The sequence below is a fragment of the Triticum urartu genome, chromosome 6A (genome assembly GCF_056163025.1).
Source record: "Triticum urartu cultivar PI428250 chromosome 6A, HENAU_Tu73, whole genome shotgun sequence".
Lineage (NCBI taxonomy): Eukaryota > Viridiplantae > Streptophyta > Magnoliopsida > Poales > Poaceae > Triticum > Triticum urartu.
Genome location: NC_141878.1, coordinates 589,032,454 through 589,104,542, shown reverse-complemented (window position 1 = coordinate 589,104,542; position 72,089 = coordinate 589,032,454). Strand labels below are relative to the sequence as shown.

At 47.1% G+C, this 72,089-nt stretch overlaps 2 protein-coding genes and 1 pseudogene across 4 annotated transcripts; all 3 read left to right on the top strand.

Moving 5' to 3' along the window:
- Positions 1-30,182: 30,182 nt before the first annotated feature.
- On the top strand, positions 30,183-31,121 carry LOC147966740 (protein FAR1-RELATED SEQUENCE 5-like; the record flags this gene model as incomplete). The annotated part of the gene is made up of 1 exon (XM_087530938.1): positions 30,183-31,121. A coding segment is annotated over exon 1 (915 nt), but the record flags the coding sequence as incomplete, so codon positions are not given.
- Positions 31,122-31,154: 33 nt separating this feature from the next.
- LOC147966739 (protein FAR1-RELATED SEQUENCE 5-like) lies at positions 31,155-32,395 on the top strand (annotated as a pseudogene).
- A 7,919-nt stretch (positions 32,396-40,314) lies between these two features.
- Positions 40,315-41,962, top strand: LOC125513055 (FBD-associated F-box protein At3g49020-like). Of its 3 annotated transcripts, none has more exons than XM_087527372.1 (3): positions 40,315-40,347; positions 40,474-41,316; positions 41,453-41,962. In XM_087527372.1, exons 1-3 carry the CDS (start codon positions 40,315-40,317, stop codon positions 41,960-41,962), a joined length of 1,386 nt encoding a protein of 461 aa, XP_087383498.1. The 3 variants fall into 3 exon arrangements, with proteins under 3 accessions (XP_087383498.1, XP_048534052.2, XP_087383497.1); XM_048678095.2 differs by having other exon boundaries at positions 40,435-41,316; XM_087527371.1 differs by having other exon boundaries at positions 40,315-40,356; positions 40,435-41,316.
- Positions 41,963-72,089: the final 30,127 nt, after the last annotated feature.

The window sequence follows — 72,089 nt, the reverse complement described above, 5'->3', positions numbered from 1 at the left end:
TGGCCTGCTTCGGAACACCGACTTCCTTTACATGCCAGCTTCACTTCCGGGAGCGCAAGGGTATCTTCAGGCTATCTATGCTGACTCCAGTCAGGAGGACTCATTAACTCGTACCACCGCTGAGATGCTCGAAGATAAGGACCGAGAGAATCGGGCCTTGAGCCTGGAGCTTTTCAATACCTGTGCTGATCATTGGGCCACATTGACTCGGTTTGCACCTGCGGTGCAAGCTGGATGTATGGATACAAGGGATCTATATCCTGTGAGATCTGCTCTGCCAGACATGTTGGATTGGCGTGATGTGGGAGGCATCACCCCACCCCGTGGTCCCCGCAGGCCACCGTTTGTTGGTCCAAGACCTCATCCTAGCCCCTTTGGTCCACAAGCTCCTCAGGACCGTCTGTTCCCAGATGATCATGTTGAACTTCCAGGCTATGGAGGTGTCTTCTATGAGGACTACTACGGAGCTGTCTGAGTTATTAGTAGTACCACTAGTATTGTAACAGTTGTATCTCCATTGTCCTGCGTGACTTGTGGAATATGACTTTGTGTGTAATCAATTCTGGAGGTGTAGACAAATAATGTATAGGAGCTTGGAATGCCTCCGATGAGATGTAACGTCTTTCATCATAGTTGTACTGTAGCCTGGGCTTGTACTAAACTATGTATGATGTGTATGACCGTTGGTATATATATATATATATATATGGCAGTCTTATATTACCATGACATACGGATGAACATCTCTGCATTCCGTGTTATCCATTACATTCTGCACTTCCTTGCTAAGTTTGAGCCATCCTTATCTAAATCGTTGTCTTGTTTTCTCCTAGGATGGTCAACACCCGCAGCAACCCTGCTGCCCCGGAGCAGGGGGAAGCCAGTGCAGCTAGGGGTGAAAATCTGCCTCACCCGCCTTCTCTGGCCGAAGTAATGCTGGAGGTGGAAAGAAACAAGCGTGAGACTAACCGCCTGCTGGAGCAGATTGAGCAGAACACTGCACGCCATCCGCGAAATGACTTGGTGTCAATCAATGACTTTATCAAGCTGTACCCACCAAAGTTTAACCATTCCGTCGAGCCCCTCGACGCGGATGACTGGCTTCGCAGCATCACCCACAAGCTACGTTCTGCCAACGTAGCCGAAGCCGACAAGGTTACTTACACTGCCTACCATCTCGAAGGCCCTGCTAGCCTCTAGTGGGAAAATTTTGAAGCTATGCGCCCGGTCGGCCAAATCACTACTTGGGCTGAATTCAGTGAGGCTTTCCGTGAGCATCACATTCCGGAAGGTCTCATGGATCGCAAGAGGGAGGAGTTCTGCAATTTCACCCAAGGAAGACTGATTGTGGATGCATATAGTCATGAATTTGGGAATCTGGCACGCTATGCCCCTGAAGAGGTATCTACTGACGCTAAGAAGCAGGCAAGGTTCCGCAAGGGACTTAGCCCTGAGCTTCGCCGCGATCTTCGTCTGCATGAGTGCACCTCCTTTCAGAAGTTGGTCAATAAAGCCATCAGTGCTGAGACAGGCCAGACTGATTATGATGCTTCACGCAAGCACTCCCGTGATTTTGGCTCTTCATCCGGCTCTGGAGCTCAGAAGCGCCGGGTGTGGATCCCAAGCACGGCACTGCCACCCAGGTTCATCCCGAGGCCATCCTTTGAGGCGCCTCGTCCCAACGAGCAGTTTGCACCGCCCAAGCCCTATGGTGGCCCCGCTACTAATGCTGCTCCACGCCCCAATGTTGTGACTTGTTTCAAGTGTGGAGAGCCGGGTCACTATAGCCGAGAGTGTCCCTAGAACAACAACCCCAATCAAACTGGAAAGTCTGTTGGCCGTGGTAAGCCCGCGGGAAAGACATTCTACGCCAAGCCGGCCACCACTGCCCATGGCCATGTCAACTATGTTTCAGCCGAGGAGGCTCATGAGGATCCTAACGTCGTCCTTGGTACGCTCCTTGTTAACTGCCATCCAGCATCTATTCTTTTCGATACTGGAGCATCTCATTCATTCATATCCGAGAACTATGCTCGAATGCATAACACGACATTCTGTGACATGCCCACTTCCATGGTAATTCAAACTCCGGGTTCCAAATGGCAAACTTCTAGAGTAAGCCATGGGAACGAAATTCTTGTCGATAGACTTGTCTTCCTTGCTTCCTTAATAGCCCTCAAGTCCTCGGACATAAACATCATTTTGGGTATGGACTGGATGTCAGCTCATTATGCTAAGATTGATTGTGCCACTAGAACCGTTCAACTTACTCACCCATCGGGCAAGACAGTCAATGTCTTAACTCGAGTGGCCAAGCGCCAGCTCTACTCCCTAAATGCCAACCCCCTTCCAGACCTTGAGGATGTTCCGGTAGTCCGAGACTTTCCGGATGTCTTTCCAGAAGAACTGCCAGGTGTTCCACCTGACAGGGATGTCGAGTTTGTGATAGACCTTGTTCCAGGAACCGTTCCAATTTCCAAAAGACCCTACAAGATGGCACCCTTAGAACTAGCCGAGCTTAAGAACCAACTCGATGAGTCCTTAAAAAGGGGTTTCATCCGTCCTAGTTCCTCTCCTTGGGCTTGCCCCGTCCTCTTCGTCAAGAAGAAGGATGGAACGGATCGAATGGTTGTGGATTACCGACCTGTCAACTTGGTCACCATCAAGAACAAATACCCGCTTCCCAGGATCAACGATCTGTATGATCAGCTCGCTGGATCCTCAGTCTTTTCCAAGATGGATTTGAGGTTGGGCTACCATCAAATCAATATCAGAAACGGGGAAATTCCCAAAACGGCCTTTGTTACTCGTTATGGCCAATACGAGTACACCGTTATGTCCTTCGGTTTAACCAATGCCCCAGCCACCTTCTCCCGGTTAATGAACTCGGTCTTCATGGAGTATTTGGATAAATTTGTCGTAGTATACCTCGATGACATACTCATCTACTCCAAGAATGAAGAGGAACATGCCGAACATCTAAGGCTGGTATTGATGAAACTTCGAGAGCATCGCCTTTATGCAAATTCTCCAAGTGTGAATTTTGGTTGCCAGAAGTGACCTATCTAGGCCATGTAATCTCTGGTAAGGGTATTGCTGTTAATCCTGAGCGAGTTCAAGCCGTCCTTGATTGGACTCCACCTGAGACGGTCAAGCAAGTTCGGAGTTTCCTTGGCTTAGCGAGCTATTGCCGCCGCTTCGTCGAGAATTTCTCCAAGGTTGCTAAACCTCTAACTGAACTCCTCAAGAAAGATAAAAAGTTCGAGTGGACTCCACAGTGCGAGTTCAGCTTTCAGGAACTGAAAAGACGCCTGACATCTGCTCCCGTACTGGTACCACCAGATTTCTCCAAGGACTTTATTATCTATTGCGATGCCTCGCGACAAGGACTAGGTTGCATACTCATGCAAGATCGTCAGGTAATTGCCTATGCTTCACGGCAATTACACCCACATGAGGAAAATTATCCCACACATGATCTAGAGCTTGCAGCTGTAGTCCATGCACTCAAAACTTGGCGACATTACCTCCTCGGTAATCGTTGCGAGATCTTCACCGATCACCAAAGTTTGAAATATATCTTCACCCAACTAGATTTGAATCTTAGGCAAAGACGTTGGGTCGAGTTGATCTCGGATTACGACTTAGGAATAACTTACACCCCGGGCAAGGCCAATGTCATGGCTGATGCGCTAAGCCGTAAGTCCTATTGTAACTGAAGGAAATATGCCCTAGAGGCAATAATAAAGTTATTAATTATTTCCTTATATCATGATAAATGTTTATTATTCATGCTAGAATTGTATTAACCGGAAACATAATACATGTGTGAATACATAGACAAACAGAGTGTCACTAGTATGCCTCTACTTGACTAGCTCGTTAATCAAAGATGGTTATGTTTCCTGACCATGAACAAAAGAGTTGTTATTTGATTAATGGGATCACATCATTAGGAGAATGGTGTGATTGACATGACCCATTCCATTAACTTAGCACCCGATCGTTTAGTATGTTGCTATTGCTTTCTTCATGACTTATACATGTTCCTATGACTATGAGATTATGCAACTCCCGTTTGCCAGAGGAACACTTTGTGTGCTAACAAACGTCACAACGTAACTGGGTGATTATAAAGGTGCTCTACAGGTGTCTCCAAAGGTACATGTTGGGTTGGCGTATTTCGAGATTAGGATTTGTCACTCCGATTGTCGGAGAGGTATCTCTAGGCCCTCTCGGTAATGCACATCACTTAAGCCTTGCAAGCAATGAAACTAATGAGTTAGTTGCGAGATGATGCATTACGAAACGAGTAAAGAGACTTGCCGGTAACGAAATTGAACTAGGTATTGAGATACCGACGATCGAATCTCGGGCAAGTAACATACCGATGACAAAGGGAACAACGTATGTTGTTATGCGGTCTGACCGATAAAGATCTTCGTAGAATATGTAGGAGCCAATATGGGCATCCAGGTCCCGCTATTGGTTATTGACCGGAGACGTGTCTCGGTCATATCTACATTGTTCTCGAACCCGTAGGGTCCGCACGCTTAAGGTTTCGATGACAGTTATATTATGAGTTTATGAGTTTTGATGTACCGAAGGAGTTCGGAGTCCCGGATGAGATCGGGGACATAACGAGGAGTCTCGAAATGGTTGAGACGTAAAGATTGATATATTGGACGACTATATTCGGACATCGGAAAGGTTCCGAGTGATTCGGGTATTTTTCGGAGTACCGGGTAGTTACGGGAGAAGCAATGGGCCTTGATGGGCTTTAGTGGGAAGAGGAGAAAGGGCCAAGGGGCTGCTGCGCCCCCCTCCCCTCTGGTCCGAATTGGACTAGGGAAAAGGGGGCCGGCCACCTCTCCTTCTCCTCCACTTCCTTCTCCCTTCCTCCCCTCTTGGTGGACTCCTACTAGGACTTGGAGTCCTAGTTGGACTCCACATCCTGGCCGCACCAATTGCCTTGGCCGGCCTCCTCCTCCTCCATCCTTTATATACTGAGGCAAGGGGCACCCCATAGACACAAGTTGATCCACGTGATCTTATTCTTAGCCGTATGCGGCGCCCCCTGCCACCATAGTCCTCGATAATATTGTAGCGGTGCTTAGGCGAAGCCCTGCGACAGTAGTACATCAAGATCGTCACCACGCCGTCGTGCTGACGGAACTCTTCCCCGACACTTTGCTGGATCGGAGTCCGGGGATCGTCATCGAGCTGAACGTGTGCCAAGAACTCGGAGGTGCCGGAGTAACGGTGCTTGGATCGGTCGGATCGTGAAGACGTACGACAACATCAACCGCGTTGTCACAACGCTTCCGCTGTCGGTCTACAAGGGTACGTAGATCACACTCTCCCCTCTCGTTGCTATGCATCACCATGATCTTGCATGAGCGTAGGAAATTTTTTGAAATTACTACGAAACCCAACAGTAACAACCTGATGTTACAACAAAGTCAACCACTTCTCCACGAGGAATTTCGTAAGCTTAATCTTCACATTGTTCCTCGAGGTTTTCTATCCACCCTGGTAGCGAAACCTAAGCTTATGGATCAAATCATAACCGCCCAGCGGTATGATAAGGGCATATCCCGAATTAAGGAAAGCATCGCTAGCGGAGTTGCTAAATGTTTCTCCATGGATGAGCGAGGTGTTGTCTTCTTCGAGAACCGTTTGGTGGTTCCCAAGAAACAACATCTGCGCCAGTTGATCCTTAAGGAAGCTCATGAATCCCCTCTCACCATTCATCCCGGGAGTACTAAAATGTATCAAGACCTACGCCAGAGGTTTTGGTGGACTAGGATGAAAAGAGAAATCGCTCAATACATTGCTAGTTGCGACGTCTGTCGTCGTGTTAAAGCAGAGCACCAACGGCCTGCTGGCACCCTTCAACCTTTGGTTATTCCCGAGTGGAAATGGGATAAAATCAGTATGGATTTCATCACTGGGTTTCCCAGGACCAAGAGAGGGAATAATGCCATCTTCGTCGTGATCGACCGTCTTTCCAAAGTAGCCCATTTCCTACCTGTTCGTGAGAGTATCACCGCTAGCCAGCTAGCCGATTTATACATCTCCCGAATAGTGTCTCTTCATGGTGTTCCATTGGAAATTAACTCAGACCGTGGGAGTCTCTTCACCTCTCGATTTTGGGAAAGTTTACAAAATGCTATGGGAACTCGTCTCTCTTTTAGTACCGCCTTCCATCCTCAATCAAGTGGTCAAGAAGAGCGAGTCAATAAAATTCTGGAAGATATGCTCCGTGCTTCTGTCATCTCGTTCGGAATGAGTTGGGAGAAATGCCTTCCATTCGCGGAGTTTGCTTATAACAATAGTTATCAAGCTAGCTTAGGCAAGGCTCCTTTCGAAGTTCTCTATGGATGAAAATGTCGAACGCCTCTTAACTGGTCAGAAACCGGGGAAAGACAACTCTTTGGCCCGGATATGATTCAGGAAGCAGAAGAGCAGGTTCGCGTTATTCGTGAGAAATTGAAAACAGCCCAATCTCGTCAAAAGAGTCAATATGATCGTAAACATAAGCTTATGACTTATGAAGTCAACGAGAAGGCTTACCTTCGGGTTACTCCGTGAAAGGGAACCCATCGTTTCGGTATCAAAGGCAAATTGGCTCCTCGTTACATTGGACCCTTTCACATTCTTGCCAAACGAGGAGAAGTTGCCTACCAATTGGAACTACCTTTGCATCTTTCCAGAGTTCACGATGTCTTCCACGTTTCTCAACTCAGGCGTTGCTTCGCGGATCCTATCCGTGGAGTGGACCATGAAACGCTTGATCTACAAGATAACCTCTCATATCAGGAATATCCCGTTCGTATACTTCATCAAGCCGAGCGTACCACTCGACGTCGTAATATCAAGTTTCTCAAGATTCAATGGTCACACCATTCCGAGAAAGAAGCCACTTGGGAAAGGGAGGATCGTCTTCGACTCGAGTATCCCACCTTGTTTCCAGAGGATCCTAAATCTCGGGACGAGATTCTTTTGAGTGGGGGTGAGTTGTCACACCCTAGCTAGTTCAAGCATTAGAGTGTGTATCATGTTAATTTCCTTTTAAGTTTGAAATGGGGATGACAGAACCCCCAACACCCCCCTGGAAACAACTAGGGTTTACTAAAATTATTTTCAATGAACCTGAAATGCCCTTCTAAAAAGTTCACCATCTTTGTCTTGGGTTAGAACCTCTGGCAAAATTGGTGCACAATTTTCTAGGTCAATAGAAGGTCATTGAATTAAATCATAAGTATTTGATTTTGGGAATTTAAATGCTATAAAATAATTTAAATGCTCAAATAATTCTGGAAATAAATGTTTGCTGTTGGAAATATTCTAAACAGAGCCCACAATTATTTTTAGGATTTTTGGAAACGTTTTAGTATTTTTAATAAAGCCCAACAGTTGCAGTTAAATAGAAAAAGAAAACAAATCAGAAAAAGAGAGAGAGGGAGAAGCCCACCTGGGCCAGTCGTCACCCACCTCTGCCAGTAGGCAGAGGCGTGTCGCTGGCGCGTGCTCCCGCGGCCACCTCCTGCTTCCACCTCTTGCTGCCTCCTCGTCCCCATCCGAGCGCGACGGCGACTCCCAGCACCTCCCTGCACTCCTCCCCTCTCTCCCCCTCGTCTCCCTCACCCTCTCCCGCGATGGCCGAGCGCGATCCTCGCCGCCGTTCGCCGTAGTTGTCACCAGAGCCACTCCCTTGCCTCCCTGACGTGCCCGTGAGCTCCGCCTCCATCGTCCACGCCTCCTCGTCGACTCACGCGACGCCGGACGCCTCCAAGCGCCTCCCCGACGCCTTCTTCTTCCTCGGTCCATCGAGATCGCCGGCAACGCCCCGACGACGTCGGACCTCCCTCGAGCCCGCTGAGACGCGTCCTGCAACCGCCGTGAGCTCCTCTACCGATCCCCCCTCTTCTTTGCTTCGTTTGCTCACCGTAGACGCTGCCCCCTTGCTCACCGTAGCACGCCGCCACGCGAGCTCAACGCCGGCGTCACTCCGGTGGCCATTTGGTCAAGTGCGGGTGCTTAACGCACACACCGCACCTCGTAGCGCCTCGCTAGTGCATCCGTTTCCCTACTAGCTCGCTGCAGTAGCAAAACCACCAACGGCAAGCTCTAGCCGCCGCCACGAGCTTGACTCCGGCGAGCTCGCTCCACCCCAGCTCCTCCCACTTGCCCCACTAGATGCGCGCGAGCCCCAGCTACGCGTAGGACCAAACCGCGGTCGAATTGGTCGCCTGTGGGCGATTTCCAAAGCTCTCCGCCGTCTCGGCCTCGCCGGCGACTCAACGCCGGCGGGATTAACCCCGCTGACCAGGGGTTTGACCCCAGTTTGACTCCGCCTGAGACACTGATAGGTGGGGCCGGCTCCTAACTAATTTAGATTAGTTTAAATTAGAGCTAATCACTGTTAGAGGTTAATGACATTGTTAACTAACCCTCTCTCACTGACATGTGGGCCCAGAGCCTAACTACCCAGTTTAGTGCTAACTAAACACTAACTATCTCTGTTAGTTAGCTGAGAGACCGATAGAAGGGGCCCACCAGTCAGGTTTGACCTGGGCTGGCGCCTTTGACCCGCTGACGTCACAGTGACGCAGTGCTGACGCATTAACTCAATTACTGGATTTATTCTTTAATAGGAAATTCCAGAAAATAGTCAAAACTTCTAAAAATCATAGAAAATCGACCATAGCTCCAAATGCAAAGATTTATATATGAAAAATGATCAGAAAAATTCAATCTATCCATATGTAATGGTTTCATGCATGACAAAACAAGTTAACCCTGCTGTTTAAGCAGAACAAGGTAATGCACTAATAAGGCCTTGTTTAATGAGCTAATATTTGAATCTTTGATTCAAATGAGTTCATTCCCTTCTGTTTTGGCTTGCATTAGGCCAAACCACTTTCATCTTGCCATGTCATAGCATGCATCATATTGTTGCATATTGCCATGTGTTGATTATATTTAGTGTGTCTTTCATGGTAGGTTCTGCCTCCGAGGATAACCCCGAGTATCCGTCTGAAGGGCAGTACCCTACTACCTCTACAACAGGCAAGCAACACATTGATCATTCCGATACAAATCCATATTCCCGCTTCTGCTCTTGCTTACTGCATTAAGACAACGCGATTCAAACTACTGTGTGCTACGGTAGTTGAACCCTTATCCTCTGCATGACCTGTCATTGCCACAGTAACTAGATGAAACCCACTAGCATGTGTAGGAGTTGATTGAGCCATGTATGTGATTCCTACCTTGCTATGCCTGCTATGCTTAGGGTTGTGTCAGGTCTGGTTCATCTGGGTGATGGGCTAGAGTGATATGATTATGTCGGTAATGTGAGGGAAGTGTTGAACATGTTTTGGTAAAGGTATCGATGAGAGGCCATGTAGGAGTACATGGTGGGTTGTTTCATTGAGGCCGTCCCTAAGAACTGAGATCTGTATGTGTGATTTAAGATTCAGCTACTACCATGCATTGGGATCCTTAATTGACCCTCTCAGCTTCTTAAATACCTTAGTACTCTGTCCAGGAGTTGCAAATAGTTTCTGGTGTTGTAGGTTATGTGTTGGCGGCCGTGCATAGCGCTGACCCTAGGGGTGGGCTATGTTGCGGTAGATACACCGTGGCATGGTGTACCGAGTCACCCGTTTGGTGTCTCGGGAACCCTGTTCACATCATTCGGGGCCGTATGTGGAAACCTTGGCCGGACTCCCTGCGGATGGAACCTAGACAGGCGATGAACCTGGACTAGAGACTTGAGTGTTTAGGTAGGCCGTGGCCGACACCCTCGTTGGGCCTCCGCTTGAAGGTTGCCGAGTACATGTTGTGTAAACGGCGGTAAGTGGTGAAAGTGTGTATGACGAGGTACACCCCTGCAGGGTATAAAACTATTCGAATAGCCGCGTCCGCGGTAAAGGACTACTTGGTTGCCTATACAGTTCATAGACAAGTTAAATGGATACTATTAAAAGTCTCAAGATAAGTGTGAGTACCGAGGATGGCCCTCTCGTAGGATGACGAGGGAGGATCCACGATGGATTATTGTGGTGAGTAGTGGACTCGTGTGCGAAAACTATTTTACTAGTGAAGTTCCGTAGGATAGCTTAGCCAAGAGTCAAAGCTGGCTTGCTGCAATAACCTCACCACCTTCTTGAGAATGAGCATGTATATTAGGTTCTGATGTAAGACTTGCTGAGTACCTTTGTACTCATGTTTGCTTAATTACTGTTTTCAGACGACAACACCGCCCCCTCCGATGGGTTCTACGTAGACCTTGACGTCGATGAGTGACTAGCCACCCAGGTTGTGATCCTGGCCATGGAGGGCCCTATGTAGATAGACAGGCTTCGAGAAGCCTTCTTTCTTTCTAGTGTCTGTACTCAGACTAGTTGCTTCCGCATGTGCTTGTATGATTGTATGACTTGAGTGTCGGGTCATGTGACCCCTATCTGTATGAACATGTTATGTATGGCTCTCTGGAGCCTTTAAATAAAGTACTTGAGTTGTAGAGTTTTGTTGTGATGCCATGTTGTATGTACTCATATCGGGCATATTGTGTGTATGATTGAAATGCGTGGTATGAGTGGGATCCGACAATCTAGTTGTTTATCCTTGGCAGCCTTTCTTATGGGGAAATGTAGTCTAGTGTTCCTCGAACCATAGTAGTCTGCTACAGCCCGGTTCACCGGAGTCCTGCTAGCCCAGCACTACTGTTCAGGACACTTGACTGGTCGGCATGTGTTTCAATTTGTTCCTATGTCTGTCCCTTCGGGGAAATGTCACGCGGTGATATCCGGAGTCCTGCCTAGCCTGCTACAGCCCGGGTTCCCCGGAGTCCTGTTAGCCCAGTACTACAGCCCGGAATCACTCGCTGATGACCGACATGCTCGATGTGATTCATGTATGCCTGTCTCCACATGTCTGTGCCACTTTGGGTTCACGACTAGCCATGTCGGCCCGGGTTCTCTGTCATATGGATGCTAGCGACACTATCATATACGTGAGCCAAAAGGCGCAAACGGTTCCGGGCCATGGTAAGGCGACACCCGTGGAATACCGTGCGTGAGGCCGCAAAGTGATATGAGGTGTTACCGGCTAGATCGATGTGGTTTGGAATCGGGGTCCTGACATCCGAGGTCTCCGTCGAAGTGGTACACATTTCGTAGACGTTTGGGGTCGTTAGTAGAGGTACTTGTCGCATCACTGGAGGTAGTCGACCTTGGCGTATCCAAAGGTGTACTTGTGGTCTTGAGGGTCGACGGTAGTCGTTCACGTGACGGTCTTGAAGGTTGGGTAGTCGTTCGGGCGTCTATGTGGACTTGCCAGTCTCGGTCTCGGCAACATAGTTGTACAAGGACTTGTCGAATCGAAACTCTTCGAGGGCCGTCGTGGTACTTGGCGCTTGCGGTGTGTTGCTTGGGGAAACCAGGGGTACTTGGCAGGTTCCACACGAAGATGCATCGATGGCGCTCGAAGGCAGTAGCGGGTGGCAACCCAAACAAGCAAGGGCACAGGAGGTGAGGGAGACAGCTTGCTGCTGGGGACAGCCTCGTCCATGGAGAGGTGGAGATCGAACGGTGGTGGAGCTCGGTGCAAGGCGGGCGCAAAGGCGAAGCAGTCGTCGAGGCAGGGGCGACGTGGGAGGAAGCAGGGGCGCCGGGCATCAACAACAGCTGCCGGAGGCTGGGAGCTCCCCGGCGGCGGTCATGGCACGCGGGCGCTCAAAGCGGAAGGAGACGGGGCGGCGCTTGGGGCTCGGGGTGGCGCGTGGAAGAAGGAGCAGCTCCGGTGGTGGCGCTCGCCAAAGCGGCGCCGGAGACGGCAGGGGAGCGACGTCCTGGGGCAGCGCGACAAGGCGAAGGCCGGCGGCGCCGTTGGGGCAAGGAGCTCTGGCAGGGCCGAGGCGGTGGCAGGGGAGCACCCCGGCGAAGCGCATTTCTGCAGTCCATTCTGCAGTCGGATTCGAAGAAGGAAGGGGCAGGTGCCAATATCATTCTGTAGTCGGATTCGAAGAAGGAAGGGATCGAATTCAGTTTGTGTATGAGCAAAAGGAGCTACTTTTATACATGTCTGCCTCTTGTGAAGTGAGCTCTTTTATGGATTTTTTTTCAAAACTATGACGTATTTTATAGCAAATTCGGAAACTATAGCAAAGAGTGGAGAAAAATCAAAACTAGCACCCCGTCGGCCACGCGTGGGCCGAAAAGGGTGTTTTCGGCCTCCCTTTGGCTGAAATGGACTTTTCGGCGTTGCCTTGGCCGAAAAGGTGCGTACCTGGGCCGAAAAGACCTTTTTGGTCAGGAGTAGGCCGAAAAGTCCTTTTTGGTCAGGAGTAGGCCGAAAAGTCCTTTTTGGTCAGGAGTAGGCCGAAAAGTCCCTTGGGCCCACCTTTTCACGTTAATGGTTGACCGAAGTTGCGTGGCTCCACTCTTCGGCTTACGTTAGGCCGAAGCGATTTTTTTTTAATTTTGGTATATAAATACTGTGCAACCATTGTCCATCTTAGACACTAAAAAAAATATTTTCGCGCAACCCTTTCCCCTCAATATTTCCCCGTCAACTCTTTCCCGCCATCCGTTTCCTGCAAACTCCTTCCCGTCATATGTTCCTGCCACCCATTTCCCGCCAACCCTTTCCCACCATACCACAGTATACCATTAAATTAATTCTTCATATTAAAAAAATTGGGATAAAAGCGCAAGCGATGGAGTCAAAAACCTGACCTCACGCTGGGTATATGTGTCACCAGCCAAATAGGATAGCATCTGGCTAATGTATTTATATAAAAAAATAATTTTTATATACATTTAAAAAAAGGGAAAAGATCATGAGAAACATGATTTTTTTAAATATGAAGAATTTATTTAATGGTATACCACGGTATGGCGGGAAAGGGTTGGCGGGAACATATGGCGGGAAGAGGTTGGCGGGAAACGGGTGGCAGGAACATATGACGGGAAGGGGTTGATGGGAAACGGGTGGCGGGAAAATATTGAGGGAAAAGGGTTGCGCGAAAATATATTTTTTCAATGTCTAAGATGGGCTGTAAGTGCATCTAGTGCCACCCCTAGTTGATTTTGGAGTATTGACGACAAACCTAGTTGAGGGACTAATGTGTTTGTTAGAATTGCAGGAAAACACAGGTAGAAGTCCCTCATTGATTCGGTTTACTACCAGAGATGACCCCTAAAAATGAATGAAGACATTGAAGTCAAAGGTGGTATATGAAGATATTCACATTGAAGACTATGACAACAGAAGACACGTTATGAAGCCTATGGAACTCAAAGACTTAGATCTTTCATAGTTCTTTTTATTTTTGTTGAGTCATAGGAACCACCGTACTGTTAAGTGGGGTCCAGGAGAACAAGTCAGAATGACTTAAATGATGCCTAAATCAAAAACCTATGTCTTCGAGTGAAGAAAATGAGAGCAAATCTTGTCCAGAGCCAGACAAGTCAGCTTTGCTTGTAGCCCAAGTAAAGTTGCCATGAGAGTTCGAAATATGACCATTGAGACACATGTCAGTTCCTTAGTGACCCAGGGTCATTTCGGACAAATCAGGTCGGGTTGCCAAGTGGCTATAAATAGCCCACCCCCACAACCATAAACAGTTGGCTGCTCAGATTTCAGTGCACGGCTTTTGTCGTTTGAGAGCAACCCACCTCAAAGCCTTTGAGAGAAAATTCCTAGTGAGGAGAAAAGCCCTAACCACCCAGAGCCAGAGTAAATTGGGCATCACTTAAGTCTTCTTGTCTGTGTGATCTGAAGACTTATTACACTTGAGGACTGTGAATCCTCCAGACGGTTAGGCGTCGCGTTCAGAGCATCCAAGAGACACTGTGGATTGCCAGTGAACGAAGTCTGTGAAGGTTTGGGAGTCTACCTTGAAGACTTACCAGAGTGATTGGGCGAGGACTAAGTGACCTTAGCTCAAGGAGATTACGGTGAGGACTTGGTGTCCTGAACTGTGTGTTCAGGACTGGGTGTCCGGGACTGTGTGTCCTAAGGTTTAAATACCTAGCCGCTCCAACCAGACGTACAGTTGTCACAGCAACTGGAACCGGTCCAACATATCATTGTCTTCAACGAGTCACTGGTTTCATCTTCACTTCCTTCTCTTGCTGTTACTCATTGTGAAGTCATTGCGTGCTTGCTTTATCATTTGTCTTCACAACGTGAATGCATGATTTGTTTGGCTTCATAACTTCTTCCTACTTCATCCTTATTACACTGAAGCTGTTTGTCACTGTGCTTTCACTCTATTGAATACATGACCATGGCTGGCCTAGTGTAATCTAACTTCCGCTGCATAGTAATAGGCATAATCTTCACTGTTTGTCTTCATAACTCCCAAGTTTTGAAGACTTTCATAAAAATCGCCTATTCACCCCCCCTCTAGTCGATATAACGCACTTTCAATTGGTATCAAAGCAAGGTGCTCCCTTGTTCTGTGTGATTCGGTTTAACCACCTGGAGTTTTAGCTATGTCGACTGCAGGGATAATCAAAGTCTCCGCTGCGTGCCCCGTCTTCGATGGAACTGAATATCCCTACTGGAAGAATAAGATGCGCATGCATCTTGAAGCCATTGACGTCGACCTATGGTATGTCGTCGAGAACGGCGTTCCCAAGGCTGGAGAAGGTGTCACTGCTGCTGATGTCAAGAAATTCGTTCAACTGGACTCTACTGCCAAGAACATCATCTGTGGTCATCTGACCAAAGGACAGTATGGCCGTGTGAGTGCCTTGAAGACATCCAAACTGGTCTGGGACTGGTTCTCCAAGGTCAATGAAGGCATCTCAACCCAGAGAGATCAACGAATCAGTGTCCTTCGCAATCTCTTCAACCGCTTCAAGCGAAATGACAATGAGAATGTCCAGCACACATTTGATAGACTCACTGACATCACAAATGAGCTTCAAGCCCTCGGCACCACTGAAATCACCAAACATGAAATCGTCAAAACGCTGCTGAGATCACTTGATAGTTCGTTTGACATCCTGGCCCTGATGATTCAAGAACGTCCTGATTTCAAGACACTCGATCCGTCTGACATACTTGAGAGGCTCAACACACACGAGTTTCAGCTTTCTGAGAAAAGAGATATCTACGGTCCAAACTATGGGCGAACTCGCGCCTTGAAGGCAAAAGCTGTCTCCTCATCTGAAGAAGAATCTGACTGCAGTTCTGATGATCCTGAAGACATTGGAAGAGAACTTGCAATGCTAGTGAAGAAGTTCCAAAAATTCACCAAGAAGAAAGGCTTCAGAAAATCTTCACGATCAAGCTCAAGGAATAATGAAGCTTCTGCTCATGACTACAAGAAGAAAACATGTCACAAGTGCAAGAAAACTGGACACTTCATCTCTGAGTGTCCACAGTGGGACAATGAGAACAGAAGGAAGAAGAAGAGCAAGGAATATGATTCTGACGACAAGAAGAAGAAGAAATACTCAAAGTCTTCTTCCAAGTCTTCATCGAAGTCTTCATCACACAAGAAGAGCTCATCTGGCAAGGCACGTGCGTTTGTTGGAAAGGAGATGGATTCAGAGGAGGAGTCCACATCTGAGGAGGTAGAGGTGGAGTCTGAGGAGGAGTCTGATTCTGGCATTGCGAGTCTGGCTACAGCATACGTCGCCAAGTCCATCTTCAACACTGAAGACAATGACTGCATCACCGACACCAACGCAAATGACAAGAACGACTCCACTCCTACCTACTGCTTCATGGCACGCGGTGCCAAGGTAAACACACGCACTACTCGCTATGAAACATCTAGTGACGATGACTCTGAATGTGATTCAAAACCTAGCTACAAAACACTTGCTAAAATTGCAACTGAACAACAGAAAGCTATGGAACATATTCAAAAACTGTTAGACAGAAGCGATGATCTGTTGGGTGCTGAAATGACTCGATCTGAATCCTTAATTGAAGACATAAAAAACCTTCACGTTAAGTATCAGGAACTTGAAGATCGTCATGATACTCTCTCAACAACTCATGAAAAGCTTTCCTATGATTATCTTCAAAGGAAGCAAGAACTTGAGAAATTGAGGGTGGCTCATGAAGATCTTCAAAAGGAAAACGAGTCACTTCGCTCCGAACAGATCAGTCCCGCTCAGGAAGGATTTGAACCACCATGTCTTAAATGCATTGAGCGTGATAATGCTAATCCTGTTGCTGAATGTTCCACTTCTACTGCTGTTGCAATATCTTCAACTGTTGACGTGGTAACTAACCCCTCTGCTGAGGATACCACTGCTATTGCTGATGAGAATGCTATGTTGAAGACATTGCTTGAAACAGGGATGTACAAAAGTCTTAAAGGACATCAGACACTATGTGATGTCCTCAAGAAGCAGATCCTGAATTGAAACCCTAGGAAAGAGGGTGTTGGATTTGTGAGGAAAATCAATGCAGATGGCTCTTACTGGAAACCTGAGCAGTACCCCAAAACCACATGGGTTGCTGCGAAGGAACTTTCAGCAGATCCATCCAACTTATCTGGCTTGACTTGTGCTAACCCCATTATCATTGATGAATCCTTTGATGCAAACTATAAACTGTTTAAGAATCAGAATGGTGAAGTGTTTGCCAGGTACATTGGTACTAACTGCAGGAATGGACCGCCTATGAAGAAGATCTGGGTTTCCAAAAAGTGTCTGGAAAATCTTCCTGTGAATGTCTTCATGACACCTCACTTGAAGAAGACAAATCTCAGACCAAAGGCTTCATACGGTCCAATGGCTTCATACAAACAGAGGACTCACCTGAGTCACACTAACACAAATGTTTTGCAGGGAAACCATACTCAGGCACATGAGTATGAGAGCAGTTCATCGAACCGTGTTCATGTGACCAAAAATTATTCTGCTTATTCCTATGAGTATTATTGTCCACCTGCTAGACTGTTTGCTAAGGCTTCAAAGCCAAAATTCTCAGATGCTCCACTTAGACTTATTGCTTCTAAGACACCCTTGAAGATGTGGGTGGTTAAGAAAGCTTAACTCTCTTTTGCAGGGAAAGGTCTCCAGCAGAAAAACAAAATCTTCTGATGCTATTGCTGGGGACCTTAAAAATCTTGTAGGGCGCAAGATAAAATGCCCGAATGGGATCAATATGTACTTCGTTCCTGAATCGCATGCTACTCTCCCTATTAGTCCTAATCTGGATTTAAGTTTTCATAACCCACTGGTTCATCAAATGTTTATGCTTCACAATTCTCTTCGTGAAGCCTATCCCCCTAACTGTACTGTAGGGTACGACACCAGCGACTTCAAAATCTTCAGAATGGATTATTGACAGTGGGTGTACAAATCACATGACTGGCAGAAGAAGCCTTCTTATGGACTCAACATTACGTCCATCCGACAAGAGCCACATCACATTTGCTGACACTGGTAAAAGTAAGGTATTGGGTCTAGGTAGAGTTGCAATCTCAAAGGATCAACACATGGATAAAGTCATGCTTGTTGAATCCCTTGGCTTCAACTTAATGTCTGTCTCAATGCTTTGCGATCTGAATATGATTGTAATGTTTGGAAAATATCGCTGCCTGGTGCTAATGGAATCTGACAAATCTCTAGTGTTTGAAGGGTATCGGATAGGTGATTTGTACGTGGTAGATTTCTCAGCAGGACCACAACTTGCGGTATGCCTTCTTGCAAAAGCTTCAGAATGCTGGCTTTGGCATCGGAGGCTTGGGCATGCTGGCATGAGGAAGCTCCACACCCTTGCAAAGAAGAAGCATGTCATAGGCATCGAGGGCGTCAAGTTTAAGAAAGATCATTTATGCGGTGCCTGTGAAGCAGGGAAGATGACAAGGGCAAAACATCCTTCGAAGACAATCATGACTACTACACAACCCTTCGAACTGCTCCACATGGATCTTTTCGGTCCCACTCACTACTCAACTTTTACTACTACTGCTTGCCACTATGGCTTCGTCATTGTTGATGATTACTCTAGATATACTTGGGTACACATAATCCTTTACAAGACTGAAGTGCAGGATGTCTTCAGACGCTTCGCCAATCGAGCTATGAACAATTTTGGCGCCAAGATAAAGCACATTAGAAGTGATAATGGCACTGAATTCAAGAACACTGGCCTTGATACATATCTTGATACCTTGGGCATCACACATGAATTCTCAGCTCCGTACACGCCACAGCAGAATGGCGTCGTCTAATGCAAGAACAGAACACTCATTGAAATGGCCAGAACAATGCTAGATGAATACAAGACTCCAAGAAAATTCGGGACTGAAGCCATTGATACTGCATGCCATACAATCAATCGTGTTTATCTTCACAAGCTTCTGAACTAGACATCTTATGAACTCCTAACTGGCAAGAAGCCAAATGTCAGTTACTTCAGAGTATTTGGCGCAAAGTGCTGGATCAAGGACCCACATCACACCTCAAAGTTTGCACCAAAAGCACATGAGGGCTTTATGCTTGGATATGGAAAGGATTCACACTCCTACAGAGTCTTCAATCTCTTCCATTACAAAGTGGTTGAAACAGTGGATGTGCGGTTTGATGAAACAAATGGTTCACAAAGAGAGCAACTGCCAAATGTGCTAGATGAAGTCCCAGCTAGTGAATCAATCAAGCTTATGGGAACTGGAGAGATTATGCCTTCTGAAGCTCATCCTGAAGAAGAACTCATCATCTCAGCACCTGATCAACATGAAGACAATGCTCAGCATGAAGACATTCCTCCAAACAACAACTCAGATCAGCAAGAGCAAAGTCTTCGCCCTATACATCCTCGTGTTGCAAATGAAGTGCAGATTGACAGAATACTTGACAGCATCAATGCACCTGGTCCACTCACTCATTCAAGGGCAACTCAGCTAGCAAACTTCTGTGGGCATTTCGCATTCGTCTCAATATCAGAACCCAAGAAAGTTGAAGAAGCCTTCATGGAACCTGAATGGATTCAAGCTATGCAAGAAGAGCTTCAACAGTTTGAGCTGAATAATGTATGGGAACTGGTTAAGCGTCCCGATCCACGGAAGCACAACATAATAGGCACCAAATGGATATACCGCAACAAGCAAGATGAGCATGGTCAAGTTGTCAGAAACAAAGCCCGTCTCGTTGCTCAAGGATATACTCAAGTAGAGGGCATTGACTTCGATGAAACTTTTGCTCCTGTGGCTAGGCTTGAAGCCATACGCATACTGCTGGCCTATGCAAATCATCATAACATACTTCTATATCAAATGGATGTGAAAAGTGCCTTTCTCAATGGCAAGATTGAAGAAGAAGTGTATGTTGCACAACCACCTGGTTTTGAAAATCCAAAACATCCTGATATGGTATACAAGCTCAACAAGGCACTGTATGGCCTCAAACAAGCCCCTAGGGCCTGGTATGATACACTCAAGTACTTTCTGAAGAGCAAAGGCTTCATACCTGGTTCCCTGGATCCCACTCTTTTCATGAAGACATACGATGGTGAACTGTTTGTGTGCCAAATATATGTGGATGACATTATCTTCGGCTGCACCAATCGGAAGTACAGTGAAGAGTTTGGATATATGATGCAAGAGCAATATCAGATGTCCATGATGGGGGAGCTGAAGTTCTTTCTTGGTCTTCAAATCCGACAACAGCACAATGGCATCTTCATATCTCAAGAGAAGTATCTCAAAGATTGCCTGAAGAAGTTCGGTATGCAAGACTGCAAAGGCTTCACAACACCAATGCCAGCCAAACATCATCTAGGTCCTGACGACAATGGTAAAGAGTTCGATCAAAAGGTATACCGCTCCATGATTGGGTCCTTGCTTTATTTATGTGCATCTAGGCCAGATATCATGCTTAGTGTTTGCATGTGTGCTCGATTTCAAGCGGCACCAAAGGAGTCGCATCACTTAGCTGTGAAGCGAATTCTTCGATATTTGGCTCACACCCCAGCTCTAGGATTATGGTATCCAAAGGGCTCAGAGTTTGATTTGGTTGGATTTTCGGATGCTGATTATGCTGGTGACAAAGTTGATCGCAAGTCTACATCAGGCACATGTCACTTTCTGGGACGATCACTTGTATGTTGGTCTTCAAAGAAGCAGAACTCTGTATCTCTCTCCACTGCTGAATCTGAATACATTGCTGCTGGATCTTGCTGCGCTCAGCTTCTGTGGATGAAGCAAACACTCAAGGATTATGGCATTCATCTGAAGCAAGTGCCACTTTACTGCGACAACGAAAGCGCCATCAAGATTGCCAACAACCCAGTTCAGCACTCGAAGACAAAGCACATTGAAATTCGCCATCACTTTCTCAGAGATCATGTTGTGAAGGAAGACATTGATATCATACACGTCAACACTGAAGAGCAATTGGCAGATATCTTCACCAAGCCCTTGGATGAGAAGAGGTTTTGCAAGTTACGGTGTGAGCTAAATATCTTGGAATCCTCAAATGTCCTGTGATCAGGCACACATCCTAACACTTATGCATATTGATGACTTAGATGTGCAACGCACAAAGTAAAGTATATCTTCAATCAATGAAGACATACATTCTAAGTGTGAATACATTAATGTGGAATTTGACTTCGGAGCGCCACAATAATTGTGCGCCGTGTCTGGGTCTAATACTTCCTATACGGTGGGTAACGCCACCACCAAACGTTCCATTTTGAAGTGTTTAACTCATGGCGTTACCTTGCAATATCTTCACATTGGTTTGGCTTCGAACTTAACATGTCTTCATGATTATCTTCACTACGATGATTATATATATATATATATGCTCTAAGTGTTCTGTCCTCTACAGCATTCACTTATAGCTATGTCTTCTTGGTTGAATCTTTTGAACTAAGTGAATGTGATCGGACCCTAACCTCTCTATGCTTTCTATCTCAAACTCTATCTCTCCAAGTCATATGCATTCTGTTGAAACTGTCGAATGTCTTCACTGTGTCCTTGTCAGCTGAAGACATAGAGACAACCATAAAAGTCCGTTTTTAATGCTCATTCCTCCACATAAGATCCGGAGAAGCAGGAACGACCGCCCGACAATTTAGGCGTGCGTGGGACGTGGAACAAACCCCAAACTTCCGCTAACTGGCCACGCGTGCCTCAAATGCGAACCGCCAGGGGCACCTACGTAATAGCACAGTGCCGCCTCTGAGTCTATAAATTCACACTTACCGCAGTCATTATCTCCTTCTTCCATCCTCGCACGAACCCTAGCGCCACCGCTAGCACTCGACGACGCCGGAGACGAAGCGCTTCGCTGCCGCAACCTCTCCAACGTCGTCCTCACGCCGACCGCGGACATCGTCCTCTCTGCCGTCGCCGTAGGTGTTTTCCGTCGCCAAGTTAGGGCACGGAGGACTGAACTGCTCGGCATCAACTTCCTTCCGTCTAGCATTTCCAGTGTGGTAAATAAAACTTCTTTTTACAGCCTCTTTTGATCTCTTGGTTCTGTCACTTTCAACCATAAGAAGTTTCTCTTCACACCAGTTAGATCTCTCGCTGCATCTCATAACATGCCTAGTATATTCACTTGTGCTTCATAAAGTAGTTAGATTCCTCACTTGTACTGATCTATGGGTTCGTACAAATCTGGAACCAACTTCTTATCTATAAGTGAATGTCTTCGCACAATGAGGTCAATGTCTTCTAAACTGATTAATCTTCAAAACCTTCTGACAATGCATATGACCTCTTCCCCTTCCCTCACACCTTAATGCTGTCACAGGTACATGTCCGTGGGAGAATCCTTCGGTTCTCATAGTCTGCATTCATTTGCAGAATTCCTACAGCATCACATAAACTCTCCTGAAGCCAGTTCCTGTTTGTCCAGAAAAAGAAAGCCTTTGAAGCCTTTGAAAGTTTTGAAGCATTTCAAGTTAAAGTTTATGGCTTCAGTTGCAGCAGCAAGAAAGGGGGGCAGATAGAGACGTGAGGGAACTTCCAAGGATCTGCCTGAAGACTTGGCAGAAATGTACAAAACAGATCCAGAAGAGAGCTATGGGCAGCGCAAAACCCGAATCCAATGGATTCGACGCTATTGGGCAGAACAGTGGTTCAAATACCGCTTCGTCACCCAGGAGTATGCTGAAAAGAATGCAATCAAGAGTCCATGGGGGGATATCTTATACAAGAACCTTGTACCCAGAACCAGAGATGAAGCCATTGCTCAAGACTTCTACCCATGCATGGTCCAAGGACCACAGCCTGCTGATGCACATCCATCGTCACTTCTCTGGTGTCGTGACGACAATCTCTTCAAACGCAACTTTCAGTTTGCTCAACAGTCTACGAAGCTAAACAAGAAGAAATTTGGGCTTGACTTCAATCCTGGTCCCTCCTCACCAAGGGCAGATGGCACACGCGACGCGGAACCCAATATCATCGGTCCGTTTGCCAATCTTGAGGGCCTGATCACCCACATCTTAGTCCTAGGGACTGCTGTGAATGACCCTCCAGCTGATTCTGAGTCTGATGAAGCTCGTGCTGTGCCGAAGCCAAAGCAGACAAAGAAACCAAAAGCTTCGAAGCCGGCCCCTGCCTCAAAAATCTCAAGGGCGAAGCCATTGAAAACTGCACCTCCTGAAGTCAGTGTGCAGTCTGAAGATGTATCCCGCATCTCCAAGCCCCTGAAGGATAAGGAGCCCCAGCAACACACAGGCAAAGAGCTCACTGCTGCTGCCATTCTGCGCAGTGAAGCCATTGATCTATCAAGCGATGAAGATTTGGGCGATGACGCACTAGAACAGCTCATCAAAAGCAAGGAGGAAGCGGAAATCTTCAACAATCTGCCTCTCTTTGATGTCGCCATCATCCACAGCTTCATCGATGAATGGTTTGACACACCAGATATAAGCTTCAATGATCTGCAGCTGCCTGTTGGACTCAGCGTCGCCTTCCAAGGCGCAATTGCTTCAGAACTGGCCATTGCTCAGCGCATTGTTGAGCTGAAGCAAAAAATTGATCACGAAAAAGCTCAGTTGAAGAAGCACATGGCCAGTCTCAGCGTGCAGGAAGTGAGAAGCTTCAAAATCATGCTGCATGATCTCAAAGAAAACTTTCTGAAGAAGCGTGCTGAAGCTCAAGGCTCGCGTGAAAGGATGAAGTCATTGGCTGACAAATGTGTTCAAGCCTACAACGAGGCTGAAAAGCGCAAGGCACTTGGGCATCCAGGCATCGACCCCAAGATGGCCGCAAAGAAGAAGAAACAGCCTGCTGTGAGTAAACCAGAGGCGTCAAGACAAGCAGCCACTCCCATTGTCTTCCCAACCGCCACGACTGGCTCGAAGCCAAAGAGCCGGTTAACAGCTTCAGAGCTAAAGAAGACAAGAGCTGCAGAAGCTGAAGCCAGAAAAAGGAAGAGCTCTGAAGCCTCTCCTTCTGCCCCCAGTAAAAAGAAGCGCAAGACTAAGAAATCTAGGGCTGCTCCCACAGAGCCCTTGATGGTTGAACCCCTTTCTGTCATTCACCCCAATGCAGAAAGAAGACTGATAGTTCATGAGGCTGCTCCCACAGAGGCACCTGACGCTGAAGATATTCTAGCAGCCGACCCACTAGCTGTTGAAGACATTGGTCATCAGGACAATGTGCAAGGTGATGCAGTCCTTCCTCAGCTTGAAACAAGCAAACCCATCAGCATTGGTCGTCCTCTGACGCCAATGGCACAAGATGATTCATGGGCGGATCGCCCTCAGGAGGAAGAAGACATTGAGGCCCAGCCCACTCCGACACCACAAGCGTCGTCTGCGTTCCGTAGGCTTCGCAAAGGTCCACGGCCTCAAGTCCAGTCTGCAGAAATTCCGGCTGCATCAGCCGAAGACAATGAAGAAGCACCTCCAGAACTCACTCCCTCGCTCCATCAAGATGCAGTTCCCCAAGAGAACATGCCTGAAGATGTCCCTCAAACTACTAACACTGAAGCCAATTTGGAGCCCGCCCCACCAAATGCTTCAGCGGACAGCAAAGCCACTGAGCCAGACACTTCAGTTCCTGAGTCTGCTGCAGGTCCACAATTTGACTATCACATAGAGCACAGGCCTCATGTCCAGAAGCCATTCCCAAGGCTTCCAAGGTTCCCAGGTCCTGCATCAGCACCTGGCTCCTTTGATGTAAACAGCTTCAAGGCAGACAACACATTTTTCGATAGCTCCAAGAACCCCTATTCAAGGGAAAGGATTGTATCAGACAGGTTCTGGAGCTATTCACAGCACAGCTATTATTATTGCATCTTATACAACCAAGGTCGCATCTTCCCACACAAGCGCCTTGAGGTTGAAGCTATTGCTGGTCTGCCATGTCTTGAGGAAGCTTTGGACTGCTTCAAGCAAGTGGGTCTGCTGCCGTTCGTGACTGATGAAGAGCACTGGAACGAAGAGCTTCTGCTTCAGTTTTATGCCACTCTCCACATCAAAGGCTACAACAGAGATCCTAAGACTTGGATCCTAGAGTGGATGACCGGAAATGTCCATCATGAAGCCAATGCATTCAATATCATTGAGCTCACTGGCCTGCCCACTCCAGGCGAATTCTTCGAGGAAGGGTGTCAACTTCATTCTGAAGCTATTGAGAGCATATTTCAGAGACCTGAACCCAATATGAGTCAGATACTCTCAATGATGAAGCCATTGCCTCAAGATGCACCCTATCCAACTGAGTTCTTCGTTGAAGACCTAGAGTACCTGCCCAGGACCATATATCATATTATCCGGCGGACTCTCTGGCCCATTAAGGGACACTCTCCACATGCCAAGATTGAGGGTGCAATGAAGACTCTCATATTCTATATCATGCATGGCAAATGCTTCAATGCACAGGATCTTTTCATACAACAACTTGCTGCGTCAGGCTCGGACTTATTTGGTCTAAAAATCTATGCCCCTTGGGTGATGAGGCTGATCAAACTGCACTCTACAATTTCGTATCAGCCCTCAGCCCGAAACCATCGCATCTTCCTGCCAGATGTGGATATCTCTGCTGAAGCAATATACCCTGAGCCTGCCAAGCAACCAATAAGTCTTCAGAATGCCGAACACCAGAGCTTCACGCAGAATGTTGAAGGTGTTGAAGCCATGTCCAGGGTCTATCCTTTGGCTGGCACTACACGTGCACCAGCATCAACTGAAGCCACAGATAGCACAAACGCTCCAAGACCCAAGAAGCGTGCTCGTGTCCTCACTGACCGAGAGCTTCTTGTGGCCCTTCACCAAAAGCAAGATAGGCATCACGACTGGCTGAAACGTCAGATGAAGAGCCTCTTGGTGGATGTCAATCGTCTTCTAAACCTGGCCACCAAGAATGCCTTCGTTACGCATGAGACTTGCCGTCGTACGTGGAAAGGGCTCTCAATGATCTGCACTGAAGCTGAACTTGAAGAGGATGGCTTCACAGAGCGCTTCAAATTTGACACCACACCTCCTAGGAGGGCTGTGATGCGCAACACACCGTCACTTGAAGACTCTGAGTATTCCTCATCTGCTGCCACCGTCACTGCGAGGGTCATTGATGAAGATGATGATGCTACTTCACCACCACCCGCTTCAGCACCTCAAAGCTCAGCACCGCCAAACAACTCCACCGACCCTGCTGCGCCTGGGAACGCGTAGAAAACTCTATGTCTTCAAACCTTTTTGATCATTCCTGACAAAAGGGGGAGAAGCATATGATGTTTATAGTCTTCAAGCGGGTCAATATGGGCGGGTGCCTTGTTTTGTTATACTTGCTTCGTGTTTGCAACTCTTGTTTTGCTTCATTTGGTTCTTTTGAGTTGTAAACACTAAAACTCGATGGTCGTCTGCTACTTGTTTTACCACTCCTTTTGCGAAGATAAATTCCGCACTCATCTCATTCTGCAGACATCCATTTTCCATTATGCATGTTATTATCTTCATATACTTTCACATGCATAGTAGATTGTCATCATAAGCTGAAGCTGATCTCCACAAGTACAACCTGCCATGTGCATTTGCATTCCAAAAGCAAATTAACTTATATGCACATCTTCAGGGGGAGCACTTGCAACTTATGATGACAATTCCTTTACAGACTTCACACTTTATATTCCCCGTTGAAAACTTCAACTAGTTTGTCATCAATCACCAAAAAGGGGGAGATTGTAAGTGCATCTAGTGCCACCCCTAGTTGATTTTGGAGTATTGACGACAAACCTAGTTGAGGGACTAATGTGTTTGTGAGAATTGCAGGAAAACACAGGTAGAAGTCCCTCATTGATTCGGTTTACTACCAGAGATGACCCCTAAAAATGAATGAAGACATTGAAGTCAAAGGTGGTATATGAAGATATTCACATTGAAGACTATGACAACAGAAGACACGTTATGAAGCCTATGGAACTCGAAGACTTAGATCTTTCGTAGTTCTTTTTATTTTTGTTGAGTCACAGGAACCACCGTACTGTTAAGTGGGGTCCAGGAGAACAAGTCAGAATGACTTAAATGATGCCTAAATCAAAAACCTATGTCTTCGAGTGAAGAAAATGAGAGCAAATCTTGTCCAGAGCCAGACAAGTCAGCTTTGCTTGTAGCCCAAGTAAAGTTGCCATGAGAGTTCGAAATCTGACCATTGAGACACGTGTCAGTTCCTTAGTGACCCAGGGTCATTTCGGACAAATCAGGTCGGGTTGCCAAGTGGCTATAAATAGCCCACCCCCACAACCATAAACAGTTGGCTGCTCAGATTTCAGTGCACGGCTTTTGTCGTTTGAGAGCAACCCACCTCAAAGCCTTTGAGAGAAAATTCCTAGTGAGGAGAAAAGCCCTAACCACCCAGAGCCAGAGTAAATTGGGCATCACTTAAGTCTTCTTGTCTGTGTGATCTGAAGACTTATTACACTTGAGGACTGTGAATCCTCCAGACGGTTAGGCGTCGCGTTCAGAGCATCCAAGAGACACTGTGGATTGCCAGTGAACGAAGTCTGTGAAGGTTTGGGAGTCTACCTTGAAGACTTACCAGAGTGATTGGGCGAGGACTAAGTGACCTTAGCTCAAGGAGATTACGGTGAGGACTTGGTGTCCTGAACTGTGTGTTCAGGACTGGGTGTCCGGGACTGTGTGTCCTAAGGTTTAAATACCTAGCCGCTCCAACCAGACGTACAGTTATCACAGCAACTGGAACTGGTCCAACATATCATTGTCTTCAACGAGTCACTGGTTTCATCTTCACTTCCTTCTCTTGCTGTTACTCATTGTGAAGTCATTGCGTGCTTGCTTTATCATTTGTCTTCACAACGTGAATGCATGATCTGTTTGGCTTCATAACTTCTTCCTACTTGATCCTTATTACACTGAAGCTGTTTGTCACTGTGCTTTCACTCTATTGAATACATGACCGTGGCTGACCTAGTGTAATCTAACTTCCGCTGCATAGTAATAGGCATAATCTTCACTGTTTGTCTTCATAACTCCCAAGTTTTGAAGACTTTCATAAAAATCGCCTATTCACCCCCCCTCTAGTCGATATAACGCACTTTCATGGGCAATGGTTGCATAGTATTTATATACCAAATTTTTTTAAAAAATCGCTTCAGCCTAACGTAAGCCAAAGAGTGGAGCCATACTACTTCGGTCAACCATTAACGTGAAAAGGTGGGCCCAAGGGACTTTTCGGCCTACTCCTGGCCCAAAAGGACTTTTCGGCCTCCTCCTGACCAAAAAGGTCTTTTCGGCCCAAGTACGCACTTTTTCGGCCAAGGCAAGGCCGAGAAGTCCATTTCGGCCAAAGGGAGGCCGAAAACACCCTTTTCGGCCCACCCGTGGCCGACGGGGTGCTAGTTTTGATTTTTCTCCATTCTTTACTATAGTTTCCGAATTTGCTATAAAATACGTCATAGTTTTTTAAAAAAATCTCTTTTATGGTACCCCGCGTCAAATATTAGCCATCCATTCTTGAAATCTAATGGTAACGATCGATCTATACTGCTCCGATTTGCCAATAGAAACGCGAGCGGTATAGCTTGCACCGCTTCTCTCCCGTCCTCCAGTATACAAATCGCTAGGGCATTTTGGGAGTAAATAGTTTCAGCTCGCCCGTCTCGCCCTCTGGGGACTGGTCCGCCGTGACCAGGCCGACTGGGCCGGCAAGGTGCGGCACCTTCAAACCGACTTTTAGGCCTTCCGGACATCCGATGCCTCCTGGCGCACGCTGCTCGCCAATGACGGCGGCCGGCCATGCCAGGCAGGCGAGACCATGGCGGCTGGCTGCGGGCTGCCCCGGCCTGCCCTTTCGGATCACGCTGTCCGCGGATGGTGGCGAGGCGACCCGAGGCTGCGGGACTGCTTGCGTGCGGGAGGCGGGAGCGGACGAGCAGCTACGGCGGGGCTGCTTGCGTGCGGGAGGCGGGAGCGAACGAGCAGCTGCTGCGGTGCTGTGGGGCGTGCACGACGGGTGTTGCTGCAGGCGTGGAGCGCGAACGGGCGCGCGCGTGACTGGGTGGGACGCAGATTTTTTGAGCTTAGGCATCCCGGTCACGTTATCGTGGGCGTTGGTTCAGAGGCTTGTTCTTGAGATGTGCAATGACTCTGTGCAATTTTGCAGCGTCATTACAGGACTCGGGTACTGTATACTCTGTTTCTTTCCTCCGCCGATGAAATCCAATCTGCTCTCTCTCCCTGCCTTTTCTTTTCTCTCTCTCCCTCTCAACTCTCACATGCGCTCTCTCTCTCTTGTCGAACACAGCAGCTCTTTTGTTCGTCTTCTATCTCAAAATCTCTCTCACTGTCTCACCAGGAGGAAGATAGGCTCTCTCTCCTCCCCAAACTCTCAACACCGCCTCATGGAACATGCAGTTCTTTTCTCTCTCTTCTCGCACACAACATGCCGAACAGACTCTCTGTCTCTCCCCATGCCATTTATCATCTCTCTCACACACACAACTCTATATCTCAAGAAAAAAATAACTCTCTCTCTCTCTACCCTGCCATGTCTCTTCTCTCTCACTACCCTGCCATGTCTATTCTCTCTCACACACAACTCCCTATTTTTTTAGAGGCCTGCTTCGGTACACCCCACCCCCCCCCCCCCCCCCCCGCTTAACGTATAAGGACATTTTGGGCATACGGTGCTTAACGTATCCCGCGCCGTATGCGGCGTGGCCATACAGGTAGAGCCGAGCGCACGGCTCGAGCCGATACGGCCGGCTCGCAACTACCCTCTCTCCTTCGCACAAAAAAAAACACGACCTGCGCTGATCACGCGGCCCATTCCAACGTCGCCCCGCCCCGCCGATCGCCGCCCTTACCCGCCGATAGCCGCCTTTCCCCGCCGATCTAGACATGATCACGCTGCCAATTCCAACGTCTTCCCGTTCGGCCGATCGCCGCCTTCTCCCCGTCTTCACCCGGGATCTGGCCGGCGCGGACAGATCTTGGAGTCACCCGCCATACATGATGTCGCCTCCGTGCAGGTCGTCACGGTGACGTGGCCTACGTGGACGTCGTCGCTGCCCGCAACTCCGTGATCAACCTCTCCGGGAACGTCCTCGCCGTCCGCAGCCACGCCAGGCCGGCCGAAGTGCACGTGCATGCCATGTAAGCCGTCTAGTTCGTCAAAAAATTGAATCTGTAAATAATTATGTGCAATCACTTGTTAGATAAGAATTTCTCATCTGTATGATCGTAGTACATTTAATTTGATTTAAAATTGATAGATCAATTTTTTGTTATATATTGCAGTGTTGGTTGAGAGTTCATTTAATGGATAAAGAAACTGGATATACGGATCTGTTTTTGGACACGAGTTGGGATGGTAGCGATAGTGTTGATCGTACGAATGGTAACGATAGTAAAGATGATGATGATGGCAGCGACAATGAATCCTGGTCGTCATACGATAATTTACCTGAAGAGGATTTTGAAAAGAAGGAGGAGGGTGCTTGTAGTGAAAACGTAAGTGTCATGTACATTCTTTTCGTCGGATGAAGAACCATATGGTACTTACACGTGCATATGATTTTTTTATGTGCAGGAGGATATTGACGTTCAGAACGAGGAAAATCATGGTGTTGAATCTATCGGGGATAACATAAGCCAGGTTCGGTCCAAAATTTAAGATGTCATTGAATAATAAAAAATTGGTTATGACAACTTACACTTGCTTATGTGGAATATTGTAGGCTAACTTTGATGATTGGAGTGGTGAAGATGGATATGAGCATGAGGATGGAGCTAATATGGACATTGAGGAAGCTGAAATCCAGCAACGTGCGTTGGAGACACAGTTGAAGGTTATGGGTATGACATTTGCATCACAATGGGAGGCTCACATGTTCTATAATAACTACGCCAAAGACCGTGGATTCAGTATCAGAAAAGATAAGGTGAAACGAGGAAAAGGACTTTCAACCACTGTTCGGTATAGGAGATACGTTTGCTCGAGGGCAGGAAAACGTCTCAGTAAATTTTTAAACCCGGAGGGCCGTACACGCAGGCTAAGACCAGAGACTCGTTGCGAGTGTGGCGCACATTTAGTCGTGAAGTTGGACAAAGGACGTGGAGTTTGGTTCGTGGCAGCTTTTATGGATGATCACAACCATTTGTTGGCTAGACCAGATGAGGTGGTATTTCTGCGGTCACATCGAGTGATGGGAGATCACCAAATAGCTGAGATCTTGGCGATGGAAGGAGCTGGGATCAGAAAGCATATCATCGTTGACAACTTCATTAGCAGGTATGGCTCGTATGATAAGTGTGGGTTTCTGAGACAAGACGTGTACAATCTATGTTGCCGAGAAAAAATGAAGTTGATTGCGAAGGGTGATGCTAACACGGCAATCGGGATTATGAGGAGCAGAAAGGAGAAGGATCCAGAGTTTTTCTTTGAGTACGTGCTCGATAAGGAGGGCCGTTTGAAGAGCATGTTCTGGTGCGATGCACAGTCACGGCGGGACTATCAATTGTATGGAGATGTGACGGTGTTCGACAGCATGTATAAGATGAACAGATATGGTATGCCGTTCATCCCCTTTGTTGGTGTAAACAATCACCGTTGCACCACAGTTTTTGGTTGTGCCATTGTGTCCGATGAGACCGAAGCGACATACGTGTGGCTGCTTCAGACATTCCTAAAGGCCAATTGTCAGAAAAAGCCAAGGTCAATCATCACAGATGGAGACGCTACAATGATACGAGCTATTCGGTTGGTTTTGGTTGATGTGTTGCACCGTCTCTGCTCATGGCACGTGGAAAAAAACATGCAGAAGCACTTAATTACAAATCGCTAAGTGAGTTCAGGGCACTCTTGTACTACTCCACCTCTCCAGCCAACTTTGAGGCGAGATGGCACGCTTTCATCCATAAATGGAAGACTGATAAAACAGAAGAGTGGCTGAGTAGGATGTACAGGAAGAGGAGTCTGTGGGCAGCATCATATCTGTCAGATGGTTTTTTTCTGGGTATGCGCAGTAATCAAAGGAGTGAAAGTCTTAACTCTTGTCTTCACCTGCACTTGGACGGCGGTATGACTATTGTTGACCTAGTTGTGCATTATGAGAATTGCATAGTCCGACTACGTGAGAACGAGGCGCATGATGACTGTGTTTCAAATCAGTCATTGCCACCATCAGTAACAGAATATAAGGATATTGAGAAGCATGCCGCCGAAGTATTCACTCATTCCAATTTTTATATTCTTCAACAAGATCTGAAGAAGATGGGAGAACTTGAGATTTTTGAGACGCTAGTGGGAGTTGACTGCCACACCTTCATCGTGACATGGAGAAATAACCAGAAATTTCAGTTCAGCGTGAATTATCGAGCTGAAAACTCTGAGAATACGATAGACTGTAGTTGTGGACGAATGCTTCGGAAAGGATTGCCTTGCAAACACATTCTGTATGTGTTGGTTCATCTTAAAAAATCTAAAATACCTAAGTGTTGCATTCTTAAGAGGGTGTCGAAAGTTGCGAGAGGTGGGCTGCCTGCACAGCAAAAGAGTGACTTGTTTGGCTGGGGTTGGACAGGGGCAGAGCAGCGTGCTCGCTATAGTCAACTTAGTATAACAGGAGCTGAAGCTTTTCATGTTGCTTCAAATGATCCATTCGTCTATGATGAGTTGATGCAGTGTCTGCAAAATATAATAGCAAAGAAAAAGGTCCCTGATGATGATGCTGTTGGTAGTACAAGAAATGTGCATGAGGATCCACGTCAGCCGGAACAACATGTTGATGTCATAGGTGATACCGTGAAAGTTTCCACGAAGGGCGCCCCTAAACAGAGCAGGACAGGGCGGGCAAATAAAGATCCAAATGTTACAAAGAATGGAAGACCAAAATCATTTTCTAAGAAAAAACCCGGTCCTCTTTGTGGCATTTGTAAGGAAGAGGGCCATAGACGGCAAACATGCTCTGAGAATGAAAAGTAAGTTTTTCATTTTTTTCAACTATTTTTTGGTTTTGTCTTCACAATTGTCTGATGAGTTGTTTACAATTTGTTATGTAGGAAACGGGCATAAAGATGAAGTACTCATAATCAGTTCAAGGCACTGGCAATTTCAATTTATTTGCTTAAGAATAAGAGACATGGCACTTTGAGTTTATTCTTTAAACCACCTTGTTTGATGAAAGTCATTAGCACTTTCAGTTTATTTGTTTAAGAATAATAGACATGGCACTTTGAGTTAATGTTTATGCCACCTTGTTTAATGTTATGAGACATGCGATTTATATTATTATGTGTGAAACATATTATATTTGTATAAATGTGTTACTGCTGTAATGACATAGTAAACTTATGAAGATCTTTAAAATGTAATGTATGTGACAATTGTTTTGTAAAAAAAGCCCCAGCTGTGGCCGGGCGCGCGCGGACGGTAAACTACTACGCATTGTGGCGAGGCCTTTCGGCCGCCGAGCGGGGAGGCCACGGCGCACAGCAGGGCATCATGTTCTGTAGCGAGCTTGTGAGAAGGCGAAGACGCGGGTATGTAAACCGGTCGGCGCGTCTCTCCGCGGGCGAGGTGGGACTAAACCTACTCGGCACAAAGCGCCAGCGTCCGTATCCGCACACGAAGAGGATCGGCCCACGCGCCCGACGCGCGTCGTTTATGGGCCGATAGATCGCCATCTTCCCCCTCGGGATCGTTGCATGTGTGCCGCTGGCTGGGGCGGGACGAGACGTGTGCCACCCGGCGCGCGGCTGGTCGTACGGCCGGCTGCTGGGCCAGCAGACCTGCCCCGTGGCGCAGGACGAATGGCACCAGCCTGCACTACCTGCACTGCGCGGGCCCGCCACTGGCTCGGCTGTCGGCCACCGCACGGGCTGGAATATTCATCGGACCGATCGCCGCTGTTGCCACTAGAATCGACGTGAGAAATTGTGCAGCTTTTATCCACATCGCACCAACTCAGGACAGCGGGCATATTTTTTAATTAAAAAATGACCGCCGCATATAGGAACAACAACAACAGTACATGTAATATCGCAGAGGCAAACTGATACATTTTAGGACAGAAAAAATATTACTTGCCCACACGCATTTAAATTTTTAGTGTCTCACGAAAGCAATAAATAAAACGTGAAAAATTGTTGAAAACTATCCCAGTGCCATGTCGCATTACAATCGATCACAATATCCAACAACGGTAGGGAAACCTTCTACGGGACTAAAACCCTACCGATGCTAATACCTACTCCTTCTCCATGATTTTAACAATTTTCATCTTCACTTTCTCTAATCTGTTGACCTCAGGAAAAATGATTTCCGCAACAATACGCGGCCTTGACTCATTAATCTCTTGCTGGTCAAATTCATGTGTCCAGCGATCTCCGTCCCAGTATTTTATGCACCACATCACAAAAAGTCCACAAGACACTCTGCAATAAACATGTGTGTGATCAGCTTAGGATATAGCATGCACTTTCTTGTATTCATTTAACTTACCTATCATGTTGTCTCGGCATTTTATACTCATTAATTGGCCACGTAGCATCATGCGCTGTCTGGCTGTGAATTTTCCCACCAATTCACACCACTTCTCAACCGAGCAGTACACATCTCCTAGTTCTTGCATTCTAAATAAGATGCCAGTTAGCAAACTAGTTACGAGATTCAAAAAAGATTACGTACGGTTCAATACCATACCTTCCGGCGTCTCGACGAGCACCGGCAGCCACCGTTGCCAAACCCCACCCGGTGTGGGTTAGTCGTGGCAGCCGCGCGCCCTCTGCCCACACGAGCGCGCTGGCCGACGGCCCGTCCTAGGGTTTAGGGTGCCGGCAAATTTGCCGAGACGGCACGGCCGGGCCTGAGATCCAAGTCGCGCGCGCAGATGACGGATTGTATGGCCGACGTCAGGCCGGCGGGGAAGGGAGTTTGGACGGCCACGGCGTTGCGACCGTCGGATCAGGGACGGGTGAGGACGTGCGTGGAGGCGGCGGGGCTAGGCGGTCCTGGGGCGAGGTAATGGCGGCTTGGTTTCCATGCCATGCACGCACGTACGGCGTCATAGACGTGGTCACGCCATAGTGGGCCACTTGGCCCGTCCCGTAAAACTACCGCCGGCTGGCCCATGGTGCATTTATTAAAAACATGCATTGTAGTTTAATACCACATCGCTAAGCCGGCGCGCCGTTGACTCCTTTATATAATTTTCTGTCGGTCAATGAACAAACATCTCAGTTTGTGGGACTCTATTTGGAGGATATGCAGGATCGATGTGAGTCTTCACCTGCTCAGAGCTTGTGAAGGTTCACATTGATCATGCATATTCTTCAAAAAAAGAGCCATTATCTTTGATGTTTTTTTAACGTCAGAAATTATTAATGCATTTTCTTAATGCAACAATTTTAACGACAGTCGGTGGATCCCAAACTTTTTGGACACGCACCCATCGCCAGGTCCATCATGCGTGCAAGTTTTCATAATTTTCCGGCACCGTATGAATTTTCTATGGTTTTCTTCGTGAAATGCACCGAAAACACTGACCGGGCGTGACGCAACGTGCGTATGGGTCGGAATTCGTTCAACTCTTGCGTGGGGCACTAAGATGGGCATGCCCACTGCCTCCCAAAATTGGGTCACGTTCGTGCATGCCACCTCGTACCACCAACACAACCAGCACTGATCTGATATGGCCGATGTCAGCCCCATACCGCGTTCTCTTTTCTGACTCAGCCGGTGGAGCCCAAACTTTTGGGCCACGCACCCATCGCCAGGTCCATCATGCGTGCAAGTTTTCATAATTTTCCGGCACCGTATGAATTTTCTATGGTTTTCTTCGTGAAACGCACCGAAAACACTGACCGGGCGTGACGCAACGTGCGTATGGTGTCGGAATTCGTTCAACTCTTGCGTGGGGCCCTAAGATGGGCATGCCCACTGCCTCCCAAAATTGGGTCACGTTTCGTGCATGCCACCTCGTACCACCAACACAACCGACACTGATCTGATATGGCCGATGTCAGCCCCGTACTGCGTTCTCTTTTCTGACTCAGCCGGTGGACCCCAAACTTTTTGGCCACGCACCCATTGCCAGGTCCATCATGCGTGCAAGTTTTCATAATTTTCCGGCACCGTATGAATTTTCTATGGTTTTTTTCGTGAAACGCACCGAAAACACTGACCGGGCGTGACGCAACGTGCGTGTGGTATCGGAATTCGTTCAACTCTTGCATGGGGCCCTAAGATGGGCATGCCCACTGCCTCCCAAAATTGGGTCACGTTTCGTGCATGCCACCTCGTACCACCAACACAACCGGCACTGATCTGATATGGCCGATGTCAGCCCCGTACTGCGTTCTCTTTTCTGACTCTGCCGGTGGACCCCAAACTTTTTGGACACGCACCCATCGTCAGGTCCATTATGCGTGCAAGTTTTCATAATTTTCCGGCACCGTATGAATTTTCTATGGTTTTCTTCATGAAACGCACCGAAAACACTGACCGGGCGTGACGCAACGTGGGTATGGTGTTGGAATTCGTTCAACTCTTGCGTGGGGCCCTAAGATGGGCATGCCCACTGCCTCCCAAAATTGGGTCACGTTTCGTGCATGCCACCTCGTACCACCAACACAACCGGCACTGATCTGATATGGCCGATGTCAGCCCCGTACTGCGTTCTCTTTTCTGACTCAGCCGGTGGACCCCAAACTTTTTGGCCACGCACCCATCGCCAGGTCCATCATGCGTGCAAGTTTTCATAATTTTCCGGCACCGTATGAATTTTCTATGGTTTTTTTCGTGAAACGCACCGAAAACACTGACCGGGCGTGACGCAACGTGCGTGTGGTATCGGAATTCGTTCAACTCTTGCATGGGGCCCTAAGATGGGCATGCCCACTGCCTCCCAAAATTGGGTCACGTTTCATGCATGCCACCTCGTACCACCAACACAACCGGCACTGATCTGATATGGCCGATGTCAGCCCCGTACTGCGTTCTCTTTTCTGACTCTGCCGGTGGACCCCAAACTTTTTGGACACGCACCCATCGTCGGCGGTGGTGATGGGGCGAGGGCGGGGGCGGGGCGGCGCGACGGCGGTAGGGGAGGGGATGGCGGGTGGCGGCGGTGTTGGGGCGGGGGCGGGGCGGCGCCGGAGTTGGGGGACGGGATAGGGGTGGCGGCGCGGCGAGGCTTGGGTGGAGGGGGCGGACAGCGGCAGGGAGGGTGGGCGGTGCAGCGGGTCGGGATCCAGCGGCGGCAATGCGGTTGGGAGGCGCGGGGGGTCGGGGGGAGAGGAGGAGAACGAATGGACGGGGCGCCCCAGGGGGATGGATAAGGTGAGTATATGCCGACGGCTTAGCCGTCGGCATATCTCTGTATGCCACGTGTACGGCTATGCCGACGGCCAAGCCGTCGGCATAGGTATATTCTTTTTTTTTCATTATTTTAAGGTGCATTTTTCCTAACACATAAATATTAAACATGTTTATTGGTTCTCACAAAAAATTTGACTGCATTCTGCCCGTCGGAATAGATAGTTTTCGGCCCAACGTGACTGTTTCCCCCTCCGTCACACGGCGGCAGCGACGACCGTGAGGGGTGCACACCCCGGAGCCGCGTCTCGGGTGCCTGCGAGTACCATCACACTTCCACAAGCGTAGGAGGGCCCACCGCAACACCTGGCGGCATTGCTACCCCCCCTCCGGTACCCCGTCCGTGAGGGGGGGGCACACCCCGGACACGCGTGCCGGGCGTTTTCAACCGCCACAACACTTCCAGACTTGTGAGAGGCCGCCTACGCAAGATTTGTCCGCATGCTAGCCCCCGGTGGCCGCCGGCCACAGTCGTAGACGCGCGAAGGGCAATCCGCGTAGAGGGAATTTTTCAGATACTTCTCCATCACCAAAAATTATGAAAAAATACCATCATTCCTATAGCACATGTGCCCACGTCATGCAAAAAAAATCATGATTATATCGCGCTCCGAGTATTTAGTAATATTGACGCCGCATCGTTACCGCAGAACGTCTACTACCGTGTCATCGCCGTCCGTGAGGGGGGCCACGCACCGGAGACGCGTCCCGCCTCTTCGGACATGCCACCACACCACCCCGCATGTATGAGGGCCCGGTGCGACGCTCCGGTGGCATTGCTACCCCCCAGTGCCCCCGTCCCGCCTAACCCTCTAGCGTTTGACCACGGGATCTACCCCTTTGACTTTGCACGGACGGGCTTTGACCAGTGGACCTCCCCACCCGGTTGTGTTAGGTCAGCCCATAGGAACACTTTGGAGCAACATCCGGGCCAGACCCACAGCAAGATCCCCTCCGTGTAGACCCCACGCGTCCGTTTTCCCCCTCCAGGTGCCGGCGGCAGCGCCGTCCGTGAGGGTGGGCACACCCCGGACACGCGTGCCGGGCGTTTTCAACCACCACAACACTTCCAGACTTGTGAGAGGCTGCCGGCGCAAGATTTGGCGGCATGCTAGCCCCCGGAGGCCGCCGGCCACAGCCGTAGACGCGCGAAGGGCAATTCGCGTAGAGGGAATTTTTCGGATACTTCTCCATCACCAAAAATTATGAAAAAATACCATCGTTCCTATAGCACATGTGGCCACGTCGTGCAAAAAAAATCATGATTTTATCGCGCTCCGAGTATTTAGTAATATTGACGCCGCATCGTTACCGCAGAACGTCTACTACCGTGTCATCGCCGTCCGTGAGGGGGGCCACGCACCGAAGACGCGTCCCGCCTCTTCGGACATGCCACCACACCATCCCGCATGTATGAGGGCCCGGTGCGACGCTCCGGTGGCATTGCTACCCCCCCAGTGCCCCCGTCCCGCCTAACCCTGTAGTGTTTGACCACGGGATCTACCCCTTTGACTTTGCACGGACGGGCTTTGACCAGTGGACCTCCCCACCCGGTTGTGTTAGGTCAGCCCATAGGAACACTTTGGAGCAACATCCGGGCCAGACCCACAGCAAGATCCCCTCCATGTAGACCCCACGCGTCCGTTTCCCCCCTCCAGGTGCCGGCGGCAGCGCCGTCCGTGAGGGGGGCACACCCCGGACACGCGTGCCGGGCGTTTGCAACCGCGACAACACTTCCAGACTTGTGAGAGGCTACCGGCGCAAGATTTGGCGGCATGCTAGCCCCCGGAGGCCGCCGGCCACAGTCGTAGACGCGCGAAGGGCAATCTGCATAGAGGGAATTTTTCGGATACTTCTCCATCACCAAAAATTATGAAAAAATACCATCGTTCCTATAGCACATGTGCCCACGTCGTGCAAAAAAACTCATGATTTTATCGCGCTCCGAGTATTTAGTAATATTGACGCCGCATCGTTACCGCAGAACGTCTACTACCGTGTCATCGCCGTCCATGAGGGGGGCCACGCACCGGAGACGCGTCCCGCTTCTTCGGACATGCCACCACACCACCCCGCATGTATGAGGGCCCGGTGCGACGCTCCGGTGGCATTGCTACCCCCCAGTGCCCCCGTCCCGCCTAACCCTCTAGCGTTTGACCACGGGATCTACCCCTTTGACTTTGCACGGACGGGCTTTGACCAGTGGACCTCCCCACCCGGTTGTGTTAGGTCAGCCCATAGGAACACTTTGGAGCAACATCCGGGCCAGACCCACAGCAATCCCCTCCGTGTAGACCCCACGCGTCCGTTTCCCCCTCCAGGTGCCGGCGGCGGCGCCGTCCGTGAGGGGGGGCAGACCCCGGAGCCCCAAGACGGGCGTCTACGCATGCATGAACACTTTCACATATGCATCGGGACCTGTGCGATGTTTCGGTGACATAGCTACACCCCGAATGCCCCCACCAACCAGAATTCCTTCCGTGTCGACCGTTTCCCCCCTCCGTGACACGGCGATAGCGACGTTCGTAATGTGGGGCAATCGATATACCATCGGGTATGTTTTTTTAGATAAGGCATAATTATCTTATGCAAAAGCAAAAACTAAAATAAAGTAAAAATAACAAAACAAAGTAAAAATAAAAAATAAAATAAAATACACGTATGCCGACGGCAAGGTCGTCGGCATATCTGTGCACACACGCAGATTGTCCCACGGACCGATGACGTGGCGTGTCACACAGATCGATGACGTGGCGAAGGGGCCTATGCCGACGGCTATGCCGTAGGCATATCTCTCCTACAGATAAAATAAAAAATTAAGTAAAGTAAACATATGCCGACGGCAAGGCCGTCGGCATATCTGTGCACACACGGATCGATGATGTGGTGTGCCACACGGATCGTTGACGTGGCAGAGGGGCCTATGCCGACGGCTGTGCCATAGGCATACCTCTGCCACAGATATGCCGACGGCCGCCGTTACCTCCCGTCGGCATAGGATAAACGCCGTCAAGTGGTCAGCACTGACCGGGGAGGTGGGCCCGGGATATGCCGACGGCTTGTCCTATGCCGACGGCCCCGTAGGCGTATCTCTGGCGGTCCCGACGGCCTCGTCTATGCCGACGGCCCCGTCGGCATAGATTGATGTATGCCGACGGCTTTTCTACGCCTACGGCCCATCCTCGGCCGTCGGCATAGGTGCGGCGATGCCGACGGGGGCCGTCGGCATAGATTCGGCCGTCGGCAAACGCAGTTTTTCTGGTAGTGCTTGTGAAATAACAGTGAATCAGTCGGTTTCCGAATTCTACACTAGCTTCAATAAGATTAGAAAACCTCCTCCGTCTGCTTCCCCGTCCTCCTCTGTTAGGAGGAGGATCGGAGGAGGCTATAATAAGCTCAGCCCGGGCGTCGTCGATTGTCGGGCACGAAAGGAGCATAATTTCAAGAATATAAGATTTCTTGCGTTATGTTTGTTTATCGACGACGCAAGTTCGCCGTCGTTGTCCTGTCTTTTGGATCTGGTTACCATGAAGTTCAATAGGGGTCGCCGCCGCCGTGATGTAAGTCTTGTGTTTTGTTATTATAATTTTTCCCTTGATGAGCATCGATCCATCACGGATGACTAATTTCCCCCTGGTTAATTGCAGTCTAAGAAAGCAGCTGGCAGGGATGACATGCTAGGCAAGCTACCCAACGATGACATGCTAAGCAAGCTGCCCAATGACGTGCTGCTCAACATCCTCGAGAGGGTGGGTACGCTTGATGCTGTCAAAACCTGCATCCTCTCGAAGCAAATGCAGAAGCTGCCCGGTATGCTCTTGCAGATTGTCATCGATCTCAGCCCTCGCGATTTGGTGCGAATGAACGGCGTTGTGGCCAACATGACGGCAAACATCCTTAGTAAAAGGTCTCCCCAGATCACGGTTCGCAAGCTGAAGGTCAAATTCTTCTTGAGTCCTCGTAGTCTCCCCATCGGCAAAGCTGTTGCGCTCGCTATGGCGACTCAGAAACTAGAGGCAGCCGAGTTTGAAATCTTGACACTGAGGGATTCATTTAATTGCACAGGGGAATATTTCCTGCGCTTCGCTAAGCAGTTCAATGATTTTCTAAATGATTGTCCAGATGCATTTGCTGGTCTCAGACGGCTGCAACTGCAGAATATGAGGTTTGGTGAATCGGACATACCCAATATTCTTAGCACCTGCAAGCGGCTCCAGTCCCTGTCTTTCTTTGAGTGTGATGCGGGGGTCCGTTCCGTGCTGCATGTACAACACGCTCAACTTGTTGAGATTGTTATCACCTATGGGGAGTTTAAAACAGTGGTGCTTGACTTTCTACCAAAGCTCCAGCAGATGACCTATAATAATTGGCCTTGTGATGAAAATCCCTTGGTTCTTGGCACTGTCCCTCAGCTTTGGAAGCTCAGTCTTGCTAATGCAAATATTTCAGGCAAGACCCTCAACCTAAGCAAGCTGCTTGCTAATGCCCCCACTGTAAGCCATCTGTATCTGGAGTTTCGAAGTGAAAAGGTACTCACTCTAATCACCTCTATCCCATTCTCATTAATTGTGTATGTGATGCATATATCCGATGGTAGTAATTTAGTTACGCATAACTTGATGATGCAAACACATTATCACTTCTAATTTGTTTTGTCTATCCCAGATTTGGGTTCAACTAGAACGCTCAAAAGTGCTTGCTCCTGTGCTCGCCAAACTGCGGCTTGTGGATTTGGACAATCTTCCTGAAGAATGTGATATTGCTTGGACAATGTCCCTTCTTGAAGCTGCACCATACCTAGAGGAGCTTTCCATCACAGTATGGGATCATAAGTGCCAAAAGGAGTCACAAAAGAGTCACATGAAAACGGATGTGAAGTGGGAACCATCTGATCCTCATTTTAAGCAGAAGAATCTCGCAAGGCTAACTATCTACGGCTTCCAGTCCGATGACAATTTCATCGGATATATTAGACGCGTCATTCAAGCTGCTGCGAACATCAGGGAGGTATCACTGCACGACAGGAAGGTGTGCCCATTTTTTTTCGAAAAGTTTCCTCATGTGGCTGTTCGTCCTTCGAGTTATCCACGGACCAGTGAGGAGGTGGATTTGTCAAGGAAGAAGATGACAACAGCGTCGGCGACGGCTTCTCCTGATATTCACTTCCGCTCATGAGGTCGAGTTGAAGATGAATCTCGTTGGAAGGACTCCCCAATCTCAAAGACTATGTCAATGCTATTGTTTTTCTCCAAAAATGTTTCTCGCCTACCAATTTGTTGGAGCAACTCATTTAGCTATTTTGGCCAATGAAATGGCTAAAATAAGCACATCTATGTTGTGGCATTGCTGTACGTGCTTGTGCTTATGTTGAATTCAGTGAATATTCAGTACTATGAATGATGCTCTGTTATTTTTTCTATCTTGTAGTATATATGAGAGCCACGGCAATCTATTTTCCATGGACGCACAAACACAAGCTTTGCTGACAAACAACGGCAGCGTCCCTGGCCGTGGTAGCGGCGAGGAGATCGCCGTGAGAGTAGTGTTCCGTCCCGAGTGGCATCTCCAGCGCAATGATGCAGCTGAGCTCCATTGGGGAGCGGCTCCGTAGATTTGCCGAATCGATCAGTCCATCATCATCCTCTGCAGTTGTTGTTTTTTTAAATTACGAAAAGCATCAAATGTATTATAAAAGTTCACTGAAAGTACAAAGCATCTCAAACATAATAATAATGACATTAAGATTTTAAAACGGCCGAATAACCATTGCTACTGTCAGAACGAGCCGCGAGCCATTGTCATCGCTCCCCTGTCAGAGCCGGCTTGACCTTGTCGATGACACCCGTGAAGTCTTCATACACATGACCATAAGGACCAGTGCCCTGGAGCCGCAGTGATTGCCGTTAAACCCGTATAGATTTGAAGCACGTGACACCAAATCTCACCACATGATGAGAAACCCTAATTTCACAGCCGCGGGGATCTACGCTGAAGCTTCATCGACTACATCGAGATAGACGAACTCGAGGAGGATTGGAGTTTGGAGGACAAACTCAGAGAAGACACACCAACATCCACCCAAGCGCCGCACCTAACCTAAATTACTAACTTCAGCGAAGGCACCAGCATTCCCCTCCCCGCCACTGGCTGCCGTAGCGACAGGTAAAGGGGAGGCGAATTCACAAACTCGCCAATGAAGCCTGGAAGGGAGATTTTCCCTAGCGGTCTAGGGTTAGGGAGAAAAGCGAGAAGGATCACCCTGGTGTGTTTGAGGAGTTAGACGTGCTGGGTGTCCTCTGCACTTGGGTTTTGGCCAAAGATTTATCTAACATGATGTAAGGTTAGCCACTTAGGGCATCTCCAAAGGAGATCCTCAAAGCTCCGGTGTACGTCTGGGTTATGATGTCTGGATTGATTGTGGCAAATCCTGTCATCCAATGGGGACCCTTATTGGTCCGCAAAGTGGTTCAGACGTCTATTTTTTGGCAAAACCGAGACAATGAGGGAGCTACCAAAGTCCGGACATCCTCTTCTCTTTTCTATCTCCGCACATGCATGGTCCCCTCTCCTCTCTCTCCTCCTAACCAGACAAATAAGGATTAATTTGTGAATAACTTTGGATGGCTCCCTCCGGCATCTTATCCGCGGATCACGTCCGGATATAAAAATGGACATATACCAAAAATATTTGCGGCCAGCTTTGGAGATGCCCTTACACACGTTGGCTATTTGTGCACAGAAGGAAGTTCTTGTTTTCTGGCACAAGAGAAAGTCGAGTGCTTGTTTATTTGGCCGGCATGAGTGAGTGCTCTTGTGACGCACAGGTTCCAGATTGTTAATTAGATTTTTCACATCCTACAATGCTTGCTCTGGTTTTGTTCTTTGCATCAGCATCAGCAGCAACAACACAAAAAAAAAGCATGATTTGATGTTTTTTTCTTGTTGATACTATTTTTTTCAAGAAGCAGGTAAAACAGTAAAAGTTATGGGTCCCTTTGGAAAGCACGATTCTAAAAATGTTGGAGTAAAAAAATGCTAGACTGTAAAATCATGACATGTTCCTACAAGAATAAGGATTTGAGTGTTGCGCATGAAAAAAGGCAGAATTATAGAATATCTTCATTTTTATTCAAAGAATTTCCATAGGCAGTTGCATGATTAGATTATTTATAAAATTTTCGGTGTAGATTTTTCATTGTTTGATTTGTAGGACGGAATCCTATATGAATTTTCTCAGTATTTCGACATGTATGATAATGTTGTAACAAGTGTTTGAACAAGTGATGAAGACACTGATGACTTCCTGATTAAAATACGACTGCACCAAGGGTCAGCTTTAGACCCTTATCTTTTTGCTTTGGTGATGTATGAGGTCACGAGGGATATACAAGGAGATATCCCATAGTGTATACTCTTTGCGGATGATGTGATGGTAGTTGATGATAGTCAGACGGGGGTCAATAGGAAGTTAGAGCTTTGGAGACAAATCTTGAAATCGAAAGGTTTTAGACTTAGTAGAACTGAAACCGGGTACATGAGGTGCATTTCAGTACTACTAGGCACAAGGAGGAGGAGGTTAGCCTTGATGGGCGGGTGGTGCCTCAGAAGGACACCTTTCGATATTTGGGATCAATGATGTAGAAGGATGGAGATATCGATGAAGATGTGACCATCGAATTAAAGCTGGATGGAAGAAGTGGCGCCAAGCTTCTGGCATTCTCTGTGACAAGAAAGTGCTACAAATGTTGTATAACGCTGAGTGTTGGCCGACTAAAAGGCGACATGTTCAACAGTTAGGTGTGCATATTGAGGTGGATGTGTGGCCACACAAGGAAGGACCAAGTCCAGAATGATGATATACGAGATAGAGTTGGGGTAGCACCGATTGAAGAGAAGTTTGTCCAATATCACCTGAGATGGTTTGGGCATATTCAGTGTAGGCCGGTGCATAGCAGACGGCTAAAGCGTGATAATAATTTAAGAGAGGTCGGGCTAGACTAAACTTGACATGGGAGGAGTCTGTAAAGATAGATCTGAAGGCCATGGACAGGGGTGCGTGGAAGCTTGCCATCCATGTGCCAGAACCATAAGTTGATTGTAAAATCTTATGGGTTTCACCTCTAGCCTACCCTAACTTATTTGGGACTAAAGACTTTGTTGTTGTTGTATTTCATTCTGCATTCATATGAATTTTACATTTCCTGGAATCTCCAGACGGGAATTCTTTATTATTTCCTACAGTGTAATCATATTTTTTTGGTGCAAACAAAATTCTATTGGATTCAAATGAAGAACATTGTATTCTTATATTTTTTTATACCGGCATTCTGAAACCTTTTGAATAGAAAATGTTAAGTTTTTTTGTCGGAATAATTTCAAGTTAGTGTCTTTTAGGTCATCCTTTTTCGTAAGGATAACTGTGTCATTGGTATATTAAAGGTGTGCGATCCCTCTAGTGATCAAAGTATTAAGAACAATACAAATATGAACAACGACACATGCTTTGTCAAGAATTACAGGGAACACATTACTCCAATAAAGGTCGCTGGAGTACCTGCCTCCTGGGATTTTCGCAAGTGAGAGTGCTCTCTTGGGACACCCAAGAACTATCAAGGCACCAATTACGTCCGGGATGGCTGCTTGATGTTCTATCCTAACCTGCCTGCTAATGGTAATTAGATTGTTGCAATATCTTTCTGCACTCGTTTTTTGTATTATTTTGCACATCTGACATTTTTGTTTTCTTGTTGTGCAGACAAGTGGTATAACATGGATGAGGCTTTTGTTCCAGTCCCCAAGGACACTGCTCGTAATAAGTCAAATCAAACTTATTGGGTACACAAAACACCCGTAAGTATTGCTTTACCTCAGTTCTTTTGCATTTATGATAATGTTCTATAGGAGTAAATCTACTCTTAACCTGAAGTCTTTGTTTTTCTTTCAGGTAAATTTATCTTTTGCATTTATTGCTTCACCTTAGTCCTTTTACACACAAGCAGTTTGTCTTAGTTTGCTTTTTTAATGCATATTTGTTGCGTGAACTTTTCACACCTTTTCATAACTCATATTGCCACTAAACATATCTCAATTTGTATTGACACATTCTTTGATATACTGTTTGTGAATACAAATATCATAAGTAATTACATAATCATGCTTATAATATATATGGTCTTGTAAAGTGATACTCTTATCACTAATATTGTTTTATTTTAAATTTACTTTGTGATGTTTTATATAAAAAATCATGGGATTGCCAATAGTATCATTAATCTACCTTTCTTAAGAAGTTGCTCCCCACTACTTCCTATTCTCTCACCATGCACACTGTCCACATCAACGATGTGCCATGTCATTATTCAGAGTAGATAATTCCCACTATTTGGATTTATCGCAGCATGCAGCTACTACAGCTCAGCATACATGCCATGTCAGCAGACTCCTTGAATGCATGCGCTAGCAGAAATGAAAAGGCTCAATGTTCTGCCGAAGAGTAACAGCCTCCGTTTCCAACAGTAAAGCCGAACAGCCTTTCTCTTCCCACATAAAAAGATCAGCTTTTCTGCTACCTACAGACATGCGTCCATAGTCACTTTTAACGTGGAATCGATCGAAGACCAGACGTTCTCATTTCTCATGCGTTCAGTTTCCAGAAGAATCAATAGAAGACAAGTCGTCTCTTTGTTTCCAGCCGTAAAACAAGGACCCTCTCGCCCTCCAGAATAAAAAGTGACCGGCCCCTCTCGCTACTCAATCGATCGACCCCTCTCTGTCCCCCCCAAAAATGAACACCAATTTTCTCACTGGCAGCTGAGATCCGATATGGGCGCTCATTCGGCACAGCTCCGCAACTCTCCCTGATCCGGTGTCCTTCCCTGCATCGTCGAGACGGCGGCCGTGGTGCCCTGGTACTCATCTCCCGTCTATGTCTTTATTCCGCCCATTGTAGCTCCAATGCCATTCGTGAGTATGATTCCGTTCGGTTCCACTTGAATCAGATCGAGCGCTGGTGAGAGTAGACTCTACAGCTAGCTTTCTTTTCAGCCTTGCCAGTGCGATGCCGGACGGGGACTCGGATCGCCCGACAAGACGAACAGCGCATGCGTCAGGAGCCTGCCTCTACCCTACAGCCTAGACGCGCCCAACCTCGGCCACCTCTACGACTCCCGTGTCCTAGCCATGTGATGTCCCGAACAACACCTTAGAGGAGATGACATTCAGAAGAAATTCACGATTTGTTACAGAGAGAGAATAAGAGGGTGAAAAGTTCAGATTTATTCCAGTTTTTTCTTCCATGCTGATAATACAGTTATACAGAGTCCAGTTTACCCCTTTTAAAGTACTACACATTCACTTCCGGCAACATGGAAGAGCACAAAACGCAGGGCACACATAACACAAGTCTATATTGTAGGGTCTCCAGGCGATGCCGGCAGCGCCTCTGTTGTGTCCGCCAAGGACTCTGTCACATGTGTAGGAGGAGAAGGCGTGACACGCCGGCAGCACCTCCTCCAGCGCATGAGAATCCGCCTACCTGCGCCACAAAAGAACCAGTCAGTCACTATACAAGTATAGCTGGTGCTAGACACCGAGCGGCTCCTTCATGTGTAGTACTTTATATACTGTTGGATGGCCACATCAACACCGTGATGGTTGCTACTCGAGTTGACTACCTCCACAAGGAGGATCTCATTTCAGGTGAGGACCGAGACTTGGTAGTTCTAATGTCATCAGCAGGCGACATAACAAAAGAGTCGTTCTCCAATGAGTGTCGAATCATTTAAATTTATTTTGTGTTCCCTGCTGATGACACACAGGTGGTGCTTGGATAGGGGCATCAACTTGACATGGATGCTTTTGCATTTTGTGATCTATTGAATTTAGTAACTGATGGCATTATGCTTTATATTCTTATTTCAAATTGTTGGTTCAAGTTTGCTAATGCCTGATGATGTGTTGCCAAAATGCCTGCTATCTGCTATATTTATTATTCTTGGTAACGTAAGGATATTTCTCTCTTTTGCAGATGTGGAATATTTGTCAGCTAGCTACCACTATCTTTATTCCCTCTATACAGATATATTTCCCCCTATCATATTATATGTCAATTAGCTAACGAAAAAAATCACAATTTTATGAGGACGACTCTTTTTATATGATAGTAACTCGAGTATAGCAGTGGTATTTTTTTCCAAATAGTTACTGTTACCATTTTGTTTCATATGAGATCCATCTAATATTTTCAGCAGCATTAAGGCTGAATTGGAGGGAAGAACAAATTGGCACACACTAGTAGAAAACGGGCCATTAGCACCGGTTCGTAAGGCCCTTTAGTGCCGGTTACGGAACCGGCACTAACATTTCGGCACTAAAGGCCCCCCCCCCCCTTTAGTACCGGTTCAGCACGAACCGGTGCTAAAGGGCAACCACGTGGCACGAGCCAGCTCCGGGGGCCGGGAGCCCTTTAGTACCGGTTGGTAACACCAACCGGTACTAAAATGTTTGGGGGATTTTTGGTTTTATGATTTCTTTTTCATTTAATTTTGTGTTTTCCATTTTAATTCTTTTTCGTTTGCTGGTATTTTACGGTACTACACATTATACACGTTATGCATATATATATATATATATATATATATATATATAAATAGAATTTCTAGTAGAACCAATCATATATATATATCATCAATGTCTCACAAACCACCATATTAATTTACACATACACACATGTATAGCTATATACAATTTCTCCTACATATGCATGTTGCCTTCGGAGCCAGTGGCATTAGCCTAATTGGTGCCTTCGGAGCACGATGACAATTGGAAGTGGTTCATGACATGTTCGATGGGGGCGGTAGCGGATAATAGTATTCTCCCTTCGGATTTATGACCTGGTCGAGCAAAAATCCCGCTATTTCCTCTTGAAGTGCTTCTACGCGCTCCGTTTCTAGGAGCTTGTCCCGCACCTCTTTGAACTGTTAAGAAGGAGATCAATATGCATGTGTATTAGTTGTGTGACTAGATATCGATAATGGTGTAAAAATTGTGAATAGTGTTCTGACAAGCGTACTCATTCCTGTCTTTGAGATCTGCTCCTTTCGGACACCATCATGCGAATGTTCTCGCAAACGCAGTATGCACACAGATTAGTCCCCTGCGCCTGCTTCAGGGCCTTTATTACGAGAATGGAATTTAATTTGATCAGATAATAATTAATCAAGCATGATAATTAAAGAGATGGCAGCTAGCTAGCTAGCTAGTACTACTTAATTACTTACCTTGGATCGAAACCATTTCAGCTGTGGTTTCCATTTGCCTTCCGTGACGCTGATGAACCTTGCCCAAGCCCTGCCCGCCGACAAAGAAAATGAATAAAGGGGTTATTAAATAGTACATATCATGAAATGACGAACTAAATAGGCCGAGATATATAGTTAATAATGATTGAAATTACCTGTTGACTATCCCATACAAGATGTTGTAGTCACTATTTGCTTTGAGTAGCGAGTCCAGTATTTCAACTGTTCCGGCGTCAACTTTAATGATACACAAGATCCAGTGAAATCTGCATGCACACACGTTTGCATGTCTTAATTAAGCGGGCATATGTAAGCAAAAACATGTAGCTAGCTAGTAGGCAAAAACAGAGAATTTGTAGTACAAGAAAGTGTGACTCACTCGAAGTTGTAAGGAAGTAGTATATCTTCATTGTATTTGAGGCCCTTCAAGAACTCTAGCATGCTGTCCTCTACCTGCTTTTCATAATACTTGCTCATTTTCCATGTGTATTGATTAACGGTGTTTGGGTCAATGAACCCAATGCCATAGCGTCCACCTTTTCTCATTTCATACATCTTCATCCTGCATAATACCATAGAAAAGAATATAGTGAGGATAATTACAGGTAATGATTGATCAAAAGGATCACTACAGCTAGCTTAAGACTTAAATTAATTACAGAAAGAAATCACTTACAGACAATAGCAACTGACGATAGATTTGTCGAGTGCGTCTTGATTGTATAACTGAAACAGTTCAGAATACTCAACGGCCACAGCTTTCTCATGGTAGTAATGATCCTTCTTGACATACACCATGAGGGACTCTCGATCGGATCTCTTGGTAATGTCCATGTACCATTGATGCAATTCATACATTCTCGTTGGGAGCTTCTTGACATCTTCTGGCTTGACCAAAGGTTGGCCCCGGACATATTTCCGTTTTATTTCCTCCTTTGTAATCATAGGCATGTCCTCGATCTCGAGGAGTTGTCCAACAGTGATCTTGAGTTCTTCAGCCTGCATTATATGCTCCTGGGTTATTACCACATCGCCCACCTCGGGAACGTAAACTGTTTGGCCACAATAATATTGGACGCGCGTACTGTCACGTGTTGTCGGCACAACAAGCGGGGGGGGGGGGGTCGATTGCGCCGCCTGTTCTCCCAGCTGGGCAACGGTTTTCCCGCATTTTTCGACAGCTGCTTGTTGTTTGCTCGAGCTCGAGCTCGCCTCCTTCTGTAGACGTTGTCGATGTAACTTCCTGATGTGGCGCTCATAGTCTATGTCAACAGGCTTAGGAGCTGGTGGTTGAGCCATACGAATGAAGTGGTCAACTACTTCCACAGGCACTTTCTCCCTTGGCGGCGGTGGCGGTTTCGGTCCAAAATGGGCGTCGACTTCTGCCCGCACTATGGCATTGGTTTGCTCCTCGGTCCTGTCGTAAGCCCTCACAGGAAGAGGAGTAGTGAGGTTTGGACCATATTTATATCGCTTGCCTCCGCCTGTACTTCCTGTACTATGACCTCGACTGGTACCGCTACGCACCATAGCTGCGGGGTGTCTCTTCTGCGATTGCTGAGGCGGCGGAGACGGCTGACGGGGCTGAGTTGGACGAGGAGGAGTGGCCTGAAGCTGTGCCGGACTTGGAGGAGGAGTGGCTTGACACTTTGCCGGACTTGGAGGAGGAGGAGTGGCCTCACGCGTTGGTGGACTTGGAGGAGCGGGAGTCTGCTGACTCGGTGGCGGACTTCGACGAGGAGTCGGGTGACGCGGTGTCGGTGGCCTTCGAAAAATGATGCAATCCTTTCTCCATAGGATGATACGATGTTTGGCATCTCCGAGTGTGTGCTCCTCATCACCTCCGGGAATGTCAAGCTCTAGCCCCGAATATTGGTCCACCACCTCATCAACCAAGACACGAGCATAGTCCGCTGGAATCGGGTTGCAATGGAAGGTTGCCTCGGGGGAATTTGAAAAAGCAACGGCGTCCGCCACCTTCATGGATATGTTCTTAATTTTGAAGTGTAGCTCGCAGTTAGTGTTCTCCGTGATGTCATCCACGGGGTATCTATCCAGCACTACTGCGTCGCCCGGGGCGGAACCCACGCTGCTTCTCGGCATGGATGGGGCGGTTGTATCCAATGCTGGATCATCCGCTAGCTGCTGCAGCTGCTGAGACCCCCTTTGCTGGCTAAGTGAGTCGATCTGCTCCTGCTGCCGCTGGAATTTAGCTGCCAATTCCGCTTGACTTGCTTCTAGGCCTTGAAGGCGTTCATAGTCGAGCTTCCTTTGCTCCTCCTCCATCTTCCTCTTCTTCTCCTCCGCAATCTTCTTTCTCGCATGGGTTCTGTAGTCGGCGTTCCAGTCCGAAAACCCCTCATACCACGGAATAGCGCCCTTGCCTCGTGTTCTTCCCGGGTGTTCAGGATTTCCCAGGGCACGCGTAAGCTCGTCGTTCTCTCTGTTGGGCTGGAACACCCCCGATCGAGCCTCTTCTATTGCAACAAGTAGCACATCGTCGGCTCCGTTCAAACATGCCTTCGTCGAAACATTGCCTTTCTTCGGGTCCAACTCCCCCCATGCGCATAGAACCAAGTCCTGCACCTGGGGGCCAGCTCTTACTAACCGGAGTGACACCTGCATCCTCCATCTCTTTCTCAGACTTATCCCACTTAGGCATTGCCACCGCGTAGCCACCTGGCCCCAGCTTATGGAACTTATCCTTTTTTCGGCATTGGCCTTGTTTATTCTCGACCGTTCCTTAGCTAATTCTGAATCCTTGAATTTCACGAAATCGTCCCAATGAGCACTTTGATTCTCTAGTATCCCCTCGAATACTGGAGTCTTCCTTCCTCCCTTGACGTACTTCTCCCACGTCATTCTCTTGTGGTTCTTGAATGCAACCGCCATCTTCCTAAAAGCAGCGTCCTTGACTTTCCGCACGTCTGCTTCTGTGAAATTATCTGGTAAGGTAAAATGTTCCATGAGAGTATCCCAAAGCAGATTTTTTTTGCTTCTCATCGACAAAAGTAACATCTGGACGTGGATTTGCTGGCTTTCTCCATTCTTGAAGGGAGATCGGGAGTTGGTCCTTCACAATAACTCCGCACTGACGAACGAACTTGTCCGCAATCTTCTTAGGCGCTAATGGTTCGCCATTAGGTCTGATTGCCTCGATATTGTACTTTACGCCCTCCTTCAACTTTTTGTTTGGGCCTCGTTTCGTCCTTTTGCTCGATCCGGATGGCTGAAAGAAGAAAGATCGATTCGTTAATATATCTTCAACTCATTTAAAACATGCGATGATCACCAGATTCCTGCTTATATAAATATATATACCTCGCTGGTGTTTGTTGTTTCAGGACCAACATGTTCTTCGTCGTAGTTCATGACTTCATCTTCTCGGTCGTCGCGATCGAATATCATATCACCCTCTCCGGTGTTGTTTAGAAATTCGGAGCCGTCAAAATCTTCTTCATTCTGATCATCATCTGGCCCGCGTATGATATCGAGCATGGTCTATTCTCTATCTCTGTCGGTATTGTCCGCCGCTTTTATTTAACTATGCCAAAAGAAATATAAAACAATTTAGTATAATCTCGAATAATAGATATAATCTCGAATACATCGTCTCGAATAATAGATATAATCTCGAATACATCATCTCGAAAAATAGATATAATATTGAATACATCACTAGCTAGCTAGCTAGCAAGCTAATAAAGATCGAATAGTACAGAGTAATCTAGGCCACTCGCGGTTCCTGAGGTGCGGGCGGTGGACACCCAAAGAGAAGGAACCATCACTGGATCATAGCTCGGGTGATCTCCCCAAAGAACCTGCCAGGTATTGGAGAACCTGACGTCCATAGCAGCCATGTAGCGATGGACGTGCTCGTCCTCCTCCCTGACACGGCGACGTACCACCTCCGGCGAGGCCGGCTCCCTCCGCACCGAAAGTGGCCCACGTGAATGCCACCAAAGGAGATGAGGGTCGACGACGGGACCCGGGGCCGGGTTCCTCACCAAGCGTCGCGCCCCTGAAGGTAGCACCTCCCAGTGCCAGCCCGGCGGAGCCCAGTCCCGGACATGGGTCCTCTGAAGCAGGACGTCGTCGCGGACGTGTCGACGGCGAGGATGCGGGCCGGGCATCGTCGACAACAAAATACTATATGCCGCAAAAGTAAAGTAACATTTTTTAAATGATGGATTGTGATGATTTCATATATGCAAATTCTAAATTTTATAACTAAAAATACAAGAAACTAAAAAAACATCGATCATCGTCTAACAATTTGAAATTAATCTAATTCATCTAGCTAGCTAAAACTAACATTTCCAAAATTTCTAACATTTCTATATAACTAACATTTCTATAACATTTGACATTATATATATTATAACTAACATTTCTACATACTATTTGACATTAATCTAATCTAATTAATTAATTCATCTAAAACTTTGTATGAAAAACAGAAAAACAGAAAAAACTAAAAGCTAAAAACAGAAAAATTGTGTGTGTGCGCGCGTCTAGTGTGTGTGTAGTGTGTGTGTGCATGTAGTGTGTGTGTGCGCACGCGTGTGTGTGTGTGTGCATGTAGTGTGTGTGTGCGCGCGCGTGTGTGGGTGCGCACGGTCGGTGCCGGCGCCGGCGCCGGTGTGCGCTATGATCGATTGGAGACGAGGAGAGGGGCCGGGGGAGGGGCTCACAGCGCGCGCGGGCAAGGTTGAGGTGACGGCGACGGCGAGGGCGAGGTCGTGCATAGCAACGTTCAGCTCATGGTGATGCATAGCAACGAGAGGGGAGAGTGTTGTCTACGTACCCTCGTAGACCGACAGCGGAAGCGTTATGACAACGCGGTTGATGTAGTCGTACGTCTTCACGGCCCGACCGATCAAGCACCGAAACTACGGCATCTCGGAGTTCTAGCACACGTTCAGCTCGATGACGATCCCCGGACTCCGATCCAGCAAAGTGTCATGGATGAGTTTCGATAGCATGACGGCGTGGTGATGATCTTGATGTTCTACCATCGCAGGGCTTCGCCTAAGCACCGCTACAATATTATCGAGGATTATGGTGGAGGGGGGCACCGCACACGGCTAAGAGAACGATCACGAAGATCAACTTGTGTGTCTAGAGGTGCCCCCTGCCCCCGTATATAAAGGAGCAAGGGGGGAGGCTGGCCGGCCCTTGGGGCGCGCCAAGGAGGGGGGAGTCCTCCTCCTAGTAGGAGTAGGACTCCCCTTTCCTAGTCCAACTAGGAAGAGAGAAGGGGGAAGGAAAGAGAGGGAGAGGGAGAGGGAAAGAGGGGCCGCGCCCCCCCTCCCCTAGTCCAATTTGGACTCCTCATGGGAGGGGGCGCGCCACCTCCTGGGCTGCTGCCCTCTCTCTCCCCTGAGGCCCACTAAGGCCCAATACTTCCCCGGGGGGTTCCGGTAACCCCTCCGGCACTCTGGTTTTCTCCGAAACCACCCAGAACATTTCCGGTGTCCGAATATAGTCGTCCAATATATCAATCTTTATGTCTCGACCATTTCGAGACTCCTCGTCATGTCCGTGATCACATCCGAGACTCCGAACAACCTTCGGTACATCAAAACATATAAAATCATAATGAAACTGTCATCGTGACGTTAAGCGTGCGGACCCTACGGGTTCGAGAATAATGTAGACATGACCGAGACATGTCTCTGGTCAATAACCAATAGCAAAACATGGATGCTCATATTGGCTCCCACATATTCTACGAAGGTCTCTATCGGTCGGACCGCATAACAACATACGTTGTTCCCTTTGTCATCGGTATGTTACTTGCTCGAGATTCGATTGTCGGTATCTCAATACCTAGTTCAATCTCGTTACCGGCAAGTCTCTTTACTCGTTACGTAATACATCATCTCGCAACTAACTCATTAGTTGCATTGCTTGCAAGGCTTAAGTGATGTGCATTACCGAGAGGGCCCAGAGGTACCTCTCCGACAATCAGAGTGACAAATCCTAATCTCGAAATACGCCAACCCAACATGTACCTTTGGAGACACCTGTAGAGCACCTTTATAATCACCCAGTTACGTTGTGACGTTTGGTAGCACACAAAGTGTTCCTCCGACAAACGGGAGTTGCATAATCTCATAGTCATAGGAACATGTATAAGTCATGAAGAAAGCAATAGCAACATACTAAATGATCGGGTGCTAAGCTAATGGAATGGGTCATGTCAATCACATCATTCTCCTAATGATGTGATCCCATTAATCAAATAACAACTCTTTTGTTCATGTTCAGGAAACATAACCATCTTTGATTAACGAGCTAGTCAAGTAGAGGCATACTAGTGACACTCTGTTTGTCTATGTATTCACACATGTATTATGTTTCTGGTTAATACAATTCTAGCATGAATAATAAACATTTATCATGATATAAGGAAATAAATAATAACTTTATTATTGCCTCTAGGGCATATTTCCTTCACAAATAACATAATTCTCGAGGAATGTCGCCAAAAAGTTGGTTATTGTCAAGGAACAATTGAGAGATGTTTGTGATATTGCCTAGGTGTTTTGGGATGGAACCTGTTAGTGTGTTGTTGCTAAGGTCCAAGTCCCTTCCTAACCCCCTTCTTCTTGTCTCCTCATTTAGGGTTTGTCGACACCGAGGCATCCTAGAAGCTAAGCTTTTATCATTTAGGGTTTGTCGACGCCGAGGCACCCTAAAAGCCTAAGCTTTCATCATTTAGGTTTTTATTGACACCGAGGCACCCTAAAAGCCAAGGTTTTATCATTTAGGGTTTGTCGACACTGAGCCACCCTAAATGCTAAGTTAAGTTTTCATCATTTAGGGTTTATCGATGCCGAGGCACCCTAGGCTGGCTGATATATATGGGTATCTTCTAATAATATACCCTATCAAGAAAAGGGAAGGAGAATTCTAATACACCAAGAGACAGTAAACATATCACACTTCTATATGTATAACACAAGAGGCAGTTGATCCTACTTAATTATGTACTAAGATACCCTGGCCCATGCATTAGTCGCAAGTACCCCATATGTCCTATTTTTAGCAAAGTCATGCTAAAATTCACGGAAAATTTCAGCATGACCTTTGCTGAAAATAGGACATATGGAGTACCCGAATTTGCCGGAACGGAAGTTAATCAACATTCCAGCAAACTCAAGGGCCTCTCGGGGTACCTGCAAAATCATCACGACATGATGGTCGGAGACAAAACCCACAAACTAGCAAAGTTACTGACGTGTTTACAGATATTGTTTTCTGTAAAAGATGATCATCATGTTTACAAGTCTTTCTCAATGTGATCATTAGTGCATCACCTTCAGGCTAGCTCACATTATCTTGTCTAGAATTCAAGAGACCAATTTTTTTGATTATACTGAAACTTTTTAGAAGAAAACTGATGTCATTCTAATAGAACACATTCCCAACATATACTTGGATGGCCTCATCAAGCTTATAATTCTTGTGAACCTAAATCTCATAATATAAATTATCATTAGCCGCATGCAACCTATTTAGTTGACAACGGAAATCTACATGAGTGAGTGCACTACAGGAAGGGAACTATGCAATCAGGCCACACTTGTTATACCACACTGTCAGCTTAAACAGGTCAACTTCCTCACCAATCTGATATGCTGCAGGTATAGTTTAATCGTGTTGAACCAAAAAAATATTTCATCTAGTGATCAATGAATGGATAATTACTTGTACCAATCAAGGGGAAAACCTCTACTTTTTGCATATACCAAACCAAAAAAAATCCTCTATTGGTCAGCGAGTGAAGAATTACAAGACTTCCTACAGTTGGAGCTATGAACATATGATCTCTTCAACAGGACAAGAAAGTAAGAAACAAAATGAAATCGATGCATGTTACAGAAGGGCGAAGACTGCCTAACAGTTCTGAACTCCTGCCAAAACTGAACACAACATATACCAAGGAAAATCAACACTTCTAGATTCATATCAGACTAACAGCCAACACTACATAACAGTTCTGAACTTCTGCCAAAGCTGAACACAACATATACCAAGGAAAATCGACACTTATGAATTCATATCAGACCAAAAGCCAACACTTATGATTTGATTTGTCTAGGGCCATCTGTTTGCCACTTGTTGGACAGAACTAGCAGTGTAGTCTTTGGGTATGCTTGGACATCATAGTGTGCTGCCATATGTTTCAGTGGCAATCATAAGTTAACATCACTAAGAATGAAGACGTGCAGTATACATAAGAACTAAGAACTGAACTTGACCATAGTTCTCTGCAGCACAGTGGTAATAATCGGCACAATGCAGTGATATATATTCAGAAAAAAGAAACAAGCAGCATAATAAGCACCAAGAACTGAACTTCAAGCAGTAAATCGGATCACACGCGCAGGAAGAGAGAGGGGGAGAAGAGAGGAGTGGTTGTGCAGACCGAAGATCTCCCTGAGATGGCCCTCGGTGACGTTGCGGGAGAGGCGGCTGACGAGGAGGACGAGCGATGACTCATCGGGGACTGACGCAGGGAAGGGCTTCCTCGCAAGCGGAGGAGGGGGAGGCGAGGGTTTCTTGGGGGGCGGCGAAGGCGAGGTCGAGCGGCCTCCCTTGGCCACCTCTCGCGGCGGCGGCGGCGAGCGTCCCCTCCGCGTGGTGGACGAGCTGTGAGGAAACAGAGCAAGTAATGAGAGATGGGGCAAAGGGGGGAGGCGAAGGGGGCAGCTCCGGCAGCGCGGCTAGGTCACCTGCGATGGTCGGAGGAGGCCCTCGCTCGGCCGATTCCGTTCGGGGGAACCGAGCGAGGAGACAGGGGAGGGTGCGGGGGGTCGTCGGTGGCGGTGGAGCGGGGGAGGGTGCGAGGGGTCGTCGTCGGCGGTGGAGCGGGGGAGGGTGCGGGGGGTTGTCGGCGGCGAGGGGGATCTGGCGAGGGGGGTCGAGATGGAGGGGGTTCTGGCGCGGGGGCGAGGGGGAAAGGGGTAGAGGGGGGAAGGTTAGCAATGGCGCACCTCCCAGGGGTGCGCCATAAGTACATCCATAGCAATGGCGCACCACCGAGGGGCGCGCCATTAGTAACTTTTTTTATTATTTTTTGTTGCGTCTAATAATTTTTTAGAAAATGACGATCAAATTTGAAAATATTTATGAATATGAAACAATATCATCAAATTTGTTATTTGAAAATATTTATGAATATGAAAAAATATCATCAAATTTGTTATTTGAAAATATCATCAAATTTGTTATTTGAAAATATTTGAAAAAATATCATAAAAATTGGTATACCAATGGCGCACCTCCTAGGGGTGCGTCGTAAGTACATTGTTAGCAATGGCGCACCTTCTCCTGGTGCTCCATTAATAACTTTTTATTATTATTTTTAGTTGCATCTAATAATTTTTTAGAAAATGATAATCAAATTTGAAAACATTTATGAATGTGAAAAAATATCATCAAATTTGTTATTTTAAAATATTTATGAATATGAAAAAATATCATCAAACTTGTTATTTAAAAATATCATCAATATTGTTTTTGGATTTTTAGTTGCATTTATTTGTGAATTGGTAAAACATTTATGAATATGAAAAAATATCATCAAATTTGACAAAATATTCATGAATTCAAAAAGTTCCCATGAAATTTAAAAATATTCATGAGTTCAAAAAATATTAAAAAATTCAATACTTTTTGTGAGTTGGAAATTCAATACCATGATAAACATAAATAAATATTCATGAGGACTAGAACAGAAGAAATATCATTTCAATATGTTGAAATACAATCGAGAAATGAAGACTACGATTTAAATACAATCGATCTTAGCTAGCTATCTTTTCACAATCTTCTTGCCCTTCATTTTCGCAAATGGAGTTATTCTCTTGAACAGACGTCCTTTAGGTAGGGTGGTCCTGCTTCTTCTTGTGGTGCATGGCACTTCATCATCGTCGTCATGTTCCATCTTCGGGTCGCCGTACTTGTCGAAGTCTTGCTCATTGGCGACTCCATCCATTCCGATGATCTTCCTTTTGCCTCTCCTCATGACAACACGACTGGGCTTTGACGGGTCGGTAATGAAGAAGCATTGGTCCACTTGGGAGCCAGTACCCATGGCTCATTTTTTGCGGTGACGTTTGCGCCCGTGGTCTTGGACTTGGCTTCGGGTATAACCATGGTGGTGAAATACCTGTCTTCTTTTAGGAAGCTCTTGGCCCATCTGACACGGAACATCGGGACCTTCTCTCCAGCGTAGCTCAGCTCCCAAATCTCCTCGATCCTTCCGTAGTATCTGTCCTTGTTGATACCGGTGTAGGATTCCATCGTTACCCCAGAGTTCTGATAACCATCGCTCTTCATGTCCTTGTCCTCGGTGTAGAATGTATAGCCGTTGAAATCGTACGCCTCATAGGTCATCGGGTTGTGCTCGGCGCCCTGTGACAAGGCGATTATGAGTTTTTCTTCCGCGGAAGAATCCTCATGTAAAGGGTAGGACAGAAGCTTCTCCGTGAACCAACGCGTGAAACATGAGTTGTGCTCTTTGATTATATCTCCGTCCGTCCTCTGTTGGCCTTGGTCATTGTACGTCTTCTCAATAAAGGTTTTGTGCTCTACCACCCAAGGATCGACCACGTCTATGTGTTGTAGCGCGACTAGGTTTGCTCTTTCAAAGTCGGCGAGTCGATCCTCGGAGTCGACATGCATTTCGCGGCGACCATCGCGGTGACCCCATCCAGCGAGCCTGCCGAGGTGCCTGTTGACGGGCAGACCAACGGGGTTCTCGATGCCTAGATAATTCATGCATTAGGAGATGCACTCTTCGGTCAGAAAGCCCCTGTCTATGCTTCCCTCTGGACGTGACATGTTGCGAACATATCCTTTGATGACACCATTCATCCTTTCAAACGACATCATGCTGTGCAGGAACGTTGGCCCGAGTTGGATGATATCCTCCACGATATGGACCAGCAGATGCACCATAACATCGAAGAATGCGGGCAGGAAATACATCTCAAGCTCGCATAGTATCACCACGATCTCTTCCTGTAGCCTTCTGAGTTGCCTCAGGCCAACCGACTTCCGAGAGATGACGTCGAAAAATTTGCGTAGGCCAAATAGTGTTTCACGGACGTGCGCGTCCATGATCCCACGGATTGCAATTGGAAGTATCTGCGTCATCAGGACGTGACAGTCGTGAGACTTCATCCCGCTGAACTTCTGCTTTGCTGAGTCTAGGTATCTGCTTATCTTCCCCGCGTAACCGTAAGGAAGTTTTACTCCTACGAGGCAGGTGAAAAACTGCTCGATCTCCTCCTGACTTAGAGTGAAGCACGCAGGAGGGTAGTCATTTCCGGTCTTCTTGTCCTTTTTGCCTTTGCGATGACTTTTCGTGTCCTGCTTCGCCTCATCATCATCATCATTAGCGTGAAGCTCCTCCCTGATGCCCATTGATTTAAAGTCTGCCCTTGCTTTTGGCCCATCTTTGGTCCTCTCTAGCATGTTGAGCAGGGTACCAAGCAGACTCTCGCACACGTTCTTCGTGATATGCATGACATCAAGGCTGTGAGGCACACGGTGGATCTTCCAGTACGGCAAGTCCCAGAAAACAGACCTCGTTTTCCATACCTTCAGCAGCGGCTCTGGCGCCTTTCGCTTCTTTCCTGGCTCTGAGCACTCTTTCCAATTTTTCAACAGCTCGTCCAATTCCTCGCCGCTCCTCGTATGTGGGCGTCTTCGGGGTTCGGTTTGACCATCGAACAGATCCTTGCATTTTCTCCATGAGTCATCGTCGCAAAGCCACCTTCGATGTCCCATGAACATGGTTTTCGAAGACCCGGGATCTTTATCTAGCTGGCGATACGTTGTGTCATCCATGCACCTGACACATCAAGAAAATCCATGGACCACCTGCCCCACGAGATATCCATAACCGAGATAGTCGTGCACTGTCGTGAGCAGTGCGGCTCTCATAGGGAAATATTCTTTCTCTGCAGCGTCCCACGTATTGGCTGGCGTTTTCCACAGCGTGTCTAGCTCCTCTTTCAGCAGCCCCAGATACAGATTGATGTCGTTCCCTGGTTGTTCCGGCCCTTCAATTAGCATACTCATGTGAATGTACTTCCTCTTCATGCACAACCAGGGGGGAAGGTTGTACATCCACACAAACACAGGCCAGGTGCTATGTGTGCTTCTCTGGCTGCCAAACAGATTGACTCCATTGGTGCTCGCACCCAGCACGATGTTCCTTGGATCGTCCCCAAATTCTGGGTGTTCGAAGTTCAACGCTTGCCACTGGCTCGCATCCTTAAGGTGACTCAGCATCTTGTCTTTTTTATTTATCTCTGGATCATTTTCGTCATCTTCTCGCTTCTTCTCCTCCCTATCAGCGTGCCAACGCAGGAGCTTTGCTAGCTTAGGGTCCGCGAAATACCGCTGCAGACGAGGAGTGATCGGAAAGTACTGCACCACTTTTCGAGGAGCTTTCTTCCTCTTCTTGTATCGAGTGACGCCGCACACCGGACATATGGTAGACTCCGCGTGCTCGTCCCGGTAAATGATGCAATTGTTCATGCACACATGGTATTTCACGTGTGGTAAATCCAGAGGACACATGATTTTCTTCGCCTCCTCGAAACTGGTCGGGCACTTGTTCCCCTTGGGAAGACGTTCGTGCCAGAATGACATGTTCTTGTCGAAGCATGCGTCAGTCATTTTGTGTTTTACCTTCATCTCCAGAGCCATGAGAGTTACTTTCAGGCGGGTATCCTCGGGCCTGCATCCTTCGTACAATGGAGTAACCGCGTCTATCTCCAGTTGATCCAGCTTGGCTTTCTCTCGGGCGGCAGCTCTTGCGTTATCCGTCTGCTTGAGAAGCAGCTCTTGAATATGAGGATCCTGCACCCAGCCCATCGATGGTCCATCGTCGTCTGCTCCGGCATCTTCATCTTCATGATCATTCCCTTCGTCTTGATCTTCCTCATCATCATGTCCGGCATCTTCTACATGATGACTGTGTACTGCATCACCGTCGTGATCATGTCCTGGAGATTCTTCGTCTTCTCACCCGCCCTCACTGCGGTGGTTGTCTTGCTGCCCTTCCTCATTTCTTGCCCGGCTCCCATGGACGACTTCATAGTCATCTTCATCACCTTGCCACCGATAGCCATCCATGAAACCACGCAAGAGCAGGTGGTCCCTCACCTGTCCAGAATCCTGGTCCTTAATAAGGCTCTTCAGCTTGCATCTTCGACACGGACATCTTATCTCTGTCTCGTTATTTCGAAGCATCTCAGCCTTCGTGGAGCTCAAAAACCTATTCATGATGCCTTCGGTCATCGTGCAGACCATGGTCGCCTGCGGGGTAGAGCAAAACGATATTTTAGAACCAAGAAAAAATTTGGCACGACTTTGCCTAAAAATAGGTCCAAAAAGAATGCATAGTGCCAAATTCTTGCCGAAACGGAAATGAATCAACATTCCGGCAAAATATTGGCAACTATCGCATTTCAAATACCGGTACCTGCAAACACAAACATATGCAACACCACAAACATACGTAGATCTAGGCCATAAAAAGTGCATGTGCACGTTGTTGGAGGGAGAAACAAGTAGATCTACAACATAAAGAAAGCTTTCCCCTTACTTACCTATCAAAAAAAGGTAATTTAACCACTTAATTTGGGTGAATCTATGGTGCAAATGAGGTGAGGAGGAGGAGGAAGCCGAGACAAGCTTGGAGGAGGAGGTGGAGAGAATGAAGTGGGGAAAGTGAGTGTGGTAGGTGGCTGTCCAAAATATCTAGCTGCTCTCAGGTTACCAATGGCGCACCACATAATAATGCGCCATTAGTAACCCTGGTTACTAATGGCGCACCAGTTACGTGGTGCACCATTACTAGTTTTGCAAAAAAATTGTTTGTAGTGGCGCACCGTAGTTGTGGTGCGCCATTACTAGTTTGAACTAGTAATGGCGCACTGTACCCTGGCGCGCCATTACTAGTTTTGAAAAAAAAGTAAAAACAACTGTTAGTAGTGGCGCACAGAGTGTCTGGTGCGCCATTACTAGTTAAAACTAGTAATGGCGCACTGTGCCTTGGTGCGCCATTAATAGTTGTGGAAAAAAATTTGTTAGTAATGGCGCACCGTGTGTGTGGTGCGCCATTAGTAATGAGGACACTAATGGCGGACCTGTATCTGGTGTGCCACTGCTATATAGCAGTGGTGCACCACATACATGGTGCGCCATTAATGTCCATATTAGCCATACCCCTTTTCCTAGTAGTGCGTGATCTACGACGAGAAAGAGGCGCCAGCAGATTCAACTAGATGGATCCTTGTGGCGCGGGTGCATATATCAACAAAACATACAGTCGGTGTTGGTTCTACAAGAATATGCGCGCTGCTTGGGATCTGGCCTCGGACTACAAGTTCCGCCCTTCGGAGGACAATCTCTATACAGTGCAGTTTTTATGTCAAGGAGACTGGGAACGTGTCATGCAGGAGGGCCCTTGGAACTTCCGAGGGAATGCAGTCATCCTTGCACCGTATGATAGCATAACACAACCTTCCTTGGTCCCGCTAGACACACTTGACATATGGATTCAGATACATGATGTTCCTGACAAGTATGCACACCTTGTTGATGTTGGAAATATGCCCTAGAGGCAATAATAAAATGGTTATTATTATATTTCTTTGTTCATGATAATTGTCTATTGTTCATGCTATAATTGTGTTATCCGGAAATCATAATACATGTGTGAACACATAGACCACAACACGTCCCTAGTGAGCCTCTAGTTGACTAGATCGTTGATCAAAAGATAGTCATGGTTTCCTGACTATGGACATTGGATGTCATTGATAACGGGATCACATCATTAGGAGAATGATGTGATGGACAAGACCCAATCCTAAGCTTAGCTCAAAGATCGTGTAGTTTGTTTGCTGTAGCTTTTCTTAATGACAAGTATCATTTCCTTAGACCATGAGATTGTGCAACTCCCGGATACCGTAGGAGTGCTTTGGGTGTGCACTAGTAGAAAAATGGTCAAATGTGAAGCACATTAGTGCCGGTTTGTATTTGAGCCGGCACTAATGTATACATTAGTGCCGGTTCCAACGGATAGCCGGGCCGCTTTCATTAGTACCGGTTCGTGGCGAACCTTTAGCACTGGTTCGTGCCACGAACCGGTACTAATGAGAGTGGTGGCAGGATGTTGTCAGTGGGGCCCCTCCAGCACCTTTAGTACCGGTTCGTGCCACGAACCGGTACTAAAGGTCGTCCTATATAAACCCTTCGTCCACCAGCACTCTGTTCTTCCCCCTTTCCCCTCTCCGGCCCTCTCCTCTGTTCTTCCCTTCTTCCTCTCGAGTTCATCACAAAATTTGCCCAAAATTTGTCAAGATTTGAAGGCCCTCATCCATTCAAATGATCACAAAGGTTAGCAACATTGTCCTTTCATCTCTCATTGCTAGATTATCTCTTGCATTGGTTTATATAGTGATTAATTTGTGAGTTTAGTAATTTGGGAGGATATATATATGTGCTAGTATTTGATTTATATGCAATTTGAGGTCAAAAATAACACTTAGTTTGCATATGTAGGTGTGGTTTACTTAGTGCCTTCTAAATCTCCATCGTAGCCACCGTCGATCGCCCGCACCATCCCGTCGCCGGCACCACCTTGTGGTGAGCCTCTTGTCCATGAAATTTTATATAAAAATTGATGTTTGTGTGATTTGGATATATAGTTACTCGTATAATTATCTTACCCATATGTTGTTTGTTATACATATAGTGCCATGGTTTTGATATCCGTCCCCGTCGGCCCTAGTCCTTGTTATGATTCGGATGTGGTATGTATATTCTCTTTTAAAACTAGTTGCATTTCGTGTTTATGACAAATTATGCCCATCAAGTTGACATAGAAATTTTTTCTAGGAGGTATCTGAACCGGAAATTCCAACCGACCCTATTGCCGAGAGGTTAAATTTAGTTGAAAGAGAAAACAAGTACTTGAAAGAAAAATTGAAAAGAATTGAGGGGGAGAAGATGGAATTGGAGTTGCATGTTGCCGATGTCGTCGATGATCACAAGATCAAGATGGAGAAAAGGCGCTTGAAGATTAGAAAGATTAGAAAATATGCCATCGATAGTGAGGCTTGGTATCATTATGCTGTTGGATCCATTGTTACCTTAGTTGCGATCTTGATCGTATTTGTTGTTGCATTTAAATGCTTTAGCTAGAGAGTTATTTTTTTGTTGCATTTAAGTGTTGTATGAACTTTATGTATGAACTTGTATTAATTTGGTCTATTCGGTGTTGTGTAATAAAGATGAGCCGGCAATGGATGTACGATGACCGATGCTCTCCCCAGTTCGTTGAGGGCGTGCGTACTTTTCTGCTTGCGGCTGAGGCAAACAAGCGGGTGGATGGTTTTATGCCTTGTCCATGTGCTCGCTGTAAGAATGGTCACAATTACTCTACGTCAAGAACCATTCACGTCCACCTGTTTAAGACCGGTTTCATGCCCCATTATAATGTTTGGACCAAGCACGGAGAAAGAGGGGTTATGATGGAAGACAATGAAGAAGAAGAGGAGGACGACAGCTATCCGGGCCATGGGTTCCCTGAATACGATGATACAACAATGGGGGAAGAAGATGAGCCGGTAATGCGGGAAGAAGCTAAGCCGGCAATGCGGGAAGAAGCTGAAGAAGAGGCATCAGATGAGCCCGTTGATGATCTAGGTCGGGCCATTGCCGATGCAAAGAGAAACTGCACAAGTGATTTGGAGAAGAAGAAGTTGCAGCGCATGTTAGAGGATCACAAAAAATTGTTGTACCCGAATTGCGTAGGTGACAAGAAAAAGCTGGGCACCACACTGGAGTTGCTGCAATGGAAGGCAGAGAATGGTGTATCTGACAAGGGATTTGGAAAGTTGCTGGTAATGATAAAGGATATGCTTCCAAAGGACAATGAATTGCCCGAGAGTACGTACGAAGCAAAGAAGGTTGTCTGCCCTCTAGGGTTAGAGGTGCAGAAGATACATGCATGCCCTAATGATTGCATCCTCTACCGCGGTGAGTACGAGGATTTGAACGCTTGCCCGGTATGTGGTGCATTGTGCTCTAAGATCTGCCGCGATGACCCTAGTGATGTCGAGGGCCGGCGCCCCAGGAAGAAGATTCCTGCCAAGGTGATGTGGTATGCTCCTATAATACCACGGTTGAAACGTTTGTTCCAAAACAAAGAGCATGCCAAGGCGATGCGATGGCACAGAGAAGACCGTAAGAAAGACGAAAAGTTGAGAGTACCCGCTGACGGGTCGCAGTGGAGAAAAATCGAAAGAAAGTACGGGAAGGAGTTTGCAGATGACGCAAGGAGCATATGGTTTGGTCTAAGCGCAGATGGCATTAATCCTTTTGGGGAGCAGAGCAGCAACCATAGCACCTAGCCTGTGACTCTATGTTTGTATAACCTTCCTCCTTGGTTGTGCATGAAGCGGAAGTTCATTATGATGCCAGTGCTCATCCAAGGCCCTAAGCAACCTGGCAACGACATTGATGTGTACCTAAGGCCATTAGTTGAAAAACTCTTACAACTGTGGAATGGAACAGGTGTACGTGCGTGGGATGAGCACATGGGGGAAGAATTTGACCTAAAGGCGTTGCTGTTCGTGACCATCAATGATTGGCCTGCTCTCAATAACCTTTCAGGACAGACAAACAAGGGATACCGCGCATGCACGCACTGTTTGGACGGTACTGACAGTATATATTTGGCTAATAAGAATGTGTACCTGGGACATCGTCGATTTCTTCCGAGCAGGCATCCCGTAAGAAAGAAAGGCAAGCATTTCAAAGGTGAGGCGGATCACTGGACGAAGCCTCGCCACCGTACTGGTGCTGATGTACGTGATATGGTCAAGGATTTGAAGGTGGTCTTTGGAAAGGGTCCTGGTGGACAACCTGTTCCGAATGACGCTGACGGACGCGCACCCATGTGGAAGAAGAAATCTATATTTTGGGACCTGCCCTATTGGAAAGACCTCGAGGTCCACTCCGCAATCGACGTGATGCACGTGACGAAGAATCTTTGTGTGACCCTGCTTGGCTTCTTGGGCGTGTATGGGAAGACAAAAGATACACCTGAGGCACGGGAGGACCAGCAACATATGCACGGAAAAGACGGCATACATCAGGGTCATGCAAGCTACGCTCTTACCAAAGAAGAGAAGGAAATCTTCTTTGAATGCCTGCTCAGTATTAAGGTACCGTCTGGCTTCTCGTCGAATATAAAGGGAATAATAAACATGGCAGAGAAAAAGTTCCAGAACCTAAAGTCTCATGACTGCCACGTGATTATGACGCAACTGCTTCCGGTTGCATTGAGGGGGCTTCTACCGGAAAACGTTCGATTAGCCATTGTGAAGCTATGTGCATTTCCCAATGCAATCTCTCAGAAGGTAATCGATCCAGAAATCATACCAAGGTTACAGAATGATTTGGTGCAATGTCTTGTCAGTTTCGAGTTGGTGTTCCCACCATCCTTCTTCAACATCATGACACACGTCCTAGTTCACCTATGCGAAGAGATTAACGTTTTGGGTCCTGTATTTCTACACAATATGTTCCCCTTTGAGAGGTTCATGGGAGTCTTAAAGAAATATGTTCATAACCGTGCTAGGCCAGAAGGAAGCATCTCCAAGGGCCGTCAAAATGAGGAGGTCATTGAGTTTTGTATTGACTTTATTCCTGACCTTAAGCCGATTGGTGTTCCTGAATCGCGGCATAAGGGCAGACTGGATGGAAAAGGCACACTAGGAGGGGAACAAATAATATGTATGGACGGACATTCTCTCACTGAAGCACACTACACAGTTCTACAGAATTCCGCCTTGGTGGCTCCGTATATGGATGAACACAAGAATTTGCTACGCTCCAAACACCCAGAGGGGTCTGATGACTGGATTACACGTGAACAAACCAGGAGTTTCGCTAGCTGGTTGCAAGCACGTACCATGCATGACACCTCTATTGAAGATGACCTGTACTTGTTGTCCCAGTTACCATTTTCGAATATAATGACTTTCAAAGGGTACGAGATAAATGGTAATACATTTTACACGATCGCCCAAGATAAGAAGAGCACCAACCAAAACAGTGGTGTCCGCTTTGATGCAGAAACCAAGACGGGAAAGGAAACATATTATGGTTATATACAGGACATATGGGAACTTGACTATCGACGTGGTTTGAAGGTCCCTTTGTTTCAGTGCAAATGGGTCAATATGACACGAGGCGGGGTAACGGAAGACCCGCAGTACGGAATGACAACAGTGGATCTCAACAATCTTGCGTATGCAGACGAACCATTCGTCCTAGCCAATGATGTGGCACAGGTTTTCTATGTGAAGGACATGTCTACCAAGCCAAGAAAAAGAAAAGATAAGGAAGCGAATGCATCGTACGATGAGTCAAAGCGGCACATAGTTCTTTCTAGGAAGAGAAACATCGTGGGAGTGGATGACAAGACAGACAAGTCAGAAGATTATGAAAAGTTTGATGAAATTGCTCCATTCACAGTGAATATTGACCCGAGCATCCCGTTAAATGATGAAGATTTTCCATGGCTACGACGCAAAGGGACACACGCGAAGAAAAAGTTTCACACCCAAAGATCTGGGATGTGATTGGCTTAACTATCATCACTTTCTTCTGTGTTTCACACCCAGGAGGGAATCTCTGTAATAGTTAGGGTAGCTAGTTATGTGTTTTGGCATTTGAAACGCGAAGAAATTTTATGTGCAAGCAAATTCTTTCATGCATTTATTGATTTTTTTCAGCTAAATGACCCTGAAATTGAAAAGCATTTCAAATGAACTCAGAAAAGGATGAAAGTTGGCATGGTATCATAATTTCACCCACATAGCATGTGCAAAAAAGTAGAGAGGGTTACCGCAAAAACTGGATGCACTTCATGTACAAAATAGACAATCTGTTTCGAAGTATCAGGGTTTCGGACGAAAACTCATCCGTTACAAAGGCATTTCATTTTTAAATAACTTAAGCATTATCAAATTGAATATAATGATAAAACACACTAATATTAAACATAAGAAAAAAGAATCACTGGAAAATGTATTTTTAAAGTTAAGTTATTCACAAACTAGTGATTCACACAAATTTCAAACAATTCAAAATTTAAACTATTCAAATTTAAAAACTACCGGCACTAACTGAAAGTTTCTAAAAACTATCAAAAATATTCACAAAGAAACTCTAAATACAGCAAAAAACAACTAAAAATAAATAAAACAAAATAAATAAAGCAGAAAAGAAAAAACTAAATGAAAAAAGCCCACCTACTGGGCCACAGCGGCCTGCATACGACTAGAAACCCAACCTGTCGTTGGGCCAGGATGCAGGCCCGCAAGCCCAATAGGCCCCACAGGGCAGAGTAGCAGAGGTAGGCCCAGAAGGCCTGCTTTAGAGAGGAGCTCGAGACAGCAACGGCGGCGGGGCTTATAAGCAGGTGTGAGCGCCCTTCGGCTAGCAAGGTGGGACTAAACTTCTGCGCCCCTCGCCTGGCAGCGCACACCCTTTAGTACCGGGTCGTGGCACCAACCGGTACTAAAGGGGGGCCATTAGTACCGGTTGGTTCCACGAACCAGTACTAAAGGGGGGTGCTTCCCGCCGCTTGGCCTGGCCAAAACAGGCCTTTAGTACCAGTTGGTGGCTCCAACCGGTACTAAAGGTGTCCCGTATATAAGAAACACTTCGAAAATTTTCAGTTTCTCATCTCCCACTTCTCTCTGCCGCCGCCCCGTCCCGTGTCGTCGCCGCCCCTGTCGCGCCGTCCCCGTCGACTCCGCGATGCCCCCGTCCTCGCTGCGTCGTCCCCGTCGACTCTGCGGCGCCCCCGTCGCCGGCCTGTCGCCGCACCGGCCCGTCGCCGTCCCTGTCGCAGCACCGGCCCGTCGCCGTCCCCTCACTTCGCCGTCGCCGTCGCCTTTGGATCGACCTCGCCTCGCCGTCGCCGTCGCCTCGACCTTGCCCGCGCGTGCTGTGAGCCCCTCCCCCGGCCCCTCTCCTCCCTCCAATCGATCAAAGCCACACCGCGCGCCGGCGCCGACCGTAGCGCACACACACACGCGCGCGCACACACACACTACATGCACACACGGACACACACTACACACGCACACACACACACAATTTTTCTGTTTTTAGCTTTTAGTTTTTTCTGTTTTTCTGTTTTTCATACAAAGTTTTAGATGAATTAATTAGTTAGATTAGATTAATGTCAAATAGTATATAGAAATGTTAGTTATAATATATATAATGTCAAATGTTATAGAAATGTTAGTTATATAGAAATGTTAGAAATTTTGAAAATGTTAGTTTTAGCTAGCTAGATGAATTATATTAATTTCAAATTGTTAGACGATGATCGATGTTTTTTTAGTTTCTTATATTTTTAGTTATAAAATTTAGAATTTGCATATATGAAATCATCACAATCCATCATTTAAAAAATGTTACTTTACTTTTGCGGCATATAGTATTTGTTGTCGACGATGCCCGGCCCGCATCCTCGCCGTCGACACGTCTGCGACGACGTCCAGCTGACCCATGTCCGGGACTGGGCTCCGCCAGGCTGGCACTGGGAGGTGCTGCCTGGAGGGGCGCGCCGCTTGATGAGGAACCCGGCCCCGGGTCCCGTCATCGACCCTGATCTCGTTTGGTGGCGTTCGCGTGGGCCAGTTTCGGTGCGGAGGGAGCCGGCCCTGCCGGAGGTGGTACGTCGTCGTGTCAGGGAGGAGGACGAGCACGTCCATCGCTACATGGTTGTGTTAGAGGGCGGCAGGTTCTCCAATACCTGGCAGTTTCTTCAGGGATCTCACTTCAGCTATGATCCTGTGAGGGTTCCTTCTCTTTGGGTGTCCACTGCCCGCGCCGCAGGAACCGCGAGTGTCCTAGATTCTTCTGTAGTATTCGATCTTTATTAGCTACCTAGCCAGTGATGTATTTGATATTATATCTATTATTCGAGACGATGTATTAGAGATTATATCTATTATTCGAGACGATGTATTCGAGATTATATCTATTATTCGAGACGATGTATTCGAGATTATATCTATTATTCGAGACGATGTAATTTGAATACTAAATTGTTTTATATTTCTTTTGGCATAGTTAAATAAAAGCTATGGCGGAAAATACCAACAGAGAGAGAGAACAGACCATGTTCGATATCATACGTGGAGCAGATGATGATCAGAATGAAGAAGATTTTGATGGCTCCGAATTTCTAAACAACACCGGAGAGGGTGATATGATATTCGATCGCGACGACCGAGAAGATGAAGTCATGAACTATGACGAAGAACATGTTGATCCTGAAACAACAAACACCGGCAAGGTATATATATTTATATAAGCAGGAATCTGGTGATCATCGCATGTTTTAAATGAGTTGAAGATATATTAACGAATCGATCTTTCTTCTTTCAGCCATCCGGATCGAGCAAATCTTCAGGCAAAAGGACGAAACGAGGCCCGAACAAAAAGTTGAAGGAGGGCGTAAGGTACAATATCGAGGCATTCAAACCTAATGGCGAACCATTAGCGCCTAAGAAGATTGCGGACAAGTTCGTTCGTCAGTGCGGAGTTCTTGTGAAGGACCAACTCCCGATCTCCCATCAAGAATGGCGAAAGCCAGCAAATCCACGTCCAGATGTTACTTTTGTCGACGAGAATCAAAAAAATCTGCTTTGGGATACTCTCATGGAACATTTCACCCTACCAGATAATTTCACAGATGCAGATGTGCGGAAAGTCAAGGACGCTGCTTTTAGGAAGATGGCGGTTGCATTCAAGAACCACAAGAGAATGGCGTGGGAGAAGTACGTCAAGGGAGGAAGGAAGACTCCAGTATTCGAGGGGATACTAGAGAATCAAAGTGCTCATTGGGACGATTTCGTGAAATTCAAGGATTC

What these genes read in the sequence shown, in the direction of transcription:
- LOC125513055 (XM_087527371.1), top strand. Translation starts at nt 40,315, where the DNA reads ATGAAGTTCAATAGGGGTCGCCGCCGCCGTGATGTAAGTCTT. An exon ending in GCCGCCGTGATGTAAGTCTT is followed by an intron (nt 40,357 to 40,434) that starts GTGTTTTGTTAT and finishes GGTTAATTGCAG; the next exon opens with TCTAAGAAAGCAGCTGGCAG. An exon ending in TGGAGTTTCGAAGTGAAAAG is followed by an intron (nt 41,317 to 41,452) that starts GTACTCACTCTA and finishes TGTCTATCCCAG; the next exon opens with ATTTGGGTTCAACTAGAACG.